This window comes from Canis lupus, chromosome 5 (genome assembly GCF_011100685.1).
Source record: "Canis lupus familiaris isolate Mischka breed German Shepherd chromosome 5, alternate assembly UU_Cfam_GSD_1.0, whole genome shotgun sequence".
Classification (NCBI taxonomy): Eukaryota; Metazoa; Chordata; class Mammalia; order Carnivora; family Canidae; genus Canis; species Canis lupus.
In genome coordinates this window covers 39,410,863-39,482,636 of record NC_049226.1, presented here as the reverse complement: position 1 = coordinate 39,482,636, position 71,774 = coordinate 39,410,863, and the positions used below count along the sequence as shown (strand labels likewise).

General features: G+C 40.8%; 2 protein-coding genes and 1 pseudogene across 20 annotated transcripts; 2 read left to right on the top strand and 1 right to left on the bottom strand.

Annotated features, from left to right (window-relative positions):
* The first annotated feature begins 2,019 nt into the window (after window positions 1–2,019).
* On the top strand, window positions 2,020–2,259 carry LOC119871757 (annotated as a pseudogene).
* An 18,193-nt stretch (window positions 2,260–20,452) lies between these two features.
* Window positions 20,453–69,257, bottom strand: ZNF286A (zinc finger protein 286A). 11 transcript variants are annotated; one of them, XM_038536972.1, is made up of 9 exons: window positions 69,106–69,257; window positions 68,455–68,601; window positions 50,528–50,674; window positions 36,674–36,914; window positions 35,636–35,724; window positions 31,653–31,767; window positions 30,390–30,482; window positions 21,711–22,965; window positions 20,453–20,799 (listed from the first exon to the last, which is right to left on the bottom strand). In XM_038536972.1, exons 4-8 carry the CDS (start codon window positions 36,711–36,713, stop codon window positions 21,734–21,736), a joined length of 1,569 nt encoding a protein of 522 aa, XP_038392900.1. In that variant the 5' UTR covers window positions 36,714–36,914; window positions 50,528–50,674; window positions 68,455–68,601; window positions 69,106–69,257; the 3' UTR covers window positions 20,453–20,799; window positions 21,711–21,733. The 11 variants fall into 11 exon arrangements, with proteins under 11 accessions (XP_038392900.1, XP_038392901.1, XP_038392903.1 ...); XM_038536973.1 differs by lacking the exon at window positions 68,455–68,601 and having other exon boundaries at window positions 69,106–69,248; XM_038536975.1 differs by lacking the exons at window positions 68,455–68,601; window positions 69,106–69,257 and adding an exon at window positions 52,952–53,382.
* LOC608913 (zinc finger protein 883-like) lies at window positions 53,347–65,056 on the top strand. 9 transcript variants are annotated; one of them, XM_038536964.1, is made up of 7 exons: window positions 53,347–53,493; window positions 54,562–54,685; window positions 54,776–54,865; window positions 56,994–57,085; window positions 59,383–59,515; window positions 60,013–60,108; window positions 62,460–65,056. In XM_038536964.1, the coding sequence occupies exons 4-7, from the start codon at window positions 57,053–57,055 to the stop codon at window positions 64,091–64,093; spliced, it is 1,896 nt and encodes a 631-aa protein (XP_038392892.1). In that variant the 5' UTR covers window positions 53,347–53,493; window positions 54,562–54,685; window positions 54,776–54,865; window positions 56,994–57,052; the 3' UTR covers window positions 64,094–65,056. The 9 variants fall into 9 exon arrangements, with proteins under 9 accessions (XP_038392892.1, XP_038392889.1, XP_038392888.1 ...); XM_038536961.1 differs by having other exon boundaries at window positions 54,773–54,865; XM_038536960.1 differs by having other exon boundaries at window positions 54,446–54,685; window positions 54,773–54,865.
* Window positions 69,258–71,774: the final 2,517 nt, after the last annotated feature.

The window sequence follows — 71,774 nt, the reverse complement described above, 5'->3', positions numbered from 1 at the left end:
GTCTCTGCCTCTCTCAATCTGTGTCTCTCGTGAATGAATAAATAAATGAAATCTTAAAATAAATAAAGATCACACAAAGAAATGGAAGGATATTTCATGCTCATGGAGAGGGAGAACAAATATTGTTAAAATGTCCATACTATCCCCATAGCAATCTACAGACTCATGCAATCCCTACCAAAATACCAACAGCATTTTTCACAGAACTACAACAAATCATCCTAAAATCTGTATGGAACCACAAAAGATCCTGAATGGCAATCTCAAAAAAGAACAAAACTGGAAGTGTCACAATCCCAGATTTCAAGATATACTACAAAACTGTAGTGATCAAAACAGTTGGCACAAAAATAGACACATAGAACAATGGAACAGAGTAGGAAGCCCAGGAGTAAACCCACAAAAATATGGCCAATTCATCTTTGACAAAGGAGGCAAGAATATGCAATGGGAAAAAGAGCCTTCACCAAATAGTGTTGGGGAAACTGGACAGCTAGTGCAAAAGAATGAAACTGGACCTCTTTCTTTCACCATATACAAAAACAAACTAAAAAAGGATTAAAGACTTAAATGTGAGACCTGAAATCATAAAAATCCTAGAAGACAGCATAGGCAATAATTTCTCTGACATCAGCCATAGTAACATTTTTAAAGATAGATCTCCTAAGGTAAGGGAAACAAAACCAAAACTAAACTATTAAGACTACATCAAAATAAAAAGCTTCTGCATAGCAAAGGAAATAATTGACAAAACCAAAAGAAAATCTACTGAATGGGAGAAGATATTTGCAAATGATGTGTCTAATAAGGAGTTAGTATCCAAAATATATAAAGAACTGATAACAACACCCAAAAAAACCCACATAACCCTACTAAAAATGGGCAGAAGACATGAGCAGACATTTCTCCAAAAAAGACATTCAAATGGCCAATAGACACATGAAAAAATGTTCAACATCACTAATCATCAGGGAAATGCAAATCAAAACCACAATGAGGTATCACCTCAAACCTGTCAAAATGGCTAAAATCAAAATCACAAGAAACAACAAGGGTTGGTGAGGATGTGGAGAAAAAGGAACTCTCTTGCACTGTTGGTAGGAATGCAAACTCGTGTGGCCACTGCGGAAAACATTATGGAAGTTCCTCAAAAAATTAAAAACAGAATTACCATATGATCCAGTAATTCCACTGCTAGGTACTTACTGAAAAAAATGAAAACACTAATTTGAAAAGATATATACACTCTTAGGTTTACTGTAGTATTATTTACAATAGCCAAATTATGGAGGCAACCCGTGTCCCATCAACAGATGAATGGATAAATATGTGGTACATATATACAATGGAATATTATTCAGCCATACAAGAATGAAATCTTGTTATTAGTAACAGGCTGTATCTAGAGACCATTATGCTAAGTGAAATAAGTCAGTTGGCAAAAGACAAATACCATATAATTCCACTCATCTGAGGAATTTAGGAAACAAAACAAAGAAAAAAAAGACAAAAACACCAGACTCTAAATTAGAGAGAACATAATGGTGGTTACCAGAGGAGAGGTCAAACAGGTGAAGGGAATTAGGAGGACATTTATCTTGATGAGCACTTAGTAATGAATAGACTTGTTGAGTCACTATATTGTACACCTGAAACTAATATAGTACAGTATGTTAATTATACTGGAATTTAAAAAACTAAAAAATATAGCTACTTTATAGCTCTGCCTGAATAGGCCTAGATGTAGTGGCAGCCCAATAGCAATGACTACTCCTGGGACCCAGGAAAGCAGTAGGACATATATATAAAATTAGTGATTTATAATATCAATAGCCATTCTCAAAATGAACTTTTAGAAAGATCCAATTTCTACAGGTACAAAGACTATACTAAAACATAGCAAAAATCTTAAGATTTATAGGTAGAAAGTTACAATACTTTTTAAAAAGGACATTAAAAACTTGAGCTCTCTTTCCTTTTCTCTGCCATCATGGTAAGTATGGTTGACTGTTCCTTGTCATGTTTTCTCACATGGCTTTTACGATCAAGTGATTCCCAGCCAAGGAATAAAAGCAGGATGGTCCCATTCCACAGTGGATTCAGATGAAAACTGGTGATAAAATCAGATACAATTCCAAGAGGAGGCACTAGAGAAGAACCAACTTGGGTCTAAAAGAATGGCATATAAGAAGGCACGCATATTTATGTTGCATGAAGGTCATGTGCTCCTGTACTATCACTGTAAACATCCTTACTTAGACTTGTTTTATCAGGGAAATGATTTTTCTGTTACTAAGCTTCTACACCAGTAGGTTGGTTCAGTAAAAAATATGAGACCTTTTAATTGGAAAAAAAAAGGACATTAAAACTTGAAAAATGGAAACCCATACCATGTTTCCAAATGGGCAGACTTAATGTATATCAATCATCTCCAAATTAATCTATAGATTAAAATAATATAATTCCAATATAATTCCAATTATAATGGCATATTTTCTAAAACTTGATAAGTTGATTATAAAGTTCTAGTGTCTATGGCCATACCACCCTGAACGTGCCCGATCTCGTCTGATCTGGGAAGCTAAGCAGGGTTGGGCCTGGTTAGTACTTGGATGGGGGTTACCTAAAGTTCTAGTAAAGCCAGTATGCTAGAATAGTCCAGAAACATTCCAAAAAGAAAAATATCAGAAACCTATGTACCTGGTACTATTTCTTTATTCTTTATTCTGTTTGACTCATTTATTTATACATTTGTGCACCAGGATCATACTGTCCTGATTAATAGAGATTTAAAGCACTAGCAGGTATCTAGTAGAATATGTTTCTGGTATCTTATCAATTTGGTTTATAATAAGGGCAGCATTTTAGATAACTGAGGAAAACATAACTCTTTGAGAAAATATTGCACAGGCATTTGGCTACTCACTTGGAAAAATAGATCTTTACGTCATTGATCCCCAAAAATAAATCCCACAATGTGATACTTTTTCTTATTAATATATGTCTGGCAAAAATGATAAAGCTTGACAGCATTTAATGTTGATATTTACACGTACTGTTAACTGCTATTTTCATTCTTAATCACTATCGATGAGAATCTTCCAAAAGGCAATTTTGAAGAATCTATCAAAATCTTTAATGTGAAAAATCTTATGATCTATATCACATTAATACAAGTTTGTAAAATATTTGTGGAAGAATTTTTGCTGTAGCATGGTATGTAAAAGCAAGGAAGTCTGCCATCAAAAGGGGAATAGATGAATAAATTATGGTACAAACATGATGCAATATACAATCATTTAAAAGAAGGGTGATCTAAAAAAAAAGGGTGATCTAGTCACATTCACACAACATAGTTTATTGAATGAATATTTTAAGCCCACTGTTGAAGACCTACTGCTCAGAAAAAAAGATATCTTTCAAAATATTACTGCTCACTGACAATGCATCTGGTCACCCGAGTTCTGATGGAGATGTACAGTGAGATTTATGTTGTTTCCAGGCCTGCTAACACAACATCCATTCTGCAGCCCATGGATCAAGGAGTAATTTCACCTTTTATAAGATTATAGCTGCTATAGATAGTGATTGCTCTGATGGATCTGGGCAAAGTAAATTGGAAACCTTCTGGAAAAGATTCACCATTCTAGATTCCATTAAGAACATTCATCATTTATGGGAAGAGGTCAAAATATCAACAAGAACAGGAGTTTGGAAGAAGTTGATTCCAACCCATATGGATGACTTTGAGGGGCTTCAGTGGGGGAAGTAACTTAAGATGTGGTAGAAACAGCAAGAGAACTAGAATTAGAAGTAGAGCCTAAACATGTCAGTGAATTGTTGCAATCTCATGATAAAATTATTTTATTTTATTTTGAGAAAGAGAGTGAGCAAGAGTGAGAGCAAGAGGGGGGCAGAGGGAGAGAGAATCTTAAGCAGGCTCTAGACTCAGTGTGGAAGCCAACTCAGGGCTTGATCTCACAACCCTGAGATCATGATAAAACTTTAACAGATGAGAAGTGGCTTTGCTTCCTATGGATAAACAAAGAAAGTGGTTTCCTGAGGTGGAATATATCCTGATGAAGATGCTGTGAAAATTGTTGAGAGGACACCAAAAGATTTAGAATATTACATGAACTTAGCTGGTAAAGCAGTGGCAGGGTGGAGATGATTGAGTCCACTTTTTTTTTTTTTTAAGATTTTATTGAGTCCACTTTTTTTTTTTAAGATTTTATTTATTTATTTATTTATTTATTTATTTGATTTTTTAAAAGATTTATTTATTTATGATAGACATAGAGAGAGAAAGAGAGAGAGAGAGGCAGAGACACAGGAGGAGGGAGAAGCAGGCTCCATGCCGGAAGCCCGACGTGGGACTTGATCCCGGGACTCCAGGAATGCGCCCTGGACCAAAGGCAGGCGCTAAACTGCTGAGCCACCCAGGGATCCCCTATTTATTTAATAGAGAGAGAGCACAAGGAGGGAGCAGCAGAGGGAGAGCATGAAGCAGGCCCCTCACTGAGAAGGGAGCCTGTTGCAGAGCTTGATCCCAGGACCGAGCTGAAGGCAGATGGTGAGTGAGCCACCTAGGTGCCCCATTCCACTTCTGATAGAAGTTCTACAGTGGGTAAAATGCTATCAAATAGTATTATATGTCAAAATGAAATTGTGAAAGGAAGAGTCAACCCATATTGTCAAATTCATTGTTGTCTTATTTTAAGAAATTGCCTCGCCACTCCAATCTTCAGCAACCTCCACCCTGACTTGTCAGCAGCCATCAGCACTGAGGCAAGACCCTCCACCAGCAAAATGATAGGGACTTGCTGACAGCTTAGATGATGGCTATTTGCATTGCTTTTTTAGACATAATGCTATTGCACACTTAATAGACTATAGTGTAAGCATAAATTTGTATGTATTCAAAAACCAAAAAATTAATTGGATTCACTTAATTGGAACATTCATTTTATTGAAGTTGTCTGAAACTTAGCATCCCATATCTCCAAGATATGCCTATAATGTCTTTAATTCTATGATATATCATATTACCATTGCCACTCTTAATTTTTTTTGGCTGGTTGATAGTGGTATCTATAGCTACCATTTTATATTTTAGGGGAAGTAAGGAAAAGAGCTATTTTTAACTATCCTAACTCATAATAGGAAATAAAACCATAAATGTCTGAAAATACATTCAATAATGAAAATTAAAACAAGATATCATCACCTGGTAAAATTACAAAGTCTGGTAACCTCAGATTTATTTTTTTTACTTTTTTAGAAAGGGAGTAGGTAGCTATTTATTTTGTAAATTGGTTATAGTCACTTTACAAGAAATTTGGCAATATTTATTAAAACCAAACATAAGTATATCCATTTATTTATTTATTTATTAGTATATCCTTTTAATTTGCATTTCTACCTCTGTAGAAACACTATCCTGTGTTCACTGTACTAGGCTAGGCTAGTTTGTTTGTACTAGGCTAAAAATGGAAACAAACTAAATGTATGTCAATAGGAGAATGAATAAATAAAAGTATGGTGTAGTCATATAGTGAAACACCATACTGTACCTAAAGAAATGTTAAAATTAAATGTGTTGACATGGGTGATTCTCAAAAATATATTAAAAATAAAAAACAGGGATCCCTGGGTGGCGCAGCGGTTTGGCGCCTGCCTTTGGCCCAGGGCGCGATCCTGGAGACCCGGGATCGAATCCCACGTCGGGCTTCCGGTGCATGGAGCCTGCTTCTCCCTCTGCCTATGTCTCTGCCTCTCTCTTTCTCTCTCTGTGACTATCATAAATAAATAAAAATTAAAAAAAAAAGATTTAAAAAAAAAAAAAAAAAAAAATAAAAATAAAAATAAAAAACAAGTTAAGAGACTCCTGTCTGGCTCAGTCAGTGACACAAGCGACTCTTCATCTTGGAGCCTACTTAAAAAAATTTTTTTAATTTGTTTTTTGAAAATAAAAAAGTTGCAAATTAGACACAGTATAATACTGTTTTATAAAAATATATCTATATGCAATATGCAATATTATGTGTTTTTGGAGTAAGTATATGTAAAAGTATTTTTTATACTTTGTTATAGAAAATTTTAATGATATACAAGAGTTGAATGAATAATCAAATGAACCTCCATGTACCCATCATCAATAACATTTTGCCAATTTTGTTTTATTTATCCTTTTCCCATTACTTTTATAAGACATTGTATCACTTGTAAATACTTGAGAATGAATCTTTAAATTATAAAGATGTAAAAACTTCAATGTAATTACCATGCCATTATCACATCTAACAAAATCAACAACTCCTAATTCTCTTAATTAGTGTTTTAATATCTCTTCCTGATTATCTCAAAGCTATCTTTTACAGTTGGTTATTTAAATCCAAACCAGGTTCACACAGAGTTTCATTTTTTTATGTCTCTTAAGCCTCATTTATTCTGTAATAATCTCTTCTTTTTTTCCCTCCTTGACAATCATTTATTGGAGAGAGTGTCATTTTACTGTAGAATATCCCACATTATGGGACACATGGGTGACTCAATGGTTGAGCGTGGGCCTTCAGCTCAGGGTGTGATCTCAGGATCCAGGATGGAGTCCCACATTGGGCTCCCTGCAGGGAGCCTGCTTCTCCCTCTGCCTGTGTCTCTGCCTCTCTGTCTCTCATGATTAAATAAATAAATCTTAAAAAAAAAAAAAGAATATCTCACATTCTGATATGGCTAATTTTGCTTTTTCCTACTGTTTATTTTTTTATTTATTTATTTTTTTTTCCTACTGTTTACATTGTGCTGTTATCCTCCAGGATTTCCTGTAAACTGCTAATTGAATCTAGAGAGGCCTAATTATATTTAGGATCAAGTTTTTAGCCAGAATTCTTAGATGATGCTGTGTACTTCCTACTGCATATCATAAGGCTAATTTCTAGTTGTCTTTTCTCGGTGCTAAGGTTCAGGCTGTGAAACTATTTTGGAAAATTCTAAAAATATATACTCTAGTGACAACAGTAGTTCCACAGAGGAAGATAAGGAAATTATATTAAGGGTGGTGATCAAAGAAGTCTTTAGATTTACCTGTGAAGCCTGTGGTTTTGTTTCAATTGAAAACTGATTTATATTTTATTTTTATCTTGTATAAAATACAATGATTAAAGAAAAGTGGGCAAAAAAATACAAAATTTCACAACAGGAAATGCAATGCTCAATAAACATGAAAAGGTAGTATCAGCAATCATCAGTGAAAAATCAATTTCATTAACCAATTTCATTCATTAATTTAAGAAAGTGATATAATAAAAAGTTCTAACAATACCAGATGTGACAGGATGTGGGGAAGTATTGCCAGTGAGGGGGTACCTGGGTGCTCAGTGGTTGAACATCTGCCTTTGGTTCAGATTGTGATCCCCAGCAGGATCCTGGGATCAAGTCCAGCATGGAGCTGCCCACAGGGAGCCTGCTACTCCCTCTGCCTATGTCTCTGCCTCTCTCTGTGTCTCTCATGAATAAAATCTTAAAAAAAAAAAAAGGAAAAAATATGGCTGGTGAGTCTAGACAAATAGTAAAGAAAAAGAAAACATATAAGGGTATAACAACTGTAAAGACAATTTGGTGGTAAATACTTATATGTTTAAAGCCTTATGCTTTTGACTCAGTGATTCAGTCAGTGACTTGAATGTGTGTGCTGATGCCTGGTAAAGGGATTTGGGCAACTAACTTCCTTCAGTTTTGGGGTTTTGGTTAACTTATTTTAAACCGGGCAAATGATTCTGTTTTTCTTTCTCCCTCTTAACGGGAAGAGTCCTCTGCCAATCACCAGCTAAATGACCAGCTACTTCTTGCTCCTGTGTCAGATTCTTTTCCCAGGATATTTTAGGGTGTTGTAACTTTATAAGTCTTGATCTCACAAAACAAGATGACCAAGATCAGGTGATGCATAAACCTGAATTGCTATCTAAAATACAAGAGATTATTCCTTGTGTCATCTTCATGGCCACAGCCCAATGCAGCAACACCCAATATATGCAATCATAAATATGCCCAGGTACAGAGATTTAAAGGCGATTGTCTGGGGACATGTTGGTGGCTCACCGGTTGAGCCTCTGCCTTCCACTCAGGTCGTAATCCGGAGGACCTGGAATCGAGTCTCACATCGGACTCCTCAGAGGGAGCCTGCTTCTCTTTCTGCCTATGTCTCTCTCTCATGAATAAAAACTTAAAAAAAAAAAAAAAAGCTAAACTAAAAGGGATTATCTGAAGCCTGACTCTGCATTAAAATGAGTTTATAGAAAAGTGACTCGAGGGGCAGCCCGGGGCGGGGCTCGGCGGTTTAGCGCCGCCTTCAGCTCATGGTGTGATCCTGGAGACCCGGGATCCAGTCCCACGTCGGGCTCCCTGCCTGGAGCCTGCTTCTCCCTCTGCCTGTGTCTCTGCCTCTCTCTCTTTGTGTCTCTCATGAATAAATAAATAAAATGGAAGGAAGGAAGGAAGGAAGGAAGGAAGGAAGGAAGGAAGGAAGGAAGGAAGGAAGGAAAAGAGAGAGAAAGAAAGAAAGAAGAAAGAAAGAAAGAAAGAAAGAAAGAAAGAAAGAAAGAAAGAAAGAAAGAAAGAAAGAAAGAAAAAGAAAGAAAGAAAGAAAAGAAAAGAAAGGTGACTTGATTCGCGCCAGAGAGAATACCACCTGTTAGGTAGCACATGTCTGGACATGGGACACTCGAAGGGCAACCACTCGCACCGCCCTCTGCACTTTAGGGGACCCCACGAGATTCCCCTATCAGCCTCCTCCTCCTTCTGGGTCTAGGGGGGCCCCGGGTACCTGGGGGTGAACGTCCATACACACAGGGGCTGACCCGCAAGGCCTTCTGGGCACTAGGCTCCCACCCCAGCCTTGAAGTCGCCGAGCTCCGGGTGCTCCCGACGGTAGTCACCTATACTTCCGCTCTAGCGCCTCGGCCCCGCTGGTCAGTGGCCGGCCAATCCAGGGCAAGAGGCTTGTCCAGCCCCAGGAGAGGCAGGGTGGCGGGAAACGGCAATCCGGCTCCCAGGGAACCAACGGGATCCACAGAACTTGGCGCCACTTTCGTCACAATGGCGCTGGCGGCGGGGGGGGGGGGGGGTAGGGGTGCCCAGTGCGCGTGCGCAGTACCGCGCTCCCGCCTGCGCGCGGGGCTTGGTTCTACTTCCGGCGTCGGTGAGGCCCTTCTGGCCCTCTGGGCTCCCAGGCCGCGTGTGGCGTCGGATGTCCCTGAAGGTGGCAGGCGCCGAGGAAACCAACACAGACTTCAAGAGCCTTTGTAACGTAGGTAAAGCCTTTGATCCCTGGCAGTGGTGGCACATGGTGGCCAGACCTTAGCTCGTCCTTCCTGCAGATCCTGGAGTGAAAGCCCTGTCTGCATCCCGTGCTCTAACATGGGACTTCCTTTCTTGGCTGTTGGGCCACGTATTCCTGCTGGCGCTGCAGCAGTTCTGTTCTCAATACTTAGAAAAGTATTTTCCAGCCCCTTGGTTAAGTTGGGGACATTCAGGTTCTTTGAAGCTGCTCCCCTTAAGCAGGAGAAGGCAGTCTCTCTCTAGACTGTTTTCCAGCCTGGGGGCTGCAGGTTCTCCATCTGCCTCCCTGGTAGCTCGTGTCCTCTTTTGGATCCACTCCTCCTGGCGTTCTCTTTTGCTCTGTTCCTTGCATATCATCAGTAGTCATTAACATGTAGACAACTGCTGTATTGCTATCTATAGTTCAAACTAGAGTTCTAGACCCATCATAATGATTTTTTAAAAAGATTTTATTTATTCATGAGAGACACAGAGAGAGGCAGAGACACAGGCAGAGGGAGAAGCAGGCTCCTTGTGGGGCAAGCCCGGTGCAGTACTGGATCCCAGAAGTGATCCTGGGATCATGCCCTGAGCGGAAGGCAGACGCTCAACCACTGCCACCCAGGCTTCCCGACACATCATAATGATTAACATGTGTAGAATTTATTATGCACTGCACAGTTATAGTTTGCACACACTAATTCATTGAATTTTCACAATGACCTATCAAGTATTTATGTTATTATCCCATTTTTCAGACGAAGTAGTACAGAGAGATTACCTAACCTGCCCAGGGCCCATCTAAACACCTCAAACTGAACCTGTCCCAAATTGAACTTACTGTCTTCTTTTGTCACACAGGCTACCCCATTTTATTCATTTCAGGCAATGCTACTGGCTTCTGTGGGGTTGGAGGAAACTTTTTTTTTCTTTTAAGATTTTATTTTTTTATTCATGATAGAGAGAGGGAGAGACAGACACAGGCAGAGGGAGAAGCAGGCTCCATGCAGGGAGCCCGACGTGGGGACTCGATCCCAGGTTTCCAGGATCACGCCCTGGGCTGAAGGCAGCGCTAAACTGCTGAGCCACCCGGGCTGCCCCAGGAAACTTGTTTTTATATGGATGTACCTACTAGATGATTGTGAATAATATGCTGCATTCTGAGATAGCCTACAGTTGCTTCTAGGCTAGGGTTCTGGAGTCCCAGAGAAGTTTTCCACATTTATTAAATTTTTATCCATTTTCTTCACTGTTTTCTTATAAATCAACTGTTTTCTTACTTTATACATAGAAAAAAAATCTATGTCATCTGTGCAGTTTCTATATTAGGGTTCTCCAGAGAAGCAGAGCCAACAGGATGTGAAATAGCTCCAGTGAGAATGCAGAGAAATGGGCACCTAGATGGCTCAGTCAGTAGAGCATGTGACTCTTGATCTCCAGGTTGTGAGTTTGAGCCCCATGATGGGTGTAGAAATTATTTAAAAATCTATTTTTAAAAAAGGAATAGAGAGAGAGAAGGAAGTCCATTCATTGATTATTTTAAAAATTGGCTCATACAACTATGGAAGCTGAAAAGTCCCAAGATCTATAATTGGCAAGCTAGAGTCCCAGTCTGGGTCTGAATGCTTAAGAACCAGGAGAGCCAATGGTTTAAGTTCCCATCTGAAAATTGGCAGGCTTGAGACCTGGGAGAGCTGATATTTCTGTCCAAGTTTGAAGGCCAGAAAAGACCAATGTTCTGGCTCAACAGTCAGGCAGAAGGAGTTCCCTCCTACTCAGCTTTTTTATTCAGTTCACATCTTCAATGGATAGAATGGAGCCCATCTACTTTAGAGAGGGCAGTCTCCTTTACTCACTCTAGATTCAAGTCTCCTTTACTCACTCTGAAGATTCAAGTATTCATCTCATCCAGAAATATCCTCTCAGACACACCCAGAATAATGTTTGACCAAAAGTCTGGACACCCCATGGCCCAGAAAGTTGACACATAAAATTAACTGTCACATTTCTCTATAGTGCAAATGTTTTTATATAAAATAAAATGTTAAAAAAAATAAATAAAATAAAATAAAATGTTAGTTATGGTCTGTGGTTCTTTAACATTAATTAAAATAAAACTATCTTTCTGGAGTAATTTTTCATATGGATGATTAAATCAGAATTCTTTGTGATCTTCATTTCATGTGCGTTCATATGTGGACTCTTTCCTGAAAGCTCTGTAGTAAAATAAACTTCGATCTGAAGCTGCTTTTCCTGTTTGAATTATTTTGTAAAAAAAAAAAAAAAGTCAACTTGACATCAGACGATACCTCTTGTTATCTAGCTACCTTTTTGACAAGTCTTCATGTTCCTAGGACTTTTCCACAGTGAACTTTTGACAGCATTATATAAATCTCCCATTATACCCCTAGGTTTTTTTTCTGCTTTAGAAAATTCCTCAGATCAGATCTCTTGGGCAGGTGATGGGGGATGAATCTATTCTCTGATGTGTGGGAGAAGACAGAAACTCTGCTTTGTTTTTATGTGACTTCATACAACTCCAGAAAATGTCTCCTATCCACCAAAAAGGAGACCAGTCCTATGAGACCTGCACAGGTAAGCTTCTGACTTGTGATTAATGTTGGTGAAATGAAGCTGAAATCTATCTGTGTATCTATATCTGTAAATGAGACACACTGACCTTTATCTTACTGTATGTTTTTCACATATTTCTCTACAATTGGAAGGGATTAATAAATTAGGTTATAAAAACTTAAGGTAAAGGAGTTCTGATTATAGAGAGTAGTAGGAGTTTTAAAAATTAATATAAGGAAACTCTAGGACTCTAAGAGACTAACTTCTAATTCTCTGAATGTAGCCTTTTTGGGAAAACAAAAATAAAACTTCTCATAGAAACACTAGTATAGAGAGATTTTTACATAAGAACCCAAGTGCCCATAATCAAGGTGGTTCTGTAAACAAATAAGACTGGCTTGATGATTTTGGTTTAAAAAGAGCCATAAGTTTCTTCCTAAGTTTTGTTAATTTAGAATATACTGTAGGCATGCATTCTCTATTTTGTAAGATTTAGCATGTTTCTGATCACCAATCCCATATATATGGGATTTTTCCATATATATCCAAGAAATTCTCAGACACCAGGTGGGTGTTCTCTTATTTAACTTAATTCTGATGCAATTACCTGGAGATAGCCTCAGATTCCAGAGGCTAAGGGCTCAGTCCTATAAGACTGCCCCCCACTCCAGTTGCCAGTCATAAATCCAGGTTGTCACCTGTGCTTCAGACTAATTCACCATAGACTGGAGGTTCCATGGACCCACCCTTGGGTTCAACTAATTTGCTAGAGCAGCTCACAGAACTCAGAAACATTTCACTTATTAGGTCACCAGTTTATTATAGAAGGATATAACTCAAGTACTGCCAAATGGAAGAGATGTAGAGGGCAAGGGGTAGGGAAGGAGCATAGAGCCTCCTTTCTTCCCCTGCAGGCACACCACTTTCCCCAAAACTCCACATTGTCACCAACCTGGGTTTGAGTTTTTATGGAGGCTTTGCTAACATAGTCTTGATTGCTTAGATTTTTGGCCATTGATGACTGATTCAATGGCCAGTTGTCTCTAGCCATTGTCTGCTTCCCCCAAGGTCAGGGAGGTGGGGCTGACAGTTTCAAGTCCCTAACCACAAGGATATTTCTCCTAGCATCTAGCCCCCATCCTTAGGTAATGTCCAAAAGTCATCTCATTAACACCACAGAAAATCACCAGTCTTATCACTTAGGAAATGTCAAGGGTTTTAGGAACTCTGCCAGAAATGAGGACAAAGTTTAAATATATATATTTATTATCATAAATCATAATGTAATACTTGGGTTTGCCTTCTCATAGAGGGCTTAGTTGATCTAAACTTCTAGTTTTCCTTATCTGCTCAGTTACATTACTTCCACATGTTTAAGATTATGAAAAATTCAACATTGGTGTTCAATTCCATATACTTTGAACATCAAATTGGAACTTTAATTTAAAAGTCCACTTAAAGGTTATCTGACACTTTGGGGGAATATAACTTTGTTTAACTTACTATTTAATATTCAGTAGGGCCAAACTCTGGAGCCTTTTTTTTTTTTTTTTTTTTGGTTAAAAACCAAAAAACTGTGATAAATCGCAAATGATTTATGTTTGGTAGAAAAGAAAGCTCCAAAGTTTGTGGTTTTATCGCCCTGTAGGACATTAGCCAGGTTTGTATCTAGTTTAGCAAGCTAATCCCAACATGTTTTCCCTCATTGACTATATATACACAATCTCTGGTAACCATCTTTGAATCAGCCTTATTAACCTGGTAGTTCCCTCATTAATGAGGTCAATAAATTTTTGATCCCTCCCTTCCATATCCATACTTTCCAGAATTAACTCCAGATTAACTTACAAGACCCTTCAAGATCTGAGATCGTTACATCCTCAGTTATCAGTGTTGCTTTTATTCTCTAAGCTCTAGGCATAATTAGCTAAACCAAACATAGTTCCTGAAATACATCACCCTCCACCTCCGACATGGCTTCGTCTGTCTACAATATCACCCCTTCCCACCTATCTTCTTCACCATGTAATTCCCTTTTTTGGGGACTCAGCTATGATGGCATCTTCCTGGTGTTTTGGATGCTAACTTCTCTGACCAAGAAAGGCTGGGTTGGGTGTCCTTTTACTTCTATGGTCTCTTATTCACCTGTATAACAGCTCTTATCACACCGTATTGTGATTGCTTATTGACTTGGCTAAGTCTCTAACAGCAGAGTCTGCATCTGACTCAATTTTATCCCTTGGCACCTAGCACATACCTAACACATAGTGCCCAGAACATAGTGTAGTCACTCAGAAGTACTTGCTGAATAATCCTGGGTGTAGATATTGAGAGGAATTGCAAAAAATAGGAGACCAAAAGGCTCAATGAGTATGGAGAAGTGAGCAGGGAGTCAGGACGTGATGGTAGCAAAGAGGGGGGAAGAAGTGGTATAGTCAGAGGCTTGGAGAAGGTGTTTATATATGAGGGGTGATGAGGAAGGCCTAAAAAATGCAGGGTTGCTATACCACCTTCTAGTTCTACAATGTGTGGAGAGCAGGAGAGCAAGTTTCCTTTCCTGCAAAGAGCTGCAAAGGAGATGATTATTCCTGGTCCTCACTTGAGGTTGGATAGGGACACATGACATGCTTGGGGGAATAAAATTGTGAGTGGAAATGAAGTGCATCAGTGCAAGACCCTTTACATTCCTCCTCTCCTTCTAGCATGGCAAAAGCAGTGTTTGAGATGGTGGCCACTTCATCAGATTATGATGAGGAGAAGGTTCTTGCCAGCCCAAAACAAATAGGTCACACAGGCAATCATCAAGAATTGATGTTGTAGGGAGAAGGCCAAAACAGATAACGATATAGTCATGGTTTGCTAAACTCACAATCCAATTACATGATGGAGAAAATATAGGAGACCTTTCTCTGATCTCAATTCAGGTGGACCATATCACATACAACCTTCCTCTTCTTAGCACTCCTACTACTTTAGGGTATCTGGGAGTAGCTGTAGTCAGACTCCCCCACCATCAAGTAAACCTCAGGATATTTCCCTCTCCAGGGTGCCTGGGTGGCTTAGGGGTTGCCTTTGGCTCAGGTTGTGATCCTGGGGTCCTGGGATCGAGTTCCACATCAGGCTCCAGGGAGCCTGCTTCTCCTTCTGCCTATGTCTCTGTGTCTCTGTGTGTCTCTCATGAATAAATAAAATCTTTAAAAAAATGATTTCCCTCTCCATCAATTATGACCATCACATATGACTGAATGGGACTCATGCTAAGTTGTTACACATACATGGCTCTAAATGTAAAAGGAGATATAATTAAAGACTTAGAAACCAGGGTGCTAAAATCCACTTAAATCTGCCCTTTTCCGGGATCCCTGGGTGGCGCAGCGGTTTAGCGCCTGCCTTTGGCCCAGGGCGCAATCCTGGAGACCCGGGATCAAATCCCACGTCAGGTTCCCGGTGCATGGAGCCTGCTTCTCCCTCTGTCTGTGTCTCTGCCTCTCTCTCTCTCTGTGTGACTATCATAAAAAAAAAAAAAAATCTGCCCTTTTCCATATGAGCATTAAAAATCTATCTTGGTGTTTATGTCCACATGCACATGAGGTCCTTTGAAGTAAGATCCCTGGAAATTAAAAGCTAAGTTTGTCAACCCTTCTGAGTTGCCATTAATCTGAGGGAAACCTCAATTCATGAAGAGGGACAAACAAGTCGGGTAATCCATGTTTAAACTACTTATTTTCTTGATCTTCCTCCTTGCAGGGCTATAGAAGGCAGAAAGCCCTCATTATTATTATTTGTAAAGATATTTATTTATTTATTTATTTATTTATTCATTCATTCATTCATGAGAGACACAGAGAGAGAGAGAGACAGAAACACAGGCAGAGGAAGAAGCAGGCTCCATGCAGGGAGCCTGATGTGGGACTGGATCCCAGGACTCCAGGATCATGCCCTGGGCCTAAGGCAGACACTAAACCACTGAGCCACCCAGAGATCCTCAGCCCTCATTCTGTACTCTATTAGTAAGTTAAATCTCTGTTCTGGACTGCGGAGGCCTAGATCCTGAGATAGCTGGGGTTTTTTTGTTTGTTTGTTTTTTCTGCTCAGTACACTTTCCCTTCTCCCCCTCTGGTAACAATTCTTGTGGGAAACCCCTAGCCATAGTGATTAGCTCGATGGGTATGTGATCCAAGCCATTCAATCAGAATCTACCCTGCAACTTTTAATGGAACCGCAGACAATAAATAGTCTTTTGAATCAATTAGCTGTCAGGGTAACTCAAGTCAAAAGCTGCAGTGGCCATCTCTGCCATTCTGCCTGTCTAGGAATAAAACCAATCTGGAGAAAAAGAGCTAAGATAGCCAGAACCAGATCTGATGACACCTTTGAACACCTGAATGCAGTCATATCTGAAGCCATGTCTAACTCTTAAACTCTCTAAAATTATGGTAGCCCTTTGGTTTAAGCTTGCTTTTTTTTTTTTTTTTAAGATTTTAAAAAATTTATTCATTTATGAAAGAGAGAGAGAGAGGCAGGCAGAGAAACAGGCAGAGGGAGAAGCAGGCTATATGCTGGGAGCCTGATGCGGGACTCAATCTTGGGTCTCCAGGATCATGCCCTGGGCCAAAGGCAGGTGCCAAACTGCTGAGCCACCCTGGGATCCCCTAAGCTTGCTTTAAATGGGTTTGTTTTCACAAATTAAAGTCCTTGATAATCCAGGAAGTTTAAATCACTACAATATAAGATGCGTGGGTCGTAAGAGTGGGAATTGAGTCAACTTTACATAAAATAGCCATGTTTTTGCTATGGCAAAAGGAACACTTAAGATGGGGCTGCTCTGTATCACCTTGGGAATATAACTATTGAGCAAAGACTCCCTGCCATGATGGCACAAGTTACCACTCAGAATTGGCGTTCTGATGAGAAGTACATGCTTATTATATATAATTATCATCCTAATAATATGACTCTGCAACATGTTTATAGCTTACAAAGCATTTTCACATATGCAACCCTCACTGAAATCCTATGAAGTCAATGTTGTGTTTTCTTAGATTTAGGCCTTTTTCTAACAGTGTGTCAGTCATCTTTGGAAAACAATTCTTTTGGGGAGACAGATTGGGAGCAGTAGACTGTATAGACTTATTCATGCTAAAGTTTGCTATTCAATTGCATTTGACATGTTTGTTTTCCCCTCTCAGCATCTTTGGATTTTTTTTTAAGGAAGCAGCCCTTCCTCATTGCAAAGTGAGTTGTTTGAGTGGGATGGGCTTCACCTGCCCCTACTCAGGGTTTTACAGGGACTCAGGCATGGTCAATGACAGGATCCCAATTCAAAGCAGTAAAAGGTTCAGTGATTGATCAGCATGATTTCAAGCAAAGCTGAGAAATAGCCTTGAGGATTTTGCTGGACTACTTAGAAATATTCTCCTTGGGATTGTAAATGCTTAGAACCACACTAACTTGGAAATGCTATAAGAATATAGCCCATATAGAAAAAAATAGAACAGAAATGGAGATAAACAGCCCTTGATCAAGCAATGCTGGGGTCTCTGGTTTCACTCCTTTGATTCCTCAGACAAGTGAACTTTTCTGACACTATAGTAATGTTTATGGGTGAATGGGGCAGGGAGTAGGGAAGAGAGTGAATTATGCACGTTTTATGTATAGTCAACTCAATCTAAGGGCAGATTATCTGGTTTATGGACTAACAGGTTAAAAAATAACAAGTTACATTGTAAAAAATATATAAAGAACAATTCAATGACAACATCTGATTTTTTTTTTGAGGGCATCAATTAGAACTACAAGGTAATCCATAGATAACATATTATATATATTACCATAAGGGCACACCCTTCCCCATTGCCAAAAAAAGCTAGGGTGAGGGACAGCTTGTGGTTCTGGATTCCAAGACTGCCCCATTGGGACTTAAAAAGAATTAGGTAAGGAAAGAGAGAAAGTGTGGATAAAGAGCTTCCAACTTGAGTCTTGTTGTGATAAAAAGTGAAAACTCATCTAGGAAAATAAAGTTGTTAGAAACTTTTAACAGACAATTAAACTAGTCAATTGTTTACCAATTTGAATACTGTTTTGTGTTCTTATACAGCATACTGTTTTAATACTTTGGGTGATGTAACATTTTCCTCCCAAAAGCCAGATGTAATTTAAAATTTACACTAAATCAGTCGACCTGATCTTACCTAGTTGCAATTGTACTTTTTAGTTACCCCTGCTAAATAAGTGGTGCCTTTTTTCCCCATTACCCCCTCTTAAATGAGTGATGCCTTCACTTGACCTGAAGACTCAACACCATTTGGTAGAAACAACCTTCTTCTACTCTTTAACTTTCTTACAGAGACATGGGCTGTGGAGGAAATTCCCAAACCCATGTCTTCAGAAGTTGTGAAGCCCAGATGAACAACTAGAAATGTGATTGGTTCCCTGAATGATATGGAAATAGTTTATAGTTGGTTTATCTTTGCCTCTTAAGATATGCTTGAATTTGGAGAACCTGGGTGGCTCAGTGGTTGAGTGTCTGCCTTTGGCTCAGGTTGTGATTCTGGGGTCCTGGCATCAAGTCCCATATCAGGCTCCCCTCTGCCTAAGTATCTGCCTCTGTCTCTCATAAATATATGAATAAAATCTTTAAAAAATGTTTAAATCAGGAAACTTTAGAAGTCGTTTACAAAATTTCTGACAATGAATATATAAACAACATCTTTATTGACAGTGGACCAATAAGAGCAGTCAAATTTAGTTTGTAGGTAACCAAAAACATTTGAAAAGCAGAACATTAAAACTTCCAAGATTCATGTTGGAGTACAGCCATACTAAACATCAAACACAAACAAAACAAATAATGAAATGTAAAGGCCAGAGTTCCCAGTGAAACTAACTTAGACCGCGTCTCATAACACTACTTAAACTGCAATTAGATTAGTAACTTGAGTCTCTGAAACTATCAGATAGTTCCTGGTTAAGTGGTACTAAGAAGGGAGAAAAGCAGATTCCCCAAGGTCTCAAGGAGGCTGTGTATGGAGCAGCACCAGAGAGAAGCAAGAGCAGGAGAAGCCCCTTTTCTATGATGCGCTAGACAGTTGGATGCTGACAGTTCTTGAACGGTAAACAAAAGCTGTAGAAGATACATTCATTCTTAAGTAATTTCTATTTGATTGATACTTAGCCACTTATTGCAGACTGAGTTTGTATCTCCCCAAATTTATCTTGAAATCGAATCACCAGAGTGATGGTATTAGGAGGCAGGGCCTTTAGAGGCTGAATGGGTCATGAGAGCAGAATTCTCAGGAATAGGGCTAGTTGCCCTTATAAAGGAGGCCCTAGAGCCCCCTTACCCTTTCACTATGCAAAGACATAAGATGGCGGCAGTCATCTTATCTTATCAGGGAGATCATTCATCTCCCTGAACCAGGGAGCAGGCCCTCAGCAGACACTGAATCTGCTGAGGCTTTGATCTTTGACTCGTTGGTCTCCAGAACTGTGAAAATGTTGTTTATAAGCCACGCAGTCACTCACTCTGAGTTATTTTGTCGTAGCACCCCAAATGGATTGATATTCCATTAAAGTACACATATATGCATATATATATATATATATATATATATATATATACACACATATACATATAGAGGCTCTCTATATAATTTACTGTGTGTGAGGTCTTTCATATGCATTGTCTTATTTAATCCTCACAACCTTATGAGAAAGGGATGATTTATTCCCATCTTATAGATAAAGACTCTGAGACTTAGAGACGGCAAGTAGTTAGATCACATAAATGCTAAGTGAGGTTGGCAAAATTCAAACTCGGCTTTGAAAAGGCCAAGTGGATCTTATTTTGCAAGTCAAATTTTGGCCCCCAAATGAATTTATTTTCACTCAAGTGTTTGGCATATAGAGAAACATCAAGCATTCTAGGCTTTTGGGGACATACAATCTTTGCTGCATCTACTGGACACAGCCATTGTACCACAAACAAATGTAAATGAATGAGTTTGGTTAAGACTTAACTAAACATTATTTAGAGAAACAGTCAGAAGCCTGGACTTGGTTGTGGGTGGTGGCCAGTCTGTCAGTTCCTATCTTTGAGCATGAATATGGAGTATTAAGGTGACGAGAACGAGTGCCTTTCCCTTGTTCCTGTCAGCCTCCTACCCTGACCTCTTAGACCCTGAGCCTACCCACCCACCTCCACCTCCAACATGTTTTTTGTTCCTTCCAAAACCTCTTCCCAGTCCTTTCAGCCCCATTTCCTATCATTTTCTTTGATTTCCACCATGGCTGGATTTAATCCATTTATTCTTAATGATCTTGCCCTCTACTGCCACTTCTTTAAACTCTATTCCTCTACTTCTCCTCAATAATACAACTAAGGCTTACAGAAGGAATTATAAGAAATAACAGGGATAATGGAGAGAAGGCAAGAGTATGGACTGATTGCTGAATGTTCATAAAGGATAGAATTTAGGAGAAAAATTAGAGCTCTATAACTATTTTCCTTCTAACTTTTCTACACTCTTCATAAAATAGAATAACAATAAAAATGACATTTGTATAGTGTTTTGTTAGGTATTTATTTGAACGTTTGCTTTCATGTTTCCAATACCACCACTGATTTTTGGTCACCCATGTAACTTATGTCAATTTATCATTGAGGTTTCATGCCTTTTCTACCTTCTTTAGGGCTCTGGGAAAGACCAACAAACATATAGAGAGAACAATAACAACAGAAAATGTGGTTAGACATGAAAGCCAGAGAAATGGCATGGCAACCTCTTCTTCATGGAGGGAAGCTGCTTATCCTCCAGTGAGTCACTGTCCTGTGAACTATTCTCCATATTTGACATGAAGGTTTGTCCTTGTGTCTCACAGTTGCTTCAGTTCTCCTTCTTGACTGGGACCCTAAATATAACAACACATTGAACTTATCAACTTTTCAGACCCTCAACATCCTAGGGACTTTCTCTCAAAGAGACAAAGCATAGTTTACAGAAAGCAGGATAATGTAAAGAAATGAAATCTCCCTAATACTTTATGGAAAAAACCAAAGACTCATTCAATGCCAAGGATAAGAAAAGAGGCATTTAATTGAAAACTACAGTTAAGACTTTGACCCACTCTCAACTTCAGGGCAATTCCAAGGAAGCAGAAAATGAAACTCTACATAGCAGAGGGCTAACAATTATCTAAACTTATGACCAACATAATCCATGGGAACATAACTTAGAACCTGCAATACATTCTATTTATGTTCATCAAATTAGACAGGAGCCTTTGGGGAAGCAGGGAACCCAAAGCATATTTCAACTCTTAACCTTTACATTTTATAGCTAATGTAAAAGAAAAAAAAACCTCTGGAAAAATGACACTTCCTGTCCATCTGGAGCTCTACTTTGGATCCAAAGAGGAACAACTCTGTCTTCCTGATGATAAAGATAGGCGTCCTCTGCCTAACTTCACAAATAAGATTTTTCTTACAGAATGAAAAGCTATAACAGGGCTTTCATGTGACAGAGGGAGGAATAAAATTTCACAAATATAATACTGCTGCCCATTCCCAAGGATTTCTTGAATTTCCATGAAAGGGTACTTGGTAGTGATGGTGGGTGAGGGATGGGGAGCAAAATTTGAGATCTCTCACCAGCTTTCATAATAATCAAATCAGTGGATATATAAGGAGCATTCTGTCTATGGCTCAAAACTATGTGCTATGCAAATAAAAGTAGACATATACAGGATTGGTCCTTGAGCAGCATTTTACGGGTATTCCATAAAAAATTCAGGTATTTAACACAGTGATAAAGTCAACTTACATTTCTTCACATTCAGTAATTTTTCAGAGTTGCTCTTCAGTATGAATTCTTTGATGTCTGATGAGGGATGAACTGCACTTAAAGCTTTTCCCACATTCATCACATCTGTACGGCTTCTCTCCAGTATGAGTTCTCTGGTGTTGAATAAGAGCTGATGAATGAATGAAGGCTTTTCCACATTCATTACATTTGTATGGTTTCTTTCCAATATGAATTCTTTGATGTTTAGCAAAATTTGAGCTCCGGCTGAAGGTTTTCCCACATTCATTACACTCATAGGGTTTCTCTCCAGTATGAATTCTCTGATGCTGAACAAGATGTGTGCTCTGACTAAAGGTTTTTCCACATTCACTACATTCATATGGCTTTTCTCCAGTATGAACTCTCTGATGTTTAGTAAGGGATGAGCAATGGCTGAAGGCCTTCCCGCATTCCTGACATTTATAGGGTTTCTCTCCAGTATGAGTTCTTTGATGTTTAATGAGAGCTGATGAATGAATGAAAGCTTTATCACATTCATTACATTCATAAGGCTTCACTCCAGTATGAATCAACTGATGCTGCACAAGATGTGTACTTCGATTAAAACCTTTTCCACATTCATTGCATTCATAAGGTCTCTCTCCAATGTGAATTCGCTGATGTATTGCAAGGGATGAGCTTTCTGTGAAGGCTTTCTTGCATTCACTGCATTCAAAGAGAATTCTAGTATGAGTTCTCTGATGTTTAGTTAAGTTAGCTCTGTGGCTAAAAGATTTCCCACATTCACTGCAGCTATAGGGCTTCTCTCCAGTATGGACTCTCTGGTGTCGAATAAGCACTGAATGGTAAGTGAAGAGTTCACCACAATCATTACATTTATGAGGTTTTTTCTCTTTACAGGTTCTTTGCTTTTTCATTAAGTTTGATTTCTGTTTCAACCTTTTTTCAAGTGTATGAAAGGCATAGGGTCCTTTGGGAGATCTGTCTTGAGTGAGAAGAACAGTTTTCTGACTAAAGTTTTTCCAATATATATCACGCTCATGATCTCTTTCTTCAGGGAGTGAATTTACATGGGTGAGCATTTCCCTCAAGTGTCTTTCCTGATTCCCTTGCTGACTCTCTAACCAATTTTCACATTCAAGAGTTGTTTCCAAGTTGGAGTCATAGACACTATTTCTTGTCAGTCTGTCTATTATTGCAGTCTGGCATGATTCTTCTTTAGAAGTATCTGGCACTGATGTTGAATCTTTGCCCTCAGGTTTAGATTCCAGGTCTGAAAGAAATTGGACATGCAAATTTCCTTCGCTTTCAGTGGTCAACAAATGACTGTTCTGTAATAGCTAATGAAGATATAAAGCATGCTTTTAAGGATTAAGTGGATTTGACTTTGTAAGATGATTTTCAAAGGGAAGCAAATGGAAGGAAACAAATGCACAATATATGTGGAAAAAATGAGTGGACCTCATTCAGGATAGTCAAGAGAGGAAAGAAGACCAGATGTAATACACAAGGAGAGATGCAGATGAAGCAATAGATCACTGGATGAGCAGGAAATGAACACTAGATCAGAAGAGGGTAGAAACAAATTGAATACTTACTGCTGTATTAAATATTTGGTTATCACTTTAGTGTAGAGGACAGTTATGATTTCTAGGTTTCCAGTCATCCAATCCTACTCATGTCCAAGTATGCATTCCACTTCCAGTTTAATCTTCCCTAACAATGTTTTTACAATACATCTCTAATAAAAAATCTTCTATGATCTCCCAAGGATATAATGGCAAATATATGAAATTATATAACACTGAGATAGCTAAAGTCTGGTAGTTATAGGTAACTGATTAAATATACAATGATGTAGACATAAAATGGAGTCTTATGCAACTTTAAAAAAAATCAGAAAGATCTCTATATATAGTATGAAGTTATCTCCATGATACATTAAATAATTTTTTAAAAAAACCAGCAAGCTGCAAGTGTGTATAGTTTGAAACTATTTATGTAGAAAAAAATGGGGAGGGGGAGATACAAATATATGTACATATTTGGTTATATTTTCAAAAATAAAGCATGGACTAATGAAATACTCATTTAAAAACGTATTAATAAAAACAGGGGAAGTATCAGAATAGAGAGGGCAGGGATGGAAGCTAGACCTCTCTAAATATATCTAATATATTAAATTTTTATATCTAATATGTAACTACTTTATGAAGCTAAAATAATTTAAAGAGTATGGTGGATCAAAGGAATGGACAGATCGGGGATCCCTGGGTGGCTCAGCGGTTTTGCACCTGCCTTTGGCCCAGGGCGCGATCCTGGAGTCCCAGGATCGAGTCTCGCGTCAGGCTCCCGGCATGAAGCCTGCTTCTCCCTCTGCCTGTGTGTCTGCCTCTCTCTCTCTCTCTCTCTCTCATAAATAAATAAATAAATAAAAATAAATCTTTAAAAAAAAAAGGAATGGACAGATCAATGAAACAGAAGAGCAACTTCAGAAATTAAATAGAGCATACACAATTAAAATAATACAAAGGTGATATTTCAGTCAACAAAAGATAATTTGTTTTCCAACAAATGGTGCTGACAACTGATTACACATTTAGAAGAAAATTAAGTTAGATCTGTCCCTCATTCTATACAGCCAAATGAATTCAATTCCTTCACGAAGCTACTCTTCTATTCATTTATTCAACAGCTATCCACTGAATATCTACCATATGCTAGGATCTGTGCTAGGCACTGGGGAAAAACACATGCACGAGTGGAGAGAGAATTCAGTCTAATATTCACAAATGGATATAAAAATGCACCTGTAGTAATTAAGTATTGAGAAATAAAAGGCAAATGACACTATGAAAAAATGTAAGATGGAAATCTAGGGAGATGAGGGGTGACTTCTCTGAGGAAGTAAAATCACTGAGCTGAAATGAAAGTAGGGTTGGAGTTCAGGTGAGTGTTGCAGGTAATCGGTACAAAAGCATGGAGGTGAGCATTTCACAAAGAGGGAATGATATGAACAAAAAAACCCAAGGTGAGAGAGAGCATGAACTATGGAATCAGAATGCATGAATATAATCCCAGCTCTGCCACTTATCAGCTGTGTGACCTGGGACAAGTTATTTAACCTCTATTTCACTTTCACTACATGTGAAGATGGGCAAAAACAGTACCTACTTCATAAGGAATAATGACAACACCTACCTTAATAAGCTTTAAAGGAGTATAAACCACTAAAAAATCTGACACAGCACAAGTGCTAATGATTTGATGTACAACTGGCAGAGGCAGAAATCTCAAAGTGCAGTCCATAAACCCCTGGGAAGCCAGAAGTTCAAAACTATTTTCAATTTAACGTTTAAAAGTTATTTACCTCTTTCATTGTCTTATCATTTACACTGTTACAAAAGTAATCATGTAAAACTGCTTATGACTTAGCACAAAGCAGGACAATAACAACAAACTTACTAGCAGTGGTAGTCCTCCCTGCCATGTACTCTCAGTTAAGGGGGTAAAAAAAAGCCAGTTTCATTTAAAAATGAAACATTTTTATTAATTTCAAGCCTTGACTTTTTAAAATTCTAAATTAATGAAATAGGAAATATTTATAAAGCAATTCTGTTCATAATCAAAGAATGATGGTTGTCTTGAAGAAAACCACTTATGAAATCCTTTGAGCTTGGGACTCCTGGATGTCTCAGTGGTTGAGCGTCTGCCTTTGGCTCAAGGCCTGATCCTGGGATCCGGGCTCGAGTCCCATATCGGGCTCTCTGTGAGGAGCCTGCTTCTCCCTCTGCCTATGTCTCTGCCTCTTTCTGTGTGTGTCTTATGAATAAATAAATAAATCTTAAAAAAAATAATTTGAGCTGAATTAGCTGCTTTTTCCATGGACTACAATTTTTACTTGGAAGAATGACAGATAAAATACGTTATACAAGTTGAGTGTCTGAAAGATATCTTCTCAAAAAATGAACAAAGTGAGCCTGTCACTTCAAGGAAAGTGATCAACATAATCAACAGTATCCAATAAAATTTCAGTTTTGGGGCAGAAATTAGGATTTTGGAAAACCTGTATTTGCCCTTAAGAGCTTGAGCTTCTTCATCCTTAAAGATTTTCCAAATAAGATCGGTGATGATATTAAAAGTTGTGACTTAAAAAATACTGCATATAATAATGTGTCAATACTTACAAGATCTGCACAACTTGGTGAACCAGTATTTTCCAAAAGATCAATAGATTTTAACAAGAGTATGAAAAATTCATGGATCTGGTTTCAGATACCACATTATATCTATCACTAATAACACTTAACCAAGAGTACCTGGGTGGCTCAATTGGTTAAGTGTCCAACTCTAGATTTTGGTTAAGGTTATGATCTCAGAGTCCTAGGATTTAACCCCAAATTGGGCTGTGTACTCGGTGGGGAGTCTATTTGAGGATTCTCTCTCTCTGCCCCTCCCCTTGCTCACAGGCATGCATGTTCTCTCTCTAAAATAAATCAATAAATCTTAAAAAAAACAAAAACTAACACTTGCCCAGTTTTGGTTAGTATCACAACAACCAAACTTCCCTGAAAAAGCTATAAAATACTTCTCTCTTTTCCAACTATATATTGGCATGTTTTTTGTTTTAAAGATTGATTGATTGATTATTTATTTATTTATGAGAGACATAAAAGAGAAGCAGAGATGTAGACAGAGGTAGAAGCAGGCTCCTTTCAGGGAGCCTGATGCGGGAGTCAATCCTCAGGCTAGGATCATGCCATGAAGGCAGATGCTCAACCAACTGAGCCACCCAGGCATCCCTTCAGTTTTAAAGAGAGAGAGAGAGAACACATGTGAGTTGGAGGGAGGCAGAGAGGGAGAATCCTGAGCAGGTTCCACACTGGGTAGGAACTCACAACTGTGAAATCATGACCTGAACAGGAATCAAGAGTTATAGAGTTAATTAACAGCCACCCAGAAACCCCCAGGCAATCAGTTTTAAACATGCTGTATTGAGGTATCTTTAACACAAGCACATGGAGACATCAAATAGTTACACACATGTTTATAACAGGAGGCTGAAGGAGATATCTCAGCTGGAAATAAAAATTTGGGATCCATCTAGGTAGAGATGGCCATTTGGTTGTAGGAGAAAGCAGAGGCTGCAAACAGGTGACCAGTGGGGCAAATCTGACCCTCAGGCTTGTTTTGTTTGGCCCACACTATTTATACAAATTTTTGAGATTAGTGACAACATTTAAAAATGGGGAGATTTCACAAAGAAATTCAAATTTTGGGTTTCTCTTGAAAAAAGCTAGAAGCATACTGAATGACAACAACCAATTGGACCAAAGATTAGGCAACTACAGCTTGCTATTTTTTTTATTTAATATTTTATTTATTTATTCATGAGAAACACACAGAGAGGCAAAGACACAGGCAGAGGGAAAAGCAGGCTCCATGCAGGAAGCCTGATGTGGGACTTGATCTCGGAACTCTGGGATCATGCCCTGAGCCAAAGGCAGATGCTTAACCACTGAGCCACCCAGGTGTCCCCAGCTTGCTATTTTTTTTAAATAAAGTTTTATTGGAACACAACCATACCCATTCATTTATGATCCGTCTATGATTGTTTTCCACACTACCATGGAAGACTGAGTAGTTGCAACAGAGGCCGTATGTCTTACAAAGCCTAAGTTATTTACTGTCTAGCCCTTTACATAAAAAACTGTGCCAGCTCTAGAGCTAGAGCTAACGGAGTAATGGCTACTCCTTTCATTAAAGGCATGTGTTCTTCTAGTTTACAGTCCATCCTGCTTACCCTGGTTGCTTCGCTCAAGTATCTTACCTGCTTTTCCATGTAGACACTCAAGTTTACGATTCCAAGTATATATAGAGATGAGAGATTAAAACCAAGCCTTAAACGATTCATATATTCAATTGTTCAGAAAAGAAAGCTAAGAAGATACAACCAGAGAAGCAGCCATTCCAAATGGATTAAGGATTTTTAAAAAATGAAAGGACAAATATAAAGAAGAGAACTAAAGCAAATATTTTTTTAATCTTGGAGGGAGAGCTTCCTAAGTACTAATCAAAAATCAAAAAATGTAGAAGATTGTAATGCATTAAATTTGTACATTAATGAGCACAGCAAAACTGAAGAGCAAAAACTAGAAAAAAATGTCTGACAAGGAATCAATGCCTCGTGTATGAAGAGTTCCATCATTCAGAAAATGGCAGTATCTCCCACAAAAAAGGGGTGGAAGGGTGGTGAATAGTCAAACTGACAAAAACTGAGAAGCCTACAAGAGGAAACAGATATATCTATAATCACAGGAGGGATTTTAAAACCCAGTATTCCAAAGAACAAGAAGACTGTAAAAAGCAGAATATTAAAGCAAGATTTCCTTTTAGAGATATACATACTATAAAATATAATACTTAAAACAATGTGTTATTGCAGCATAGACGACAAAGCAGAAAGCCTAAAAACAGACCAAAGTATATATAGGACCAGGGTTTACCAGAGATAGTGTTACAAATCAAAGTCTATAAACATAGACTTCAGTGCAGCACAGGGAGAGGGAGATGCAGGCTGCCTGCTGAGCAGGGAGCAGGACTCGGGCTTGATCTCTGGGATCATGACCCAAGCCAAAGGCATATGTTTAGTCGACTGAGCCACCCACGTGTCCCTACAATGTGAAATTGAAAAAAAAAATTGCATTACAAAATAAAAAGTATAACCTAATACTATACATACGTTACTGTTCTTTGACATGCATATATGTATGTGTGTATACACACACATTACAATGATTTACCCCAACCCAAGCAGAGGGAGGAGAGAATCTCAAGCATACTCTGCACTGACTGCAGAGCCCAACATGGGGTTTGATCCCACCACGACCCTAAGATCATGACCTGAACTGAAATCAAGAGTCACACTTAATCAACTGAGCCACCTGGGTGCCCCAACATTTTTTATTTCTTAAAAAGATACACACCTATAAGAATGGCTTCAATGGAGCAATCAGACAATATTATGGAGCCACTCCCATAATCACATACTCTGCTAGTGGGAGTATAATTGTAACTCAGGACAATGACTTTGGAAGTCTGGCAATATCTACCAAAAGTAAACATGCATCTACCCCAGGATCCAACAATTCTACCTGCGTATTATCCAACAGAAATGCATATCCAGGCACACCTTGCTTTTATTCTGTTCTTTACTATGCTTTGCAGATACTGTGTTTTTTGTTTTACAAATTGAAAGTTTGTAGCAAACCTGCATCAAGCAAGTTTACCTACTCCATTTTCCTAAGGATTTGCTCACTTTGTGTCTGTGTCACATACTTGCAATATTTTAAACGTTTTCATTATCATTATATTTATTATGGTGACCTGTGATCAGTGGTTATGACTTGCTGAAAGCTCAGATGACAGTTAACATTTTTTTTTTAGAGAGAGTGTGCACAAGAGACAGTGGTGGTGGGGCAGAGGGAGAGAGAGAATCTTAAGCAGGCTCCAAGCTGAGCTTAGGGCTTGGAGCCTGACATGGAGCTCGATCTCATGACTGTGATCATGACCTGAGCCGAAATCAAGAGTCAGACACTTAACTGACTGAGCCACCCAGGCACCCCGACAGTTAGCATTTTTTTAACAATATGTTTTAATTAAGGTAGGTACATTGGTTTTGTTTAGACATTATGGTTATTATATATTTGATAAGCTACAGCATAGTATAAAAATAACTTTGCTGTACAACGGGAAACCAAAAAATTCATTTGACTTCCTTTTTTGCAGTACTTACTTTACTCTGGTGGTCTGAAACCAAACCCACACTATCTCCAAGGTATGCCTGTATGTTTGCCAGAAAACATATGAAAGAATATACATAGCAGCAGTATTAATATAGCCCCAAACTGGAAACCGCCCAGATACCGAACTCAAGAGATGGATAAGGTGGTATACTGACATAATGAAACACTGTACAACAAAGAGAATGAACAACTACATGCAATGACATGTAATGACACAGTAATGTTTAGTGAAGAAAGCCAGACATTAGAACATACAGTATTGTTCTGTTTATATGAAGTTCAAGAACAGTCAAAACTAATCTATGGTGATAGAAGTTAGGATAAGGTTACCCTTGGAAGGAATGAAGTGACAAGAGTACTGGTAGGCTGGTAAGGTTGCTTCCTGATCTGGGCACTAGTTACATGAATGTGTTCATTTGTGAAAATTCACAGAACTGTACAGTTATGGGACGTCTGGGTGGCTCCATGGTTGAGCATCTGCCTTCTGCTCAGGTCATGATCCTGGGGTCCTGGGATTAAGTCCCACATTGGGCTCCCCGCAGGGAGCCTGCTTCTTCCTCTACCTATGTCTCTGCCTCTCTGTGTCTCTCATGAATAAATAAACTGCACAGTTATGATATTTTTATTTTATATTGCAAAACAAAGGAAAGAAACACAGGCAAAATAAACAAAATATTAGCACATGTTTAATTTTGACAGTGAATACATATGTGTTACTTTTTTTTCTCAAATTTTATGTTATTTAAAATGCTATATCATGTAAACTAAGACCTTTAAACAAATAAAAGCACAAAAGCATTTCTAACATTCTGTGTTAAGCACTGAAAAGTACCATCTTTTCACTGTCCTGTGGGGGCTATTATTTCTGAACACTCCCACGCATCTGACTCACCTGAATAGCTGCTTTTGGGGGTTTTCCTCTCAAGCATCAACGGTTCTTTTCCATTCTCCAAATTGTAGTTGTCAGGTTTGGAGACTGGAAGCCCTGCTCATTTAAAAAAAGAGAACAATAACAAAAAGAAAGGACTTAAACTATTTGTGATGGGCACAATGATCTTTCTACAGCAGAGACCCAAATCTGTGTTCTACAAAGATAGGATATTATAGGAAGATCAAGAATAAGGGAGGATGGGTCTCTGAATGAAGCTTAAAATACCTGCAGCAAGAGCCTGGGTCTGGTTAAGGAGCTTACATGCATTGGTAAAGGCAAGTGTTTTTGTCTGTCAGAAAGGAAGAGAATATCCCAGGGCACCTGGCTGGCTGGGTCCACGGAGCATGTGACTCAACCTCAGGGTCATGAGTTCAAATCTCACACTGAGTGTAGATCTTACTTTAAAAGAGAGAGAGAGAGAATTTCTCTTTATTTCTCTATCAAGGAAGTTCCAGGGAGACACTGCAGGTGAGTCCTTAGCATAAGAAGAAACAGAAAAAGTGGGGCCCTCAGTGGCAGCACCAAAAAATTATGACTGTGGTGACTAGTTTTTGTCTTCTAATGGTTTTACCCTTTCTTCCTTCTTTAGGTACCAGAATCCACTTTCTTAGGGAATTGATTACATAAGCACAAAATTAATTCAAGGCAAATGACAGTAACAAATTAAGGATACGAATATAATTTATAAATGTTCATGTGTAAATATCACTGGGAGAAGTTAACATTGTTCCTTCCACTGCCCTATGAAACCATACATGTGAGCACACACGCACACACCCCTGACACAAAGGTGAGCACAAAATCCACATGGCCAGAAAGCACTCTAACTGGAATAATCGTGTAACCTTAGAGCTGCCAATGGCCATCTCTGCCACATGGGGAGATCCTAAGAATAAGGCTAATACAGGGAAAAGCCAAGCCACATGATTAAAAAATAAATAAAGGAAATTTCTGTCAATACACATGATTGCCTAAATCAAAATTTTTATCCTGTCAGTGTGAATTAGGTTTCTATCATTTGAATCCAAAGAATTTTGATACAAAACAAGCATAGACATTTTACCAAGAACCTAGGGCAGAAACAGATTTTCTCTGGGCCCAAAGGGATCAATATTTTATGATTTCTGAATGCGAATGTGAAGGTTTTTAAGCTATTTCACTTCCAATAAAGTAATGATGTCCCCGTAAGTAGATTCCAGAGTCATAAGGAGAACCCATCCTTACAAAGTGAAACCAGGTTCCTATAGTTCTCCAGCATCACCTCCCTTTGTGCAGGGTCCAGCTTCCCCCACTCCTCTGGGGTAAAGTCCATGGCCACATCCTTGAATGTCACTGGTGCCTAAGACACAAACATACTTTTGTTCACCATCTCTCAACAGACTCAATTTCACCCCCCTAGTTTCTGCTGCCCCTAGAGTAGATGCATAAGACATATACCTCGGATGGGAAATGACTGATAAATGACAAGCATTCTAATGTATTTGGATTTGGAATACTCTATGAAGTCACTGGGTGCCAATTATGTGCCAGGCATACTGTCCTGAAGTCAGCATGAGAACTGAAAAAAGTAAGACTATGGTGCTTCTCCATTGAGACTATCATTTTTCAGGGGAATAAAGAGTTAAAACACGAACCAAAGAGTCAATAATGTAGTTTGGCACAGTAAACAATGTGGGCAGAGGAAAAAGGCATGTTTGTATAATTCTCCCTGTGAGTTGATTTAACCAATCAGAAGATGAATTGAAATACAGAACTTGCAAATGAAGAAGTCATGGAATGAAAAGACAGGCAGGAAGTACCAAATCCAGTTAAACACGGAATTCAAAGTAAAAAGCATTAAACTGGACAGGAGCAAATTAATTGAAGGTACGGATACAACTTTTAAACATTCATGTGTAAACATAGTATTAAGTTTATATAACACAAAATATATAAAAGCTATAATAAATTATAATAAGATAAATGTTAACTTTTAGAGGATCTAAAATGGAGAGTACGTGAAAAATCTTTTTACTATTTACAACATTTCTTTAAGTCTAAATAATTTCAAAATAAAATGCCCAAAGTGGAAATAATCTGAGATTTATGTAACAAGAATCAAAAAGTAAGAATCATCCTTGGAAAATAAATTATAAAAATCATAAAGTAGTCACTAAGTAGAAAAGATATTATGAGGAAAAAAATGACCTCGATCCTACAACCTGCAAAAATGACACTCAATAGGAATTAATTTCCAAACCACTAAAAGAAAAAAATGAACTATTGTACAAAAGCCAGAAAACAAAAGAAGATATAAAGAAAGCATAATAAACAGAACTATAAAAATCACATGGCAAGAAAAACTTGAAACATACAATTACTGTGAATTAAATAATTTATCTTATAAAAAGGTGTTTTTTTGGTTGAGTTGTTTTTGTTGTTGTTGTTGTGTTTTTGTTTTTTGTTTTTTTGTTTTTTTTTTGCCACATCCTATTTACAGAAAGGACACTTAAACAAAAATCCCAAAGTTGGGGGTGAGAGGGAAGTGGATAGAGATATACAACAAACTGTTATCCTCAGTAGGGAGAGGTGGAGGACTGAATTTGGGGAGGTAAGTAATATTATCTTTCTCTTTATGTATGTCTGTGCTATTCACCTAGTTATAGTGAGCAAGTTTTATTTATTTATTTTTTAAGATTTTATTCATTTATTCATGAGAGACACACACAGAGAGAGGGGGGCAGAGACACAGGCAGAGGGAGAAGCAGGCTTCATGCAAGGAGCAAAATGCAGGGCTCAAACCCCAGGAATCCGAGATCATGATCATCCGAGATCATCACGCTCAACCGCTGACCCACCCACGTGTCCCCTGTTTTAAAACTTTAATATCCTAAAAAATCTAATAAGATAAAGCTAAATGAAAAAAAGAAAAAAAGCCCAGGCAAATTCCTATTAGAAAGATAGTTGTTACCATCAAACAAAATCTAATGCACTAATGCATTACCAAAGACAGTTTTTAAATTTCTATAAAAGGTTTAATCTACCCCAAAGCTATGACAGTCTTTTTTTTTTTTTTAAGATTATATTTATTTATTCATGAGAGACAGAGAGAGAGAGAGAGAGGCAGAGACATAGGCAGAGGGAGAAGCAGGCTCCTCACAGGGCGCCCGGATGTGGGACTCAATCCCCAGACTGGGGATCACACCCTGAGCAAAAGGCAGATGCTCAATCGCTGAGCCATCCAGGCGCCCCAGCAGTCTTAAATCCATTTTCAAAATGCTGAAATGTAGAAAGCGTTCACCCTTCCTCCAGTATTTATACCTTGATTTTCCTCTGGCTGCTACACTTGGCTACTGTTAGTAGAGTTCAGGTAGTACTAATGCCATCTGACTTATGGGTGGGATGTGTGTTTGTAGGAGTGTGTGCAGGTAAATTCCCTAGATTGAACCAATTAATTAGAGAATTACCACCATATTTGGCCAATAGTGGTACCAGAATGCGCCTAATGGCCGTCAAAGAGTTAATTCCAGGACTTGGGCTGGAATGACTAGGAGAGATGTATTTTTTCCCCGGTCTTCAACATGGGAAGATGTATGCCAAAATTTATTAAGAACATGCACAAGGGCAAAAAGCCTGCTTGAGAGCAAAATCTAATGAGAGAAAAAAAAAAGTCCATGAAATAGAGAGAATAGGTTCTAATATAGCTGTCTGGGTTTTATTTCTAGGGACACCTGGATTTTTCACTTACATTAGTCAATAACTCTTTCTGCTTAAGCCAGTGTGAATTTTCATGAGCTGCAACTTAAAACTTCTTGACTAAGACAGTCTCTAATACTCATGTAAGGTAGTTGAGAAACCAATGAAAATAAGCAAGTATATAAGGATCCTGAGAAGGAGTGCCTGGCTGGCTTAGTAAGAAGAGTGCGCAAGATTCTTGATGTTGGGGTCGTGAGTTTGAGCCCCATGGTGGGTGTGGAGATTGCTTAAATAAATAAAAAACTTTAAAAAGGATCCTGAGAAGTCACTTTTCAAACAGTACCAATGTGCTATGTCTACTTTTTACGCTCTGCATTACAGCAGCAAAAAGAAAGGCTAATTGAGGTATGCCACACACATTATGGAGAGTTCTCTTCTACCCAACTTTTTTTTTTTTAATAATTCTATTTTTTTTTAAGATTTTGTTTATTTATTCACGAGAGACACAGAGCATGCGAGAGAGAGGCAGAGACACAGGCGGAGAAGCAGGCTCCATGCAGGGAGCCCGATGTGGAATTCGATCCTGGGTCTTCAGGATCAAGAACTGAGCTGAAGGTGGAGCTAAACCGCTGAGCCACCTGGGCTGCCCCCAATTTGTTTTAATAACAATTTTCAAATACACAAAAAGTTGAGAGACTAACACACTATTCACCCATATAGAACAACCACCACTCAAATTCAACAGTTCTTGATATATTCTCTTGGGGAGAGGAGGATTGGAAAATAAGCTGCAGACTTAATCTTCACCTCTAAAATACTTCAGCATTCATCATCTTGGAGGGCTGGATTCTTACTCTTTAAATTAAACCTTTCATAGGCTTTCCCTTTCTAGCACTTTTTGAACTATTTGAGTGCTTTTCATTAATTCACTCCAGCATTTAATGCGCTTTCTTAAATTTCTATTTTAACAGTCACATGTCTGTTGTCTCCCCTAGACAAACACCTATTTTAATAGGTATGTACCACATTTTCTTTTAAAACAGTCTCCTATGTTATTCAAGCAGAGAAATAAGCGTAGAAGTTCAAAGAAGGGCAATGCTTTCTACTGAATGACAATAAATCCTAGGCGCAGAAGGTACTATGGGTAAGTAGAAGACATTTTCTACTGAGTCCATCAGATAACCAAGTAGTCTCTTAGAACTGGAACCCAGCTCTCTAAATGGGCTCTAGTGGACAAAGAAACTCGACATCAAAAGCAACGGAGTGTGGGGCGCCTGGGTGGCTCAGTGGTTGAATATCTCCCTTTGACTCAGGTTGTGATCCCGGGGTCCTGGGATTGAGTCCTTCACCAGGTTCCTCACAGGGAGCCTGCTTCTCCCTCTGCCTGTGTCTCTGCCTCTCTGTGTCTCTCATGTATAAATAAATAAAATCTTTAAAAAACAAACAAGGCAAAAACAAACAAACAAAGGAGTGCATCTGTACCCCGAGAAATAAGGGGGTATTTTCAATAATCAGTAGAGACTCACACTTACCTGGGATCTAGCCGTGAGGCGCAGAGATGCCACTTCTCCCTCTTCTGTGCTCTGTTCTTGGGAAAAGGGAGAATCCTGGGAAGACAGAGCTAAGAGCAAAAAAGCAGTAATGATGGGGCCTAGATCCATCTAGTGACTAATATTTACAAGTCTCAAATCGCCTCCACCTACAAACATTAATGAAAGGGAGTCCTCAAACAATCCAAGATCCAGGATCGTGGAGAATGTCCAGAAGTATTGCTACTCAGGACTTATATTCACTCAGTTGCTATAGTTATAAGACATTCTGGAAGATGGCACTCTCTGATCTAGAAATCAAACCAAGTTTTCTCCCTGAGAAATACTGAACTCTCCCTGCTCTTAATGTACACACCAGAAAAACAGGCTCAAGAGTTTTCAAAAATCACCCTCCAAGCTATTTAAAAGAAGACTGCTCTATCCCACCTACAAATAATTATCATTGAGTCTGCGGTGCAATCTAGAAATCTAACAGGCGCCCAGGAAGGTAATTCTGATGTAGGAGGTCACAGACCAAACTTCAACAAAGACTGCTCTAGTAGAACTGGAAGTCAGCCACCGATTTCTGGGCCTATTTCCTCCTATATAACACAAAAAAGTATTTGTTGAAATCATATGGTTGTTGCGCAAAGTGGCGTAAAAGGTGCAGATTTTTTTTTTTTTTTGCCAACCAAAAAGCTAAATTCTCAGACTCACGTTTGGAGGCTAGGATGGTATAATCATCTGGGAGGAAGAACGTGTGAGAAAAAGTAATCAAGGCTACGCTCACGCCTTAGAAGCTAACATTCCGCTCGCATCTGAGGGGTGGCTTTGAAGGGTCTATTGTGCGCCCAGCTGGAGAGGCAAGCGGGGTGGATCCCACACCAAGCCCTTCATGCTCTCTCTCTCAAAGAGCCCTTCGGTCCCCCAGACAAAGGAGACGGACAGCACTCTCCGCCAAGAGCCACCTCCTGTGAGGCAACTGATTTCCCTCCAAGAGGAAAGAATTTCGCACAAGTTCAACACTTGAGCAACTCTTACCTGTCTTCTCGGGCATGTCGGCCACGTCGGTCTCCATCATCACCCCTGCTCCCGGTTCTGAATATTCTGATCTCCCCCCTCCCCAGTTCAGACTTGTCCGAGCGGAATGGTGAGAAGCTCCCGCGGCCTCGTCGTCCTCCGTCCTGCCTTCCCTCCGGGGGCTCTGCTGGGAGGCTTCAATCAGGTGCGGTCGGGTTCCTTCTTCACTCTCGAGCCTGGCGCGGTGCTACGAGGCTGGGACCTGAAAACCCGGGGAGAGCATCCCTGAGGCTCGGTGCCAGGTGCCTGTCCCTGCCGCTTGCAGCTGTCCCTGGGGGCACCGAGCGGCTGCAAGGGACCAGCCAGGTACCCGGCGCGCACACAAACCCCGCTGCGCTCGGGCTCTCCCCCGAAGCCCCGCGCCGGCCCCGCGCCCCGCCCGTCGCGCCGCCGCCGGCACCGCGCTCGCACCCGCGTCCCGGGGAGGCGGCAGCCGCGAGACAGATTCGGGCCGGGGCGCAAAGAGATGGTGCTCGTGGTCCGCCCTCGAGGCCCCTTCCACAAACGCGCACTCCAGCCCCGACTCGGTACGACCTGACGCCCCAGGGGGCCACCATCTAGTCTGAGCGGAGAAGAGCGCCATGGGAACGGCCAACTCACCTCCCATCCCGGGCCTGACAAAGGCTACGAACTTCTTGGGCCAGCTCGGAGTCGCGCATGCGTAAGAAGGAGAGGGGCAAGGCTGGCAGGCCTCCGCCAGGCCCGGAACTACGAATCCCAGAAGCCCCTGGGCGTTGCCAGACTCCGTTTCTCCGCAGGTGGGAGCACACGTGGCGCGGTTGGGAGAATCGAAGGAGCTGTGGGCTCCTTCCCTCTCGCGAGAGTATCGGGCCGCATCGCGGGTGTCGGATTCACCCAAGGGAGAGCGCGAACCCCAGAGGCACGGAGTCGGGTCGGTGCTGGTACCCGCGCTTTGTCTACTCGTGGGACTGCAGCTCCGTGCTTAGCGTTGCTGAGGAGTTCGACCCTAATGATTCAACTATAAGATCTATTAGAGTATATGGCTTTTCCCATCTTTCTGTCCTCCCCAAACTCATCCTTTGCCTTCAAACAACCTGAAAGGTGTATTTTTGGGAGCAGCGGGACGTGTACCCAAACCGATGCTCGTGCATCCATCCATACACCGCTTTCTAATACTGAAAATTAACCCGTGTGAGATAGATGAGTTGAAAAGACTCAGCCAGTTTCAGCAGATTGGAGCAGCAGATTCTTTGCAGCCATAAAAATTAATCTAAATTTATCAAAAGAGGCTGTTGGCTCAACGGAGCATAGTTAGTCTCTAATTATGGTCTTGCACGAACCCACCCGCCCCAAACTCTAAAACATCCAAACTGCCCTAACTCTTCTCAGTGAATGATTTTCACTGTCTGCAAACTCATTTGCAAAAGCCAGAACCTGAATATCCTCAACTTTTCTTTTTCACTATTTATCTCCAAGTCCTATTTGCTATATTTTTATTTTTTTAAAGATTTTATTTATTTATTCATGAGAGACAGAGAGAGAGAGAGAGAGAGAGAGAGCTAGAGGCAGAGACACGGGCAGAGGGAGAAGCAGGCTCCATGCAGGAAGCCCGACGTGGGACTCGATCCCCGGACTCCAGGATTACGCCCTGGGCCGAAGGCAGGCGCTAAACCGCTGAGCCACCCAGGGATCCCCTGTTATATTTTTAAACAACTGTCCAATTGGTCCATCTTTGTACCCACTGGCATTACCTTATTTTCTGGCCACAACCATTTCACTAGGGTTACCCTCGCGGTCCCCTAAGTGATTTCCCTAACTCAAGTTTTCTTTCCCACCCATCTGTTCTCCACACTTTCTGGCCAGTGATCATTCTAAAGCAGGAATATAATGTTACTTTATTGCTTAAAACTTTTGAAATGACTTTCAAAAACTTTGGGGTAAGATGATTTTTAGTCCCCATAAGAAGGCACCCCTTCTCTGGCTCCCATTATCTTGATGTAGCTCCCATTATTCACAGTCTTGTGGAATCCCCTCTTGAGTGTAAGACCTATGGCTCATTGTTAAACAATTGAACACAACAAAGGTGACATGATGGCATGATTCTAATTGTTGGTAGGAGACTCATTGCTGGCTCTGATAAAGCAAGGGTTGATGTTGGGGGACTACATGACATGGAACTTTAGGTAGTCTTCAGCCAATAGCCAGCAAGAACCTAAACCCTGTCAACAACCCCCTGGTGCTTGGAAGTGGATCCTTGCTGGTAAGAATCTTCACATGAGAACCCAGTCCTGGCTGACACCTTAATAGCTAGCTATAGAGGACCCAGCTAAGTTGTGCTCAGACCTCCCTTGCAGATATTGTGTGATAATAAGTGTATGCTGTTTTGAGCCGTTAAGTATAGTAATATTGCCATGCAAAGAAAAGATTACTAATACAGCATGCTAACATAAATGGCTAGCTCCTTCCTCAGAACCCAACCTGAATATCCCTTGGAAGTGGCAAGTCTGTTGGATTGAGAAACTATTGAAAAAATGATTGGAAATCCTCTAGAAGATAGATGACTACACTTGGTCCTGTGTGTGTGTGTGTGTGTGTGTGTGTGTGTGTAGGTGGGGAGGGAATGGCAGCACAAATGGAAGACATATGCTACAAGAAGACTGCAGGGAGAAGCTATAGGGAGTGTGGGTGCTTTTTGGTGTTTTCTTGTATTCTTTTCCATCTACTCCCACATTTGCCCACTCCTTCATCATTGTACAGGATAGCCCTAGAGCTGGGCTGGGAGAAGAGTGGATATTAATAGAGGCAAGCATATCTACCTCAAAGGGTTTTATTTAGTTTTTTCCCATCCTGACACATACACACACACACACACGCACACGCACACTGAGCCAGGTGATAACTGTAAAAAAAAAAAAAGAGGTAGAGATAGAGAGGTTCTCTGAGGGATAAGATCATCTGGTAGGAAGAGAGTGGTAAATGGGGAGTGGTCTTTGCCCAAATTTTAATGCCATAGATTCTCTGCTTTTAAAATAACTCAAATCCCCCTAAGTACCACTTGCTGTTTCCACAAACAAATGTATGATCTATAGCTTGAGCCCTTCCTGGTGAGTTGAAGAAGAATAGGAAACATTCCAGGGCTTGGTTCCCTTCACTTCCTGTATTACCAGCTCATAACCTGAGCCTAGAGAGTATGGGCTTGCAGGGGAAAAAAATATCTGAAGAATTCTATTGCTATAAAAAGAAAATAAACTGAACAGCCTATAACAGATAAAGCAGAATTAGAGGACTGTTTAGGATAAAATATATGGATTTTTTAAAAGCTAGCCTAAAAGAGATAAAGGAGGACAGAAATATTTAGCAAGAACTTTTCATAAAACAAAACCATGTGTGAAAAATAAATGATTGAAATGAAATATTATTTTTTTTTGAAATGAAATATTTTATTGAGTAGCAGAATGTGTGAAACCAGACTGAATTTTAAAGCTGGAGTCTACTCTTCCATAAGATATCAGAAAGGGATAAAAGCTGAAAAATATGAAAGAAATGTTAAGCAACGTGGAGACTGACTAGTTGTTTATAAAATGAGAGTCCTAGAAGGAAAGAAAGAATAAGCAGATAAAATATTTTAAGGAATAATAGGGATCCCTGGGTGGCGCAGTGGTTTGGTGCCTGCCTTTGGCCCAGGGCGCGATCCTGGAGACCCGGGATCGAATCCCACGTCGGGCTCCCGGTGCATGGAGCCTACTTCTCCCTCTGCCTGTGTCTCTGCCTCTCTCTCTCTCTCTCTCTCTCTCTCTGTGACTATCATAAATAAATAAATAAAAATTTAAAAAAAGGAATAATAATCAAGAATTAAGGAGAAATGGAAGCTAAAGAACTTAAATCGAAAGTGCTCCTAGAAAGTCAAATGGGAAAAATATGAAAAGATACCACATATTAGGGCAGCCTGGGTGGCTCAGTGGTTCAGTGCTACCTTCAGTCCAAGGTGTGATCCTGGAGACCTGGGATGGAGTCCCACGTTGGGCTCCCTGCGTGGAGCCTACTTCTCCCTCTGCCTGTGTCTGTGCCCACCCCCCCTCTCTGTCTCTCATGAACAAATAAATAAAATCTTAAAAAACAAAGATACCACATATTATAATAAAATCTAACCACATAAATATTCATTTGCAACCGTGGGAGTTCCCTAGGTGAACTTTGAAACTGGCCCTTATCCATGGAAGGCAAGGAGAGACTTAAAGAAAAAGACAGACTATTCTAGGTTGGTAGGCAGTAGTTTTAATAAGGGAACTTATGTACCAAGTTCTCTCCCTGTCTCTCTTTTTAAAGATTTTATTTATTTATTTATTTGACAGAGAGATAGAGAGAGCCAGAAAGCACAAGGAGGGGTGGGAAGTGTTGAATGACAGAGGGAGAGGGAGAAGCCAACTACCCCCTGAGCTGGGAGCCCCTGATGTGAGTCTCAGTCCCAGGACCCTGAGATCATGACCTGAGCTGAAGGCAGACACCCAACTGACTGAGCCATCCAGATGCCCCTACCAGGTTCTCTTAAGTGGCTATAAGACAAGTTGATCTCTGCACCCAGCTACCAAGATCTTTAAAGTTTCTCTAGAGGCTTTAACTGAGTACAGTGACATATTCAGTCCACATAGTCTCAATAACACATTACTCTCTCAAAGCTGCATCTCCCAAATTACCCCTACTTTGGAAATGCTGGGCAGCACATACATTTCCAAGGGTAGGAGAGAGGGTAAGGGGCTTCCCATTGTGTGGGTCTAGCTCACAGGTCAACTGGCAGTCACTCTTTTTTTTTTTAAGATTTTATTTATTTATTCATAGGTGATACAGAGAGAGAGGGAGAGACACAGGCAGATGGAGAAGCAGAATCCATGCAGGGAGCCTGAAGTGGGATTTGATCCTGGGACCCTGGGATCACACCCTGGGCAGAAGGCAGGCACTAAACTGCTGAGCCACCCTGGCAGTTAGTCACTCTTGATGATCTCTTTCACAATAAATAACAAAGAAGAAATTTAAAAACCTTCCAGAGACAAAACAGATCACCACAAAGCAAAGTTCAATGCTAAATCTCCAGTGTCAAAAACAGTGCCTGGCATTTTGTGGCCCTTTAATAAGTAATAATTCTCACTGTAGCATTCCAGCTGTTTTCTCTTTAAATCTCAGGCCAAATTCGTAGATTTTCAGGATGATTTGAAGGTTATCTAGGTAATTTGGTGGGGACAGGTGACTTGGGGACCCTACTCTTTCGCCATCTTGCCCCCGTCTCTTTAATAAGTAATAATTGAATGAATAAATCTGACTGTTCAATAGTAGTAATGACTACAGAAGAAAGTATAATGATATTTTCAAATAATAAAAGATAAAACTTTGAATCTAGAATTTTATATTTCAAGTATCATGTAGGGATGCCTGGGTGGCTCAGTGGTTGAGTGTCTGCCTTTAATTCAGGACCTGAACCTGGGGTCCTGAGTTTGAGTCCTGCATCAGGCTCCTTGCAGGGAGCCTGCTTCTCCCTCTGCCTGTGTCTCCATGTCTCTTGTCTCTTATGAATAAATAAATAAATAAATAAATAAATAAATAAATAAATAAATAAAATCTTTTTTTAAAAAAGTAAGTATCATGTAAAAAAGTCAAAACAAGGATACTCTTATGCATACAAGACCTTGGAAATTTTCTTGGAGGAACTATTTCAGCAAGAAGGAAAAAAATTCAGGAAGATGCTTTAGGATATAAAGAAAGTAAGGGCAAAAATAGTAAAAAGTTTGTTATCATCTTCAAGGAGCACAGGCAGTGAAACAGGGTGACACCAACTACATGTTAAAAACAATTCCACTAAAGTTTTAATACCATTGGGGATGAGGTTTGGAAGTAGAAATGCACAAATGAGGTAACTAAGTTACTTGTCTTGATTAGAGGAAGGATATAGATATTCACAAACTTGATAAATGGATGGGAGGGGTAATGAAACTTAGGTAGGAGTTTTAATAAGTTAGGTACAAGTACCATGAAAGTAAGAGTAGATGTATATCATTCAAACCAGAACAAAAGAACTGATTATTCAATGGAAATCCAGGCAAGAAGAAAACAAGAAATAACAATAAAGTATGGTCAAGGGAAAACACAAAATAAGACCTGTTACATAATTTGTTACAAAAAATGTAAATGAGTCAAACCCATCCATCAAAAGGAAGAGAATTTCTGTTTGAATTAAAAACAAAAAACTGGGGCACCTGGGTGTCTCAGTTGGTTAAGCATTTGCCTTTGGCTCAGATCATGATTCCAGGGTCCTGCTCTCAGAGAGCCTGCTGCTCCCTCTCCCTCAGCCCTCCCCTGCCATGTTCTTTCTGAAATAAATAAAATCTTAAAAAAAAAACCTAACACAAACCTCAAGATGTAGCAATATGTTCTTTACAAAATATACAAAAAACTAAGCAACAAAGAAAAATTAAAAACAAAATGATGGCAAGGGACATACCAGGCAAAAATGAACTAAAAGAATACCCAGATAAAATATTAAAATATTAATAATAGAATTAGATTTAAGATAAAAACATCCTAATGGACAAAATAGGGACCTATATACTTGTAAAACTCATGAAGAGAAGTATAATCCATAGTATTTGCCTATGTTTCTGCTTTATCCGTTGTTCTTTCTTTTATAATGCTCTATGAGTCCTTGACATATAATTTTTTTTTTTTTGGTTAGAATTTCTCTTAGCCATTCTTTTTTTTTTTTAAGATTTTATTTTTTTATTCATGAGAGACACAGAGAGAGAGAGAGAGAGAGAGGCAGAGACACAGGCAGAGGGAGAAGCAGGCTTCATGCAGGGAGCCTGACGTGGGACTCGATCTCGGGACTCCAGGATCATGCCCTGGGCCAAAGGCAGGCACTAAATCGCTGAGCCACCCAGGGATCCCTCTCTTAGCCATTCTTTAAGGGTAGGTCTGGTAAGAGACAAATTCTTTTAGTTACCACTCATCTGAGAATGTCTGGATTGCCTCTCCATTCCTGAAAGATATCTTCTTTGGATATTCTATTCATGGTTGGCAATTCTTCCCCTTCAAATTGACAGCACTTGGGGGTCCCTGGGTGGCTCAGCGGTTTAGCGCCTGCCTTTGGCCCAGGACGCGATCCTGGAGTCCCGGGATCGAGTCCCGGGATCGAGTCCCACGCTGGGCTCCCAGCATGGAGCCTGCTTCTCCCTCCTCCTGTGTCTCTGCCTCTCTTTCTCTCTGTGTCCATCATAAATAAATAAATAAGTAAATAAATAAATAAATAAAAATTTTAAAAAATTGACAGCACTTGAAAATGTGCTATTTTCTTCTGGCCTTCATGATTTCAAATGAAAAACCTGCTGTCATTCAAATTGGTGTGCCTCTACAAGTAATATGACATTTCTCTGCTGCTTTCAAGATTTTTCCTTTGCCTTTAGTGTGCGCAATTTTAATTATGATGTGTCTTGTTAGGGATTTCCTTAGGTTTATTTATTTGGGATTTCAAATCTGTAAATTTATGTCTTTCACCAAGTTTTAGAACTTGTCTGCCATGACTTCTTTGAATACTCTTTAACTCCACTCTCTTTTTCCTCTCCTTTTGGGACTCTGATGTTAAGAATGCTGAATGTTTTGTCATTGTCCCAACAGGTTCCTGAGGCTCTGTTCTTTTTTTTTTTTCTGTCTATTTTTCTCTTTTTCAGATTGAGTAAATTCTATAGATCTGTACTCAAGTTCACTGATTCTATTATCTGTCGTCACCACTCTACCATTGAGTCTACCCAGTGAGTTTTTTACTTCAGTATTTATATTTTTTAGTTTTATTTTTTTTTAAAGATTTTATTTATTTATTCATGAGTGACACAAAGAGAGAGAGAGAGAGAGGCAGAGAAACAGGCAGAGGGAGAAGCAGGCTCCATGTGGGGAGCCTGATGTGGGACTTGATCCCGGGACCCCAGGATCATGCCGTGGGCTGAAGGCGGGCGCTAAACCGCTGAGCCACCCAGGGATCCCCGTTTTATAATGTTTGTTTCTTTACAACTTCTTTTTCTTTGCTAAGATTTCCCATTTTTAAATTTGTTTTGAGAGATTTGTAAGTTCTTACTAAAATATTTTTTCAAATGATAGATGCTTTAAATCCTTGTCAGATGATTCAAACATCTGATTCTTCTCAGTGTTGGCATTGTCAGCTGCCTTTTATCCTTCAGGTTGTGATTTTCCTGGTTCTTAGAATGACAGGTAATTTTGGATTGATTCCTGGATATTTTGTCTGTTATGTTAGGAGATTGCAGGTTCTATTTATACCTTCTATTTTAGACCACTGTCACCCTGTTTAGGTGTAGCATACAGGTCTTGGCCTACTTTTTAGGTTGTGATTTCAATGAGAATTTAGTTTTCAGAGACCTTGTGGTACTATTTTGGTCTGCTTGGTTTATCTGGTACTTCTGGGGTTCCCACTAGTCCCTGCAGATCCTGCTTGAGTGGGTGGGAAGAGCCTCCCTCAGGCTGGGCTAAGGTGGGGGAATGTCTCCAGCCCACGGGAAAGAAAAGTGCTTCCTGGGTGGGGCCCTCTATATGGTGCCATTCACATGGTAGTTCTACCCAACCACCTGGTGTCTCTAGATGTGAATGTGGATATGTTCTGCAGTGGGGAGGTGGAGATTCCCAGGTATGGCTGGGACAGAGAGCACTTCCTGGGCTAGCTGATTATTGTGGTCATCACCCCCAGATTGTGCCATCTAGAGCTTGGTTTCTCTTTGTGTGTGAGAGGGGTCTCAGGCTTGGGGGGGGGATAAAGAAGCTTCTCAATCAGGATAATTGTAGTGGTGGGATACCCTTTGTCAGCCATTTCTTGTTAGTGACATTTCCCTGCTATCTTAGCTCTGAGTGGGGAGGGAAGTTTCAGGTTTAAGGGACAAAGAGGCTCCCTGGCTGGGCGATTGTGGAAGATCTCCCCCACTTGTCAGATGCTGCCCATCTACCTGGTGTTCTGGATAGGGGATGAGAGTCAGACTCATAGGGAGGGAGAATACTTTCCATGGCTTCTTATGGTCAGTGGGGCTTCCAGTTAAGTCTTCCATCCAGGGCTACCAGGTTCCCCTGGTTTTATAGGTAGGGCCTGTATTCATTCTCTATGTTGGGGTGGGGGGCAGTGAGCTTATCTGGGACACCTCCTGCTGCTAGGTTTGGATTGTGACTTGCCCTGCCACCATGCTAGTCCTGGGGTCTGTCTCTCTACTCAGTCCACTTTCCTCTTTCCACCTGTCAGAGTTCTTGTCTGTTAGTTCTAGCATTTATAATGAACTTAGTAGGAAGGATCAGGGAGAAATGAGTTTACATATCCTCTTCTCTAGACCCTTTATATACTTATAAAAGAAATGAAAGATAAAGTAGATAGAATGACTGATAGATAAATCAATAATTGTAGTAGGAAAGTTTTACATAACCCCTGAGAAATTGATACATCAAGTAGACAAGAGAAAAGAGGACTATAGAAGTTTTTTTTTTTTGAAGATTTTATTTATTTATTCATGAGAGACACACAGAGAGAGAGAAGCAGAGACACAGGCAGAGGGAGAAGTAGGCTCCATGCAGGGAGCCCGATGTGGGACTCGATCCCAGGACTCCAGGATCATGCCCCAGGCCAAAGGCAGGCGCTAAACCGCTGAGCCACCCAGGGATCCCCTATAGAAGTTTTAATAACAGGATTAAGAAGCCCAAGATAATAGATTTACATGCAACTTGACATGCAACAAAGAGATATGCATTCTTTTCTAGCATACAGGCAGTATTCAGAAAGAATTGACTATAGGCTCAAATACAGACGATGCCTCAATGAGTTTAAAATTATATCACACATCTATGTCACTACATATATTATAAATCATTTAAATATAATGTAAGCCACATATGTAATTGAAAATGTTCTAGTAGAGATTTTTAAGTTTTTTAAGAGGTGAAATGCATTAAGTGAATATATTTATTTAACCCAATACATCCAATATATTTAATTTTTAATCAATAACAGATTCATTAATAAGACGCTTTATATTTTTATGCTGAGTCATTAAAATCTATGTGTATTGTACACTGAGAGACCTCTCAATTCAGATTAGGTATATTTCAAGTCCTCTGTATCCTTAAGGAAATACACATAATTTTAAACACATTTTAGAAAAATTGGAAACAAGTGGGCTAAGGAGTCCATTCAAGGAGCTAAAGGAAATAACAGATTAAGCAAAAGAAATAAGAAATATAGAAATAATAAAGAATTAAAGTCAATGAAGTAGTGTACCCCAAAACAATTATCAAAACGAAAGATGTTTCAATGAATGGATTAATAAGTTACACAAACCTCCAGTTAGAGTGATGAATCTAAAAAAGAAAGTAGACAATGAAATAAGCAGAAAAAAATAGAGATATAATAGAGATTATTAAACAGGGCTGATTACTTAAAACATAGATAAAGTAGATAAATTTAGGAAAATATAAAATGAAAAAAAATCAGCACAAAATTAAATTGAGGGATCCCTGGGTGGCGCAGTAATTTAGCACCTGCCTTTGGCCCAGGGCGCGATCCTGGAGACCTGGGATCAAGTCCCACGTCCGGCTCCCGGTGCATGGAGCCTGCTTCTCCCTCTGCCTATGTCTCTGCCTCTCTCTCTCTCTCTGTGTGACTATCATAAATAAATAAATTTAAAAAAATTAAATTGAAAACTCTACCATAAAAGAAATTTAAATAAGAGACCACATTCCAAATTCTACCAAACTTTCAAAAAACAAATCTTCTCTATCTTATATAAGATAGTTTAAAAACAGGGAGTGCCTGGGTGGCTCATTGGTTAAGCCAGGTCATGATCATGATCAGGTCATGATCCCAAGGTCCTGGGATCTTGGGTTCCATGTTGGTCTCCCTGCTCAGTGGGGATGCTTCTCCCTCTCCCTCTGCTGCTCCCCCCCTGCTTGTCCTCTCTTTTTCTCTCTGTCAAATAAATAAAACGTTTTTTTTTAAGATACTCTAAAAACAGGAAAATAAAAAGAGATGGGGCTGCCACATTTGTTTTACTAATTCTGTGTAACCTTAGTTCTTTTTTTTTTTTTTTGTAACCTTAGTTCTTAAAATAGATAAGGATGCTATGTGGAATAAGAAAAGTATAATCTAATTCCACTTTTAGATACAGGTGCAAAAATCCTAAATAGAATATTAGATAGCTGAATTTAAATGGTACCATGATCATATAGATTTTAACAACAGAAAATCTAGCTATGAAATTTGCTACATTAGTGGACTCTAAAGGATAAAAATAAAATGATTAAATCAACAGAAACAGAAATGTCAGTCGGTAAAGTTCAATATCTATTAATGATTAGGTTAAAAATTCAGATAAGCTTTCTTAACTTGATAAAAATCTATATTCTGAAAGCCTAGAGCAAATGTGAGTTTAACAGAGGTGTTTAGGAGTATTCCCTTGCAGACTGTGAATGAGACAAGAATGTTATCAATGTTGATGTTGAATATAGTAAAAGAGGAAATACAATACTGTCCAATATAGGAGTAGGGGAAAAAAAGAGGAGGGGGCTGTTTGGGATGTTGGAAGAGACAAAATTTGAATGGCAATTACTTATATACATAGAAGTTAAGATTACAGACCCTAGAACCACAATTACTACGTTTTAAATTTAAAATCTAGGCTCTGCTGCATGTTTACATATCCCCAGGCACATTCCTTAGCATCTTTTTATCAGTTCTCCTTTTGTATAGTGAGGACAATACCTACTTCATTGGTGGTTGTGAAGATGAAATGAGCTATATAGGTGAAGATTAAATGAGTTCATATGAAATGAACTCACATGTATTTTATTTATTTGCTGATGATATAATAGAATATGAATATCTACAGAGAAAACTTAAAAGAATCAACAAATCAGGGCACCTGGGTGGCTCAGTGGTTGAGCGTTTGCCTTTGGCTCAGGTCCTGATCCCAGGGTCCTGTGATGGAGTCCTGCATCGGGCTTCCCGCAGGGAGACTGCTTCTTTCTCTGCCTATGTCTCTGCCTCTCTCTCTGTGTCTCTTATGAATAAATAAATAAGATCTTAAAAAAAAATCAACAAATTATTAAAGCCATAAAAAATAAAGTTCAGCCAAGTTTCTAGATTCAGTGGTTTATTAATGATTAATTCAATAATATTACTCTACACCAACTGTAATAGAAAGTGATATACCATTCTTAATATGTCTTAAGCTGGTAGTAGATACATGGGCATGTTTTACTATCATTTTAAGCATTATGTATCCTTTTTGCATGTGAAATATTTATATTTTAAGTTTTAAAAAAGGATTCAGGGCATCCCGGGTGGCTCAGGGGTTTAGCGCCTGCCTTCAGCCCAGGGTGTGATCCTGAAGACCGGGGATTGAGTCGCACGTCAGGCTCCCTGCACGGAACCTGCTTCTCCCTCTGCCTGTGTCTCTGCCTCTCTCTCAATCTGTGTCTCTCATAAATAAATAAATAAAATCTTTAAAAAAATAAAATAAATAAAAAAGGATTCATTTTACTAACAAAAATTTGTGGAAGTCAGGGGTTCTGTCATTTATTTATTTTAAAATTATTATTATTTTTAAAGATATTTATTTATTTATTTATTCATGAGAGACACACAGAGAGAGGCAGAGACACAGGCAGAGGGAGAAGCAGGCTCCCTAGGGAGCCTGATGCGGGACTCTATCCCAGGACCCCGGGATCACGACTTGAACCGAAGGCATAGGCTCAACCACTGAGCCATCCAGGCACCCCTATTTATTTATTCATTAATATATTTATTTATATAAATTTATTTATTTGAGAGAGAGAGCATGAGTGGGGGGAGCCACAGAAGGAGAGGGAGAAGCAGACTCCCCACAGTGCAGGGAGCCCAAAGCAGGGCTTGATCCCAGGACCCCGGATCATGACCTGAGCCACCAGCTGAGCCACCCAGGTGCCCCAGGTGTTCTGTCATTTTTTTTTTTTTTTTTATTTATGATAGTCACAGAGAGAGAGAGAGAGAGGCAGAGACACAGGCAGAGGGAGAAGCAGGCTCCATGCACCGGGAACCCGATGTGGGATTCGATCCCGGGTGTCCGGGATCGTGCCCTGGGCCAAAGGCAGGCGCCAAACCGCTGCGCCACCCAGGGATCCCGGTGTTCTGTCATTTAAATAAGTCTTTGCTCTACAAAATTCACTGTCTAACACATTATACATTTATTTGGGGGGAGCTAATTAATGACTATGCAGAATAAAGGGATCATGATTCAAATTTATGCATCTATAATACACCTATGTGTGCATGTAATACAAATATTAAAATCTACTAAAAAGTTAGATCTTCCCAGTCTGAAGATACAATATACCATGTTACAATTGATAATCTCAAATTGCTGCTCTTGCCTTCTGTTCATGCTCTCCTCCTTACAAGGTCACCTCAGGCATTTCTGGAAGTATGCAATAAGGCATAGTAGCTACACAGGCATAAGCTAGACTTTGGAGTCCACTTTGTTCTTCTGTTCCTGCTCTGGTTCCCCTGGAAAACATTCATGGGCTGCTCAAATGTTGAAGGAGCCTCATTATGGCCAGTACTAAAAAAGAAAGGAATCCACCTAGAAGAAATAAATGAAGCGTAATAGCTTATGGTTTACTTATTTCCTGTATAGGAGAGGAAGAAATTATGAATGGCTGCCTTCCATGTACCCAGGACACCATGCTGGTTGTTTTATATACATTAACTTGTTTACTCTAAAAATATTCCCTTTTTCTATTTGGCTATAACAGAATACAATGGTCACTAATGGACAACAGAAATTAATTTCTCACAGTTCTGGAGGCTGGAAGTTCATGATCAGGGAGCCAATGTGGTCGAGTTCTTGCAGACTGTGGACTTCTTGCTGTGTCCTCACATGGTAGAAGGACAAATGATGTAAGATTCCAGTCATAAGCTCAACAAAAGACCTAGGAGTTGGCCTAATAAAGAATGCACAGGACAATACAAACATTTATAAATGTTCATTTGAAATACAACATTGGTCAAAACAGAAGAGCTTACATTTGGAGTAGAGAGAGGAAGACAGTAAACAGATAAACATATATCAAGCAGAGATAAATATCATTAAGAAATTTTAAAGGTGGATAAGGAGGATCATGAATGGTATAATAGGGCTCCCCTATTTTGTGAGGGAAGACACTGGTGTTAAAGATGATGTTCAAACAGGATTTGAAAAAGGTGAGTGAGAGCTATGTGGATATTTGGGGATAGAGTTTGGCATGTTGATGAACAGCCAGGAGGCTGGAGTGGATTAAGGATGGGTGTGGAGGGTAAAGTAGTGGTAAGGGGTAAGGAAGAATGATATGAGGTTGGAGATTGGATCACTAGAGCAATAATTTTCAAACTTCTTTGATCTGACCCACAGAAAAAACACACACACAAACACACACACACACCCTACGTCATAACCAAATATGCACACTCACAGAACAGAAAGAAAAATGCATTGAAACAAGACATAGTATTATTACATGTAATGCCCTCTAGGGACACCTGCGTGACTCAATGGTTGAGCATCTGCCTTTGGCTCAAGCCATGATCCTGGGGTCCTGGGATTGAATCCTGTGTGGGACTCCCTGTGGGGAGTCTATTTCTCCCTCTACCTATGCCCCTGTATATCTCTCTGTGTCTCTCATGAATAAATAAAATCGTTTAAAAAAAGTAATGCACTCTAGTTTTTTCTTCATTTCTGTTCTATTTCACTCTCTTAAAATGGTGGTTGTGTTGTACTACACTGATTACAAGAACGCTTAATGAACTTCACATTTTATTCTGAAATGAGAAGCCAACCAAAAATTCTGAGCAAGGAGATAGATGATCTAATCTGCCATATTTTGTAACTTAAATTGTATTCTTAAAATTTACTTTATGGAAACTTCAAACATACAAAAGTTGAGGCAATAGCATAATGAACCCTCCTTTATGACCCAATGTCAATAACTATCAACAATTTGCTGTTTCTGTTGCATCTATCACCTTATTTATTTATTTATTTAAAAGATTTACTTATTTATTCATGAGAGACACAGATAGAGAGAGGCAGAGACACAGGCAGAGGGAGAAGCAGGCTCCATGCAGGAAGCCCAATGCAGAACTTGATCCCGGGACTCCAGGATCATGCCCTGGGCCGAAGGCAGGTGCCAAATCGCTGAGCCACCCAGGGATCCCCACCTTACACATTTAAAATAAACCATTAGGGAGCTTTGGGATTTGGGGAGTGGGTAGTGTGGCAATGGGGGAATCCAGCTGGTAGAGTGTTCCATGGGATTTCCCTACTGAATCCAAAACTGTAGAGGCCTCAGCATTCCTTCTGAAATCCCAGCACAAGCATCTTAAGGTTGAGGTTTTACTTTCTTCACAGTAGCATTTTTATAGATGTCCAGTATTCTGGGTAGAAAAGTACTTGGAAAGGCAGGATCCACGGCACAGGTATGAAGACTAGATAGGTTGGATTTATATAGAGGTTCTCTTCCTGGGGGCTGGGGTGGGTAGTAGAGGTGGTGGTAAGCCTGGGGGTTTGTCCTAGAAGTTGGAGTATGCACCCTCTGAACACCTCATGCTTTTGGAAACAATAAAGCAGACACCAATAGGGGCACCTGGGTGGCTCAGTGTTGAGTGTCAGCCTTGGGCTCAGGTTGTGATCCCAGGGTCCTGGAATCGAGTCCCTCATTGCGTTCCCTGCAGGGAGCCTGCTTCTCCCTCTGCCTATGTCTCTGCCTCTGTGTGTGTCTCTCTCATGAATAAATAACTAAACTCTTAAAAAAAAAAAAAAACAAGAAAAAGACACCAACAACTCAACTGTCTTAGGTCTTGTCGCAATAGAAGCAAGTAGAACCAAGTAGAAGTGCATTATGGATGCGCCCATCACGGAGAGTTGGCTGTAGAAGGTACCCCCAAAAGGCTAAATTAACTGAATCTAGATACATGTAAAATTAATCATCAAGGGATCTGGAGGACTGTCACGCATATGGAAGTGTCTAGCAAACAGGAAATAAAAGGAACAATGCAGCACTTTTCTGGGCGGAGACCTGTGAACATCATGGTAGTAAGAACAGTGATACAGTAGGTATGTTCGTCGCTCGGGAGGGTTCCTTGCACCTCTCCGCGTACCCCGGGGGACAAGAACCCGAAAGGCGGCCACAGGACCGGTGCTCTGGGCTGAGGGTGCATGAACGTGGGAGCCACTGAAGCCCTACCCCAGAATGCGAGAGCACAGGGCATCCGCCAGGACCCCTGGAAAGATGCGGAACCTCAAGCGTGGGGCTGCTGTGCTGGGTCTCTGAAGCAGCGCTGCGGCTCCGCTTATTCTGTAGTGACCAAAGGGACTAGCCCACGGGGGGAGCCCTCTGCTCCCCAGACTGACGATACTCCCACCTGACCCCAAACACTAGGCAGTCCCTGAGGCTTCAGTAAACGCCCGCAATGGTTCCTGTCCACCGTCGCTGGGCTGCCAACGTCAACCTCTCTTCTTAGGGCCACGCGAGGGCTTGTCGCTGAGCGCAGGGCAGGCGGGAGAGTCTGGGAGGTTAGCGCCGAGCTTCAACGCATCCTTGCCGGGCTTTTCCGAACCCAGGCACCGGGCCGACTGGACTACATTTCCCAGGAGCCTCGGTGCGCACTTCCGCTTCCGGCTCCTTTGTGTGGACGCCCTCCGCTCGCTGCGAACCCGCACTTGGGGTCTTCCAGTGCAGTGACCAGCTCAGTGTGTGGACCGGGGAGGAGCAGACGTTGGACAGGGGTGTGTGTCCAGCAGGGGGTTGCGAGGCTTGGGGGTCTCGCCGCATCCCATGGGGGTTCTCCCTGGGCCCGCTGACCTGACCGTAATCCCTTCGGCTGGAGCTGGGTTGCTGTCAGGGCTTGGCCACCTTGACCTTGCCCTCAGCTCTGGGGTTTGTGTGTAAGTGATGATGGTGTGTACGTGTGTTTAAGTCTGAGCCATGTCCAGGTCCTTTGCTCGGAAACGGGCTGAGAGCTCGCACAGCCTGGAGCGCTTGGCTGGAAGGTGAGGCAGGTAGGGCCCAAGGCCCTCAGTGCTCCCAGGTCAGAGACCATCGCGTGCCTCCCCTTGTGTCCTTGCAACCCAAAGCATGATGGAACCATTGCATAGACTCCAACAGTGTTGATGCGGGAGGGCGTGGATGTAAGAGATCCATTTGTCTACCATTTGTCTACTTATCGAGAAAGCCGTTATTGCTGGGTGATGCAACCGTAGGCGAGTTACTGAACTTGGCGTCTCCTGCTCCTTATCTGTGAAGTGAAGTTTATTGTTCCTATCTTAAGTGGTGATTGTGTGGATTAAATGGAAATTTGATGTCAAACAGTTGACAGTGCGGGGCACTAGGTAAGGGCTCAATCAGTAGTAGCAGTTGGGAATAGTAGGTATCCACCTCCCCATTTGTACATAAAAAGCAACTGACACCCAGGGAGGAAAGTTACTTGTTCCGGGTCATCTAGCCATCTGGTACATAGAAATGAGAATCCAGATACCTTCATTCCCAGCGGGGCACTTGCCACCATCGCCTGCTCTTGCATATCCTTCAAGCATGGTGACAATATCTTACCTGTTGTCTGTGATTATCTGTGTTCCTGGGTGTCTGTCTCTGCAGGGCCTGGGGGAAAGGTTATATTGAGATTCCCCTGTGAATAGGGCTGCCTGAACCAAGAGTGACTGCTGACCTTGTTGACTTTAGTTTTAGCTCCAAATATACTGCTTTAGACTCCCTGATTACTGTTATGAATGGGGTCTCAGACAATGAAAGAAAGAATACAATGAAAAAGAAGAATTCAACCCAGAATGTCTTGCTAGAGTTTCTGGGAGAATGCTGCTAATCCCCAGGAAGAGACATGGAGGATTTGGGTGAAGTTGTTTTACCCAAATGCTGCAAAGTCTGTGGTGATGGAGGATCAGGGCCACAAACTCCAGAACAGAGGTAAGAAACACACATGAGAGAGAGGTTTCTGCTGTTAGCTGGGCACCTACAGTGTGCACACAGTCTCATTTTAGTTTTTCTTTACAGCAGCCTTGTATGTGTGGGCCGCTCTGAGACCTTGGGCAAACCATCAATTTCCTCATTTGTAACAAGTGATTTATGGAAAGCATCTGATACATTGTGAGTACTCAATAAATAGTAGTAATTTTACTAATATCATTCCCTTTTTACTTGAAGCTCCAAAAAGTAAAACATATTATCACCCTTCCATACTCTATTTTACCAGATTCCTCTCCAAAGGATGGAAGAGGGGGACAAGTCAGACTCCTTGGATAGAGAAAAGGAAATGGGCATGGAGAAGCAGATGATTTTTTGTTTTTGTTTTTGTTTTTTATTTTATAAATTTTTATTTATTTATGATAGTCACACGGGGGGGGGGGGGGGGGCAGAGACACAGACAGAGGGAGAAGCAGGCTCCATGCCGGGAGCCCGACGTGGGATTCAATCCCGGGTCTCCAGGATCGCGCCCTGGGCCAAAGGCAGGCGCCAAACCGCTGCGCCACCCAGGGATCCCGAAGCAGATGATTTGATTTGGCATTCTAGCACATGGGAGAGGTCAAGCGCAGATCTGGGTGCACCTGCACTGTCCACTGCCCAATTCTGGTAGGATTGAGAACTGCCCCCGACATCCTTCTAGTCTCTCTTAAGAAGTATTCTCTCTTGAGATACAGAAGGATAGGCCAGATTAGAAGGGGCTTCCATGGTCTAGCTGTAGTCTCTTTGGTTTTCCCAGACATCCTGCTCTTGGCCCCTTTGATTTTCCAAGGTCCTGAAACTTATGAGTTCCTGTCTCTACCCCACCCTTCATGGGGTCAGAATTCAGTGCAGGGAGGGGACAGGCATCTTGTGGGGAAGTAGGGGCTTGGAGTATGGTCGACCATATACATTGATAATACCTTTTGTTTTCATAAAACAAAGGATAGAAAATCCTATAAAATTTTGGTTAGTGGTGCTATGCAGAAAATAGAGTGAGAATTAACTGATACATTACCTTTACTGAATGCTTACTCTATCAGGTACTGATTTGGGCCCTTTATATACACTACTGAACAATGCTTCAAGGTGGGTACCATTGTTATTCCCATTTCTCCAATGAGGAAGCTGAAGCACAGAAGAAACTTCTCCTAAAGCCATGTAGAGCTAGGATTTAAGACCAGGCAGGCAGCCCTGGGGCAGGTGTTCTAATGAGAAAGCATTGTAGGAGGCACAGATTTGGTTTTTAAATCATGAAACTCTGTACTGTTACAGTACAGGCTTGAAATTCCTACTTCTTCCCAAGACAAATCCACAAGGGGCTTTAAAAAAAAAAGATTTATTTATTTATTAGAGAATGAGAGACAGCACAGGGAGGGTAAAGGAGAGAGAGAGAATCTCCAGCAGACTCCTTGCTGAGCAGGGAGCTTCCCTAGGGGTGTGGGGAGGCTCAATCTCATGATTCCCAAGATCATGATCTGAACCTAAATCAAAGAGTTAACTGATTGAACCACCCAGGCACCCCCTAAAATGGGGTTTAAGTCTGGCTTTTTGGTGGTTGGGGAGAGTGAGAGTTAAAGAAATAATGAACTATAGAATATTAGGAAAACAATTATATATAGAATAAAATAAACGGCATATAATCCTACCACCTAGAGATACACTCAAAGAAGTGCTCAAAGTTAATATTATCAGTTTTTTTTTTTTTTTTTCCCCAGGAGGCAAAAAATCAAAATGGGAAAGGAAATTGAGAGAGAGGATTGGTCGATGGGCATGGAGTCAGACAAAGGAGTTAGGGGGATCATGAATTCATTTTCAGCGCTTTGGGCGTACTGCCACTAGGGTGCTTAGGATACAGGGGAGCATGAGATGACAGGCTACAATTTAATGGATCACATGTGCAGTGGAGCGAACCTAGAATGGATGCAGACTTAGTGGGGGCCTGGAGTACTCAGGATCTGGTGGCTGATGCTTCCTGTGCCCTAAACTGCTAGGATGGGTACTATTGTCCTTTACCTCTGTGGCAACTTTTTCTCGTTCTATGGAGTTGGAAAGTTTCTCCATTAGTGAAAAAAGGAGTTGAGGCAGGAAGTCTGGAAGCTTCTAGCCAACCCTAACGGTATCTGAGGTTATGTTGGAAGCCTCATTGCATAGGTGTCGGACCATATGACAGCCAAGGGCAGAGGCTCTTTTTGTCCTAAGTGGCTATTTCTAACATAATAGGTCTGAGACACATATCAATAAACTGGATTGCTTTATTACTCTTGCCTTCTAGTTCTGCCATCTAGGGAGTCTGCCCTTTTCCAAAAGGATAGATATCTTGAGGAGGAGAACATGGCTGCTCTTTTCCAGACAGCGAAGTCCCAGGTGAGTTGGGGATTTACCTCTTGCCCCTAAAATCTCATTTTAATTTCTGAAGTGAATAAATTTATGTCTCATTGCATGAAGCTTATCAGTCCTATTAGAAAACAGCTGTTTCAAAAGATAGGATCAAGAGGTTGGGATGAACCACCACCAACCTGGCGACTAGTGTTCCTTATTGTGTGGAAGTAGTAGTGAAGATGGTGGAGGCTCGGCAGTCTGTCCATCAGTTGACAATAGAGGACAGAGGGAGGGGGAGGACTGTGAGCATGGTTGGCAGAGAGTCAGGCTTCCCTTTGTCCACTTGAGGCATTAGGCTTACATCAGCAAAGGCACATGAAATATCTTTTGTATCCATCTGCTTAGAATGTTCTCCATGGGGAAAAAAGACCCATACACAAATCTGGGTGGCACAAATCAGCACATTTACTGATGGCCTACTTAATAAAGTGCTTTAGGGAAAATGTTGTATGATTTCAGAAGAGAGTGAGCAAGAGTGTCTGGCTGAGAGAGATTTGAGAAGGCTGTCTTCATTCAGCCAGCATTTTTTTTTTTCAGCCAGCATTTTTAAGCCCTTTTTAAGGAGCCCCAAGCTAATAGAAGCAGTGAGACTTGAAGTGGGCCCTGAAGGATGAGTAGAAATTTTTTAAAAAAGATTTTCTTTATTTACTTATTTGAGAGAGAGAGCAGGGTGAGGGGCAGAGGAAGAGGGAGAGAAAATCCTGAGCAGGAGCCCAACATGGAGCTCAATCTCAGGACCCTGAGATCATGACCTGAGCCAAAATCAAGAGCTGGTGGCTTAACTGACTGAGCCACCAAGGCACATCAGATAAGTAGATTTTTGAGAAGAAGGATTTGGGAACTCAGTGACTTAAATGGCTTAGAATTGAGGAAAGATACTGCTCCCACTGAGACAAGAAAAAAGGAAGTACAAAGTACAATTGAAATCATGGATATATTGTCCTGTAAAAACTTAAGAAGCTTCTGATCTGTCTGCAATGTACCAATAATCACACACAAGATTCTTCCCTAGATAAAAATCTCAAGTTTGGTATATTTCTTAGTTTCTTATTTACCATGTCTCTTTCTTAATGAAGATGACCTTAAGGTTTGCCAAATAATAAACTTGGATTGGAATGCCGTATCCTTAACTTGATCTTTTTTTGTAGAGCTAAGTCACTTTGTTTAGTTGAGAAGTTTTAATGGGCCTTTATTGTTTAAAGCCTTTTTAAGACTTACTTTCTATTGTGTGAGATCTAGAAACTGTGCTTTTCCGACCATGTGAAACCCCAGATTTCTGGACTGTGTATTCCCTTTTATTTTAGCTTGAAAATTGATAAATTCCTTCTTGAGCTCAACTCTTTTTTTCTTTGCCAAATAGAGCCAGAAGCATCCTGCATAAGCCAGCATTCTGGCTCTTTCTACCTTATTCCCCCAGAGCTGCAGGCTGAGTGAATTTTTGGTCTTCCTTCCCAGTTACTAATCACTTTGCCAGTGTCGATCAAGAGTCTACATCATTCCAGCCTTAACTACCCATGTCTTTGAAGCTTGCTGCCTGAATATCAAGCCAATGCCCCTGTATATTTTAGCTGTTTGTTGGGATATCTTCTATTTCAGGGTGCTAGTTTCTGAATTAATTAGGATTGGCTAACTTGTGACTGGTGTAATGGAGAGACCCAAAATGCATAATGGCCCCAACATAATAGAAGTTCATTTCTTGTCCTCATAACCATGAGTGGGTCAGCAGGTTGATAGCATGGCCATTCAGGGTCTTGAACTATCTGAAACTCTAATATCTCTACCACATAGCTCCCAAACTCATGTTCGGGGTTATCTCCATGTCCCAGCCACAAGGGGAAAATAGTAGCAGAATGTATGTGAGTCAGGCCTGGAAATGGTGCGCCTTACTTCTGCTTGCAGTCTCTTGGCCACATCTAACTGCAAAGGAGATTGGGAAATGTTTGTCTACCTAGAAAAGTGAGGAGGGGAGTGTGCTTTAGTGAGCAGTTAGTAGCTTCCACCACTCTCCTCAAACATTTAGGTTATCTAGAACTTTCTTGCTATTGTAAATTGTAAATAGATAAGAATCTGTTGATAACTCTATTCATGTCTCTGTTAATTTTATTACATTGATTTCTAGATAAGAAATTGATATGTCAAAAGGGTATACATATTTTAAGACTTTTTAACCTATGAGTCAATATGCCTTTGACACTATGAACATGATTGGTTCCATTTCCTCTACATTTCATGAATCTCCCCTAATTTGCCTTATTCAACTCTTATGTCTAAATCACATGCAGGTATTTCAGGGCTTGTCATTCAAGGATGTGGCTGTGAACTTCACTGAGGAAGAATGGAGAGAACTGGACCCTGCTCAGAGAGACTTGTACAGGGATGTAATGCTGGAGAACTATAGGAACCTGATCTCCTTGGGTAAGGTTGGGTCCTTACCTCAGGTAGGCATTTTGGGATGCCATTGCTTCCTAAAGATTCCCATGTTCCTATTAAGGGATGATCAGAAAGGAGGCTTTGTGGGGAGTGCCTAGGTGGCTCAGTCAGTCAAGCATCTGACTCTTGATTTCTGCTCAGGTCATGATCTCAGGGTCATGGAATTGAGCCCTGAGTCAGGTTCTGTGCAGCAGGGACTCTGCTTTTCCCTCTTCCTCTGCTCCTCTCCCTCCCCCTGCCCCTCATCCCTCACCCTGCAGCAGGAAGGAAGGAAGGGGGAAGGAGGGTATGGTTAACATTTTCCTACAGAATCTAGAGCAGATCCTTAGACTGTTTCTTACCCTACTTTTGTAGAATATGTTTAATTGCTTTTGACAATTACCTTGTTTTCTGCTCTTGAAAGCACAAGAGTGGGACTGAAAATGGGGTGGCCCTTTGTCTTTGAAACTGACAATCACATTCTGTTTCTTTCACTTGAGTAGGCTTTCCATTTTCTAAACCTGATATCATCTCCCAGTTGGAACAAGTAGTAAATCCATGGATGCAGAAGGCAGAATTGCTAAGAAGCAGCTGCATATGTAAGTGAGAACCAGGCAGACAACATCTTTTGAAATATGAGTTAGGGGTTCCTTCCCAAATCCCAAATCCTCCTGTAGAAAATGTTGAGGCCCCCTCTAAGTCTCATCTTCATTCGGACATATCAGAGTCTTGTGAGCCTAACTCTACTTCTTCCCAGACTCAAGGAAGGATACTTCCTTCTCAAAGTTAGAAGCCTGACATTTGATCCAGAGATCACTGTTGTACTTCACTCTGGCATTTTATGAGGTCATTCCCTTTTCCTCTCTAGTAGCTGGGGCCTCGCCTTCATTACTTTGTCTTTGTTGTACCTAGTTTTTCCCTACGTAAAAAGTATGAAGAGAATGGAAGAATTTGAATGTAAGTTTAAGGAATGTGATTTTACATCCAATTTTAAGGTTGTAAAATTGATAGAATTTATTGACTGTATGTGGGAGGTAAGGGAGAAACAAAGATAATTTCTGAGTTTCTGGGTTGGCTATGTAGGTAGATGGAAGTTCTCTTCCCTGAGATGGAAAACACAGGAGAAATAGCAAGTTTGCGGGAAGGAGGTGGTGGTGAAAGAGGAGTTCTGGTTATTCTAAATTGTTTGAAGAGTCTATAGCAGATGTAAACCAGTGATTCTCAAACAGAGGTGATTTGGCCCCATGGGACATGTCTGAAGACTGGGAGGGTGCTATGGGCATTGAGTGGGTGGAGGCCAAAGATGTTGCTAAACATTCTGCCATGTACAAGACGGCCCCTCACACAAAGACTTGTCTTGCCAAAATGTCAGTAGCACTGCAGTTGAGAAACTCCGGTCTAAGTAGGGTGTCTGGAAGGTAGATGAATATAAGGAGGAGATGTCAAATGGGTCTTCGTGAAGGAAAGAGATCATAACTGGTGGTACAGATTTTAGAATCATCTGAGAATAGATGGTAATGAAGTCATGGGAGTGCATAAGATATGAAAATAGAGAAATAGAGCATGAAAAGAATTGCAAGAGAACCTAGAAGCCCAATGAACATACACATTTAAGTATCCACTAGCTGTATTTATCTGTCTATATCTATATCACTTGTGTAATTTTAAAAAACCACATGGGGGAAAATGGTGTCAAGATAACAAAATAGTAATAATTTTTAATAATAGATTATGGCAGTAGAGGTATGTTATACAAATTTTATCAATATAAATGAAGGAAAGAGAATCCAAAAAAGATATTAAGAAAGGGTGGCCAGAGTAGAAGGAAACCAGGTCAGATTGTTGTCATAGAACCCAACAGAAAAGAGCACTTGAAGGGTCCCTCCTCATAGTGCTCATAGTGATATATGGTAGAGAGGTCAAGTAAAGACCTGAAGAGTGTCTGTGGAGATTTACAAATTGTTCCTTCTTTTCGGCTAACCTGATAATGGATTAGTCCCCCTGCCACTGTTTCTCTCCTCTGCTTAACTTCTATTGCTGTCTTTTAATTTTTATTTTCCTATATTATATAAGGTTGTCACAGGCACATACTAAGATTACTTTGAAAATAGTCCAGCTTGCAAAACACATGTGCTGTTTGTCTTACTCTTAATAAGGCTGAAAGACTACTTACAAGATCCCCGATGACAAAGTCCCAACTTTACAACCGTTAAAATGTCTATCATGTGTAGTTTACCCATAAGAAAGCTGAACTAGTATTAGTGGTAAGCCTAATCCTCTGATCCTCCTAAAATTCCTGCATTCTCCTGAACTTTGACCCTCTAAAGAGGGTCTTTGATGGTGTGTATATTTGGGGGGGGGGGGGGACGGTTATTTTGGGAGGCCCAGAGACAGGAGAAAAAAAGTGAAAGCTGAAGGAAATCTCTGGTAAATAGTAACACACAGGGTAGTAGCAAAGGAAAATATGGTTAATGATCTTATTGAATCCGACAGCAACCTCAGGCATCATCAAGGAGAGTTACTAGAGAACTGTGCCAGTGGGAATGGAAGATGTAGGCATTGAAGGATGACCCTAGCTGGAGTGAACTCAAGACAAGGAGCACAGGGGACTGCTGGTGGTGGTGGTATCAAAAGCAAGGAAAGATTCCAGTGGTTCAAAAACGAGGGGCAGCTATTATTCCTACATACAGTAGCGATCATATTTATCTTCCCCAATAGACTGTAAATCTCTCTTATAGTATCTCAAAGGAGGTACTATATCTGTTTTATTTATCATTGAATACTATCACATAACACAGTGCCTAGCCCACAGTAGGTGTTCAATAAATTATTTGTTGACTACTTGATTTATATTTGTGACTAATAGTATTTGTGCAATTTTATTATCTCATTCCTGCTTTAGCCATTTCCTTCTTCTAGTACAGGGAACATTTTTACTTTTCCCCTCCAGATTTGGAGACCAGAAAGTCAAACCCAAAGGAGGTATTTTCTGAAAAAGAATCATACCAAGGGATAAGTATGGAGAGAAGCACAGGGGCTGATGCAAGGACTTCTGGTTTGAAAGAAGCCCAGGGATCTACAGAGATTAAAGAGAATGCTCAGGATAGACTCTGGAAAGAAGCAACAGTTATCTGCCAGAAAAGAACTTCTATAGCCAATAGTACCCCGAAATGTATTGAATCTGGTAGACATGTTAGTCTGAAGTCAGACATTGTTATACAATCAAGACATCATAAGGAAGAGAGACCTTATATGTCTGATGCTCAGGGAAAGAGTTTTAAACAGAATTCAAAATTGATAAGACATCAGAAAGATAGCACTTATGAGAAAGCTCTTCAGTGTAATGAATGTGGTAAACTATTCAGTGATCGCTCAATTTATGCTCAACATTGTAGAGCTCATAATGGAGAAAAAAATTTGGAATGTAATCAGTATGAGAAGACCTTTGGTTATGGTATACACCACCCTGAACATCAGAAAACTAATATTGGAGAGAAATCTTATGAAGATAGGAAAGGGTATAAGTGGAACTCACAACTTACCACCAAACATCATCAGAGTGTTCATGGTGGGAAGGAATATAATGTGCATGAAAGAGCCTTAATTCAGAATGCACCATTTATTCAACATCAGAGAACCCAACATGGAGAGAAACCTTATGAATGCAGTGAATGTAGAAAAACTTTTGGTAATTATTCAGCCCTAATAGTACATCAGAGAATTCATACTGGAGAGAAACCATATGAATGCAAGGAATGTGGGAAAGCCTTTAATCATAATGTCTCTCTTAGTCAACACCAGAGAATCCATACTGGAGAGAAACCCCATGAATGTAATGAGTGTGGGAAGGCTTTTATTCAGATAACACACTTTATTCAACATCAGCGAATTCATACTGGTGAGAAACCTTATGAATGTAATGAATGTGGTAAAGCCTTCAGTCACAATTCATCCCGTATTGAACATCAGTTTATTCACACTGGAGAGAAGCCCTACGAATGCAGTGAATGTGGGAAAGCCTTCAGTCACAACTCTTCTCTTATTGTCCATCAATTTATTCACACTGGAGAGAAACCCTATGAATGCAGTGAATGTGGCAAGGTCTTTAGTCAGAGCTCACATCTCTATCAACATCAGAGAACTCACACTGGAGAGAAACCTTATACCTGTAACAACTGTGGGAAAGCCTTTAGTGATCGATCAGCCCTTATTCGACATCAGAGAACTCATACTGGGGAAAAACCTTACAAGTGTAGAGAATGTGGTAAAGCTTTCAGCCAGAGCTCAACTCTCATAAAACACACAAAAATCCACACTGGAGAGAAACCTTACACCTGTAAAGATTGCGGGAAAGCATTCAGCCAGAGTTCATCCCTGACGCAACATCAGAAGATTCATACTGGGGAGAAACCGTTTGATTGCCACCAGTGTGGGAAAGCCTTCAGTAGAAGCGCCCATCTTACTCAGCATCAGAGGATTCACACTGGAGAGAAACCCTGTGAGTGTAATGAGTGTGGCAGAGCTTTCCGGTGTAGTTCAGCCCTCATTAGGCATCAGAGACTCCACGGGGGAGAATCACTCTGAATGTGTGGTCATTTAGACTCTTTACTTTGTTAAATACCAAAGAATCCTATTTTCATGGGTTATTATAATTGTGATCTTTTTTTTTTGGAGGGCTGAGAATGCTCTCCTCCTGTTTTCTGCAAAGAATTAGCTGCCAGATTACCATAAATACATGTGAAGAAATACTGATCTGAAAGCTGGAACAGCCCAAGAGACCAACCATCAATCTTTCTCTCTGTGTGTGTATATATATATTTTTCCGCTGTACCCTAAAATGACTAATGTCACCATGAAGTGATTTTTTTTTCCTGACCTCAGGAATAGGCTGTTCCAACATGCAAAGCAATTCCAGTTGTTCAAAATTGAGCTCACTTCCCCTCCTTGTACTGATTGGAATACTGCCATATCCAAGTTAATAGACTCATGGTTGGTCATATATTCGAATACCACCTTTCTATAAATCTTTGCCTTAATATATAATCATTCCTACCCCCTAGCAATACTATCCTCACTAAAAGGGCTACTTTGAACTCTCCCTTCCTACTGACTTTCCTATCCGTCTCTTCTATTTAAAGTGCTTACACAGTGTTAGCTACAGCTTGATGTTCAACAGGGCTTGAGTTTCAGAGCTGAAGAGCACAACTGAAGATAGAGAAAAAAAATTTTGTTCTGAAAATTTTAAGACAAAATATCCTGAAGAAATGGTGACATCTGGAAATAATTATTGAAATACATGAACATTTTAGTAACTTTTAGAAATTGAAGGCAAGAATAAAAAAAGAGTCCTCCATAACAGTGACTGCTATTAGAATCAGAGCTCTTCAGATAATGTTTGTTAACATCTTAGGCATAGCCAGGTCCTTCTGAAAACTTTTCTTTCCTGGAGCCAGCTAGTTTGGGTTGTGGAAAAACATTTGCCCCCTCCTTCAGAGGTCTCATTTATGATAACCCAATATAGAACAAATTTATTATGGCTAAAACTAATTTATGTGGTTAAAAGTGATTGACTTACTTGTGTTGAGTGAAGGGAAAATTAATATACATGTTACATCTCAACTTCCTCCAAGATGCTTGGATAATTTTCACTATTGTGCTGAGCACATTATATGGTGATCTCAGGCTTGATTTCAGGATAGTGGGAAGAGATCTTTGTTGATTAAAGCAGGGCTTTCTGCCTTTTCTGAGGGGGTATTAATACTTTTTAGTGTTTTTTAAAATCAATAATGTGTAATTGTCACATTATCTTTTCAATTTGCAAGTTAATCTCCTTTAGGACCCAACTTAAAGTCTCACCTTCTCCCTGGTAACCACAGTTGGAAATAATCTCCTTCTCTGAAAACGTTGGGCACTCATTATATTCCTCATATGTGCCTATAAAACATTTTTAGTTCAATCTTAATGTCTGGCTTTATCTCCAACTTTAACAATTCTCACCATGAGAAATGTAACTATCTTGTTCGGTCTTTTGTTGTTGATTTGATTTTTTAAAAAGATTTTATTTATTCATGAGAGACACACAGAGAGAGGCAGAGGGAGAAGCAGGCTCCCCAAAGGGAACCCAGTGTGGGACTCAATCTCAGGACCCCAGGATCACGACCTGAGCCAAAGGCAGATGCTTAACCACTGAGCCATTCAGGTGCCCCTTGTTGATTTTAAACAAAATAATACTTACACACAGTTTTAAAAATTCATATGGGTGTTTTCCACGAAAAGCCATCCCTGTGGTACCTTTGATACACATTGTACATTAGATGATTTCTGGATGTTTTGCCAAAGTCATACATAGAAAATATAGCAGCTTGACATAAGCATTTTTGGGAAAAAAAATCACATCATACTTACATTTTACTTAATAAGAATTCAACCATATGCACCAAGACCCTCCTCCAAAAAAGCCCAACAGGTAAGTAAATTAGTGAAATTAGAAATACTGTAAAATCATATTTTACATATATGTATAACATTCTGTTGTTTATACATTTATGCATATGAACACATAATAGCATGTGTTGTCAGAGTTTTACACAAAGCTACATAACTGCATCTTATGAGCAATGCAGAGATTTATAAGCACAATATTGATAATACTCTATTTTTACCTTATGGCCTCACTACAGAAGGTAATTTTGTGACTCTAAGGAATTGAGAGGCACAGCCAATACATTCATGTACTACTCTATCCCTCTCCACAAATGGTTTTCCTCAATTGGCCAGAGACGATTATATCAGAAGATAAGCCAATCCACCCTAGTAGAAAGGTTGCTATGATACAGCAACATGGAGAACTGAGAAACACCTCTGGTTAATCTAGGTAAAAAAAAAAAAATAAAAATCCATTTCCCAAAATAAAACTGGCCTTAGGAATCTGGTAATCTTAGGAATCTGTTGCCTCAGCTTGTAAGGCAGACCTAGTTTAATTCTCTTCTTTAGTAAATGTAAGAAAAGAAAGCTACCTGGTTTCTGTCCTCCTAGAAATGGAACTCAAGAGGTAGGCATGACATTGATATTCTTTTCCTTTTATAAGCATAAGTCAAGACAGATTCAGTGTACAAAGTGCCATTTGTTTTTCCTTTACTTGTATTTTAGCTCTCCCCAAGCCCCTTTAAGAAGATCTCCCAGACAATACCAGCTAATACTTGTAGTAAAGATTTATTACGTGCTAGACCCTGTTCAGCCACCTTTGTATGCATCAGTTCATTCATTTCTCCCAACAGTCTCAGGGAACTGATTTCCAGAACCAATCTCTTAGATAGGTTCCTCTTACCCCACTTGTATAGAGGAAGCAGTGATGACTCAGAAAGGCAAAGTGACTGGCCAACCTGGAAACAGTGTTGAGCTGAGATTTAAAGTCTGGTAGTCCAGCTCAAGAGTGCTTGTTCTTAACCTCTTTGTTATACTGCCTCTCTGCACATGTGCGTATGTATGTGTGGCCCTGAGCTAAGTGTTGAGGAAGGTTGCTGAGCATGCCAATCACCAGGGCATGTTGGAACCACTTGCTAGGGATGGTGGAAGCCAGTGACTGACAGAACTACAGGTGTCAGAACTTGCTTTTCTCTGTGTTATACACTCTGGCATCCTTGGGGAAGACAATATGGCAAGAGTAGATGGCTTCTGTATTGGCTGAGAGGCAGAGCTCTGAGTTAGAGCACTCTTCCATTAAGACACCATCCAGGGCAGCCCTGGTGGCTCAGCAGTTTAGCGCCGCCTTCAGCCCAGGGCGTGATCTTGGAGACCCGGGATCGAGTCCCACGCCAGGCTCTCTGCATGGGCCTGCTTCTCCCTCTGCCTGTGTCTCTGCTTCTCTCTCTCTCTCATAAATAAATAAAATCTTAAAAAAAAAAAAACTTCATCATTAAAAAAAAGACACCATCCAAAGGGAGCCTCATTGGATGGGACAGTATTATCTGAGATTTGTTCCTGTGTAGGCTCCAAAGGAAAGAGTTCTGAATTAACAGGTGCTTTCTCGGATCCCTGGGTGGCGCAGCGGTTTAGCGCCTGCCTTTGGCCCAGGGCGCGATGCTGGAGTCCTGCGATTGAGTCCCACGTCGGGCTCCCGGCATGGAGCCTGCTTCTCCCTCTGCCTGTGTCTCTGCCTCTCTCTCTCTATGTCTATCACAAAACACAGGTGCCTTCTCGAATATAATCCAGATTATGGTGCCTACATAGCAACTGCTGTAAGTGTAAGAAGGTACTAAATGGCTTACAGGAAAGTCAGAGTGGTTTTCCTTGGATAGGACAGCCCAAATTTATTTACCAGTCCCTTTTATTTTTTTTTAAAAGATCTTATTTATTCATGAGACACACACACACACACACACACACACACACACACACACGGAGCGGGAGAGGGAGAGAGAGAGGGAGGCAGAGACACAGGCAGAGGGAGAAGCAGGCTCCATGCACGGAACCCGAGATGTGGGACTCAATCCCCTGTCTCGAGGATCAGGCCCTGGGCTGAAGGCGGTGCTAAACCGCTGAGCTACCTGGGCTGCCCTTACCAGTCCCTTTTAGAGAGTCTGTTGTTTTTGACAGCTCCTATGTGGTAATTAAGATTCATGACTGTGACAAGCCCACTCTTGTAGGAGCAGAGGACAGTGGCTGACTGTTCTTCCTGAAGAGGGCGAAGTCATGCCCTCTCCCCTTCCTTTGTACTTGATGACTGACATAGGAATAAGCACCCATGAGAAGGGATTCAGAGGCTTCTCTGTGGGGGTAAATTCAAGAGGCTATAAAGGAGTCTGAGGAAATTAGGAAAAGAAAGAGAAAATTCCTGAGACTTGTGTCCTTTTTTTTCTTGTCATTTTAAGGGTGTGGCACGTGACTCCTGTGATACTTCAAAATTATTCCTAACCCACTGTTGTGTGGATTTATGTCATTACCACCTGCTTACGATGAGAGGAAAGGTCTCCAATAGAGGAGGCTTGAAAATCACAGAAGAGTCTAGGGAATCTTCCTGCGAAGATGATCCATGTAGAGGGCAGTCACTTTCCTCTCGGGCTCCAAAAGAGGTGCCAGTGGTTATTTTTCACCTTTAAAATTTTTAAAACATATTTTTAAAGGCTATTTATTTTTCTAATCTCCCACCCAAAGTGGGGCTCAAACTCACGCTGACCAAGAGTCCCACGCTCTTCCGATGGAGCCAGCCAGGTGCCCATATTTCTTTTCTTTTCTTTTTCTTTTCTTTTTTTTTTAATGTTATTTATTTATTCACGAGAGACACAGCGAAGGCAGACACACAGAGGGAGGAGGCGGCTCCTCGCCGGGAGCCCCATGGGGGACTCGATCCCCAGACCCCAGGATCACACCCTGAGCCGAAGGCAGACACTCAACCATTAAACCACCCAGGCGTCCTGGGCTCCCATATTTTTCACTTTTGCAGTGTGTCCTCTGGCTTTTCTTCTAGGGGATGCTCACATTCACTTAGTTCACCGGGATCCTGTTCCTGCTCCCGGAGCCCAGCCTTCCTCCCTGTGATCTCTTGTTCATGAATAAGGTGGGGACGGGAAAGCTTTTTCCCCTTCCGACAGCCCTACCTGCTTCGATGATAAAGACACAGAAGCTAGTCAGTCACGTTCCTCCTGCCTTCGGTCTTTCGGCAGCTGCTCTTTGAGGCCGGCTTAAGCTTGGGAGGCCGGGGACACTCAGGGTTGTCATGGAGACCAGACGCGGACTCGGCGGGTAGGGGCGGGGCGAGGGAGCGTCACAGCTGCTGATTGGCTAGGGAGACACGTCGCGCACTGAAAGAGTCCCATCTGCGCAGGCGCATTGCTTTCCTGGCCAAGGGGTGTGGAGCCGTTTGTTCCCGCGTGTGCGTTTGGATCTTTGCAGGCACTTGCTCCGCGAACCCCAGGGTGGGCCCCCGTCATCGACCCTGGGGCAGAACCGATTCCCGCGTGGCCCCGCGTCCTGCCTCTGCCGCCACGTCCAGAGCCCCCCAGCGGGGCAAGCCGGTCCAGCCACGCGCTCAGCGGGGTCGCTCCGGGAGAGGCTGCGCGGCCGGGCGGGTGCGGGCCTGGGGGCTCGGACCGCGGCGCAGCGACCTCCCCCCCCCCCCATGTGGATGCACTTCTCCAACCTTGCCGTAGTGCGAAGTGCAAAGATTTTATTTCATCCCTCTCACCAAGGCATTTAACTTCTCAAAGAATAAAGATGGTAACTTTTTTTGTCCCCCCCCCCTTTTGGGGAGAAATATTTAGGCTGATTCTTTTAATGACAATAAAAATATTTTTTAATAATAAATTTATTTTTTATTGGTGTTCAATTTGCCAACATACAGAATAATACCCAGTGCTCATCCCGTCAAGTGCCCCCCTCAGGGCCCGTCACCCAGTCACCCCCACCCCCCGCCCTCCTCCCCTTCCACCACCCCTAGTTCATTTCCCAGAGTTAGGAGTCTTTCTGTTCTGTCTCCCTTTCTGATATTTCCCACCCATTTCTTCTCCCTTCCCCTCTATTCCCTTTCACTATTATTTATATTCCCCAAATGAATGAGAACATACAATGTTTGTCCTTCTCCGATTGACTTACTTCACTCAGCATAATACCCTCCAGTTCCATCCACGTTGAAGCAAATGGGGGGTATTTGTCGTTTCTAATGGCTGAGGAATATTCCATTGTACACATAAACCACATCTTCTTTATCCACTCATCTTTCGATGGACACCGAGGCTCCTTCCACAGTTTGGCTATTGTGGACATTGCTGCTAGAAACATCGGGGTGCAGGTGTCCCGGCGTTTCATGGCATCTGTATCTTTGGGGTAAATCCCCAGCAGTGCAATTGCTGGGTCGTAGGGCAGGTCTTTTTTTGACTCTTTGAGGAACCTCCACTCAGTTTTCCAGAGTGGCTGCACCAGTTCACATTCCCACCAACAGTGCAGAATCCGCATCCTCCCCAACATTTGTGGTTTCCTGCCTTGTTAATTTTCCCCATTCTCACTGGTGTGAGGTGGGATCTCATTGTGGTTTTGATTTGTATTTCCCTGATGGCAAGTGATGCAGAGCATTTTCTCATGTGCATGTTGGCCATGACAATAAGAATATTACATAGTAGGGCAGGACAACGTTTTCAGATATTTTCGGTGTGCAAAATAATTTTCAAGTGTTTTAATCTTTAATGTGAATTGACGTCTCCAAGTTTTTATTTTGGAGCTTCCCTCACAATCCTATTTCTCCTTGTGTGGGATCCAGGAAATTTAACAAAAATCCCCTACTCCCTGGACAAGCAGAGCAGGACTGACTCCATTTTGTGCTGTACCCGCCTTGTGCCGACCTGCTTAGGGCACTGCCCCACTGTAGTCAAGCCCAGGGCACACCCTAATCGGAAATCGGCTCAGTGATAGGCCAGTTCAAATGGATGCTTTAGGGTAAAATGTAATTCAACCCGCCACCTGCGAGTGGACCAGCATGACTGTGCAACTTTCTGCATATCCCATTGGCCACTGGCCCCTATAAAGTTGCTAAGCCTCTTAGTCTCGGGGTCCAAGTCCCTGCTCCGCTGTGTCGCGTATACTTGGACCCAGGCTCGAGCCCGTAAATAAACCCTCGTGTTTGCATCGGTGTCGGCTCTTTGGTGGTTTCTCGGATTCACAATCTCGGGCACAACACTTGAAAGACATGAAATGACTTATTATGAATTATTATGAAATGACCACTATGAATTTTCTAGTAGAAACCTTGAAGTAGACTTAAGGAATCAGTTATAAAAGGAAAAGTGGGGGATCCCTGCGTGGCGCAGCGATTTAGCACCTGCCTTTGGCCTAGGGCGCAATCCTGGAGACCCGGAATCGAGTCCCACATCGGGCTCCTGGTGCATGGAGCCTGCTTCTCCCTCTGGCTGTGTCTCTGCCTCTCTCTCTGTGTGACTATCATTAAAAAAAAAAAAAGGAAAAGTGCTCACCACGAACTAGAACTACAAGACTAATTATTAAATGTCTAACTTCAGAAAAACGCTTGGCAGTTGAGGAAGTAACTTTACAGAACAGTTTGCAATTAACAGTGACTGTTAATTATTGTTTTAAAAAGTGGCCCTCTGGGGCTGTGGGTGGCTCAGCCGGTTGAGCAACTGACTCTTGGGTTTTGGCTCAGGTCATGATCTCATGGATCATCAATGGAGCCCCACATGGGGCTATGTGCTCAGCAGGGGAGTCTGCTGGAAGGATTCTCTCCCTCTGCTCCTCCTTTCCTGTGCACACGCTCTCTCTT

Excerpts from the sequence above, each read along its gene's own strand:
- LOC608913 (XM_038536966.1), top strand. The coding sequence starts at position 57,053 with ATGGCTGCTCTTTTCCAGACAGCGAAGTCCCAG. Across the intron at positions 57,086-59,382 it reads TCCAGACAGCGAAGTCCCAG|GTATTTCAGGGCTTGTCATT; the intron begins GTGAGTTGGGGA and ends AATCACATGCAG. Across the intron at positions 59,516-60,012 it reads TAGGAACCTGATCTCCTTGG|GCTTTCCATTTTCTAAACCT; the intron begins GTAAGGTTGGGT and ends TCACTTGAGTAG.
- ZNF286A (XM_038536972.1), bottom strand. The coding sequence starts at position 36,713 with ATGATGGAGACCGACGTGGCCGACATGCCCGAGAAGACAG. Across the intron at positions 30,483-31,652 it reads TAGGAACCTGGTTTCACTTT|GGCTTCCAGTCTCCAAACCT; the intron begins GTAAGGATGGGT and ends TTAAATGAGCAG. Across the intron at positions 22,966-30,389 it reads CCCCAAAAGCAGCTATTCAG|ACCTGGAATCTAAACCTGAG; the intron begins GTGAGTCAGATG and ends AATTTCTTTCAG.